The sequence below is a fragment of the Chiloscyllium plagiosum genome, unplaced genomic scaffold, assembly GCF_037043375.1.
Source record: "Chiloscyllium plagiosum isolate Xiang-an unplaced genomic scaffold, Cpla_swu_hap1 HiC_scaffold_46, whole genome shotgun sequence".
NCBI lineage: Eukaryota > Metazoa > Chordata > Chondrichthyes > Orectolobiformes > Hemiscylliidae > Chiloscyllium > Chiloscyllium plagiosum.
The window spans coordinates 42,296,112-42,368,200 of NW_028270184.1; positions in this window are offsets into that span (position 1 = coordinate 42,296,112).

The window sequence follows — 72,089 nt, forward strand, 5'->3', positions numbered from 1 at the left end:
GGGAGGAAAGTGGGGCCGTGATGTTTACTGCACACTGGGAGGTATATCAAGCCGTGATGGTTACTGTAAAGTGGGAGGTATGTCAGGCCGTGATGGTTACTGTACAGTGGGAGTTATGTCAGGCCGTGATGTTTACTGTACATTGGATGGTATGTCGGGCCGTGATGGTTACTGCACAGTGGGAGGTATGTTGGGCCGTGAAGATTACTGTTGAGTGGGTGACATAACGGGCCGTGACGGTTGCTGTACAGTGGGAGGTATGTCGGGCCGTGATGGTTACTGTACAGTGGGAGGTGTGTCAGGCCGTGATAATTACTGTACAGTGGGACGTATCTTGGGCCGTGAAGGTTACTGTACAGTGGGAGATATGACGAGCCATGACAGTTACCGTTCAGTGGGAGGTAGGTCGGGCCGTGATAGTTACTGTACAGTGGGAGTTATGTCGGACCGTGACGTTTGCTGTACAGTGGGAAGGCTCTCGGGGTGTGATGGTTACTGTACAGTGCGAGGTATGTCGGCCATTATGGTTACTGTACAGTGGGAGGTATGTGGGGCTGTGATGGTTACTGTACAATGGGAGATATGTCGGGCTGTGATGGATACTGTACAGTGGGAGGAAAATCGGGCCGTGATTGTTCCTGCACAGTGGGAGGTATATCTGGCCGTGATGGTTACTGTACAGTGGGAGGTATGTCGGGCCGTGATGGTTCCTGTACAGTGGGAAGTATGTCAGACCGTGATGGTTACTGTACAGTGGGAGTTAGGTCAGGCCGAGATGTTTCCTGTACATTGGGTGGTATGTCGGGCCGTGATGGTTACTGCACAGTGGGAGGTACGTCTGGCCGTGATGGTTACTGCACACTGGGAGGTATGTCGGGCTGTGATGATTACTGTACAGTGGATGGTATGTAGGTCAGTGATGGTTACTGTACATTGCGAGGTATGTTGAGCCGTGATGGGTACTGTACAGTGCGTGGTATGTCAGGTCGTGTTGGTTACTGTACAGTGGGAGGTATGTATGGCCGTGAAGTTTACTTTACAGTGGGAGATATGACGGCCGGGATGGTTACTGTACAGTGGGAAGCATGTCAGTCCGTGAAGGTTACTTTACAGTAGGAGGAATTTTGGATCCCGATGGTTACTGTACTGTGGGTGTAATTTCGGGCGTTGGAAGTTACTGTACAGTGGGAGATATGTTGGGCCGTGACGGTTGCTGTACAGTGGGAGGTATGTCGGGGTGTGATAGTTACTATACAGTGGGAGTTATGTCGGAACGTGACGTTTGCTGTACAGTGGGAAGTCGGTCGGGCTGTGATAGTTACTGTACAGTGCGAGGTATGTCGGGCTGTGATGGATACTGTACAGTGAGAGGAATGTCTGGCCATGATGGTTACTATACAGTGGGAGGTCTGTCGGTCTGTGATGGTTACTGGACAGTGGGAGGTAAATCGGGCCGTGATGGTTACTGTACAGTGGGTGATAGGTCGGGCCGTGACGGTTGCTGTACAGTGGAAGGTATGTCGGGCTGTAATGGATACTGTACAGTGAGAGAAATGTCTGGCCATGATGGTTACTATACAGTGGGAGGTCTGTCGGTCTGTGATGGTTACTGTACAGTGGGTGATAGTTATTGTGCAGTGGGAGTTATGTCGGACAGTGACGATTACTGTACAGTGGGAAGTATTTCTGGGTGTGATGGTTACTGTACAGTGCGAGGTATGTCGGGCTGTGATGGTTACTGTACAGTGGGAGGTATGTCGGGCTGTGATGGTTACTGTACAATGGGAGGTTTCTCGGGCTGTGATGGATACTGTACACTGGGAGGTATTTCGAGCCGTGATGGTTACTGTACACTGGGAGGTCTGTCGGGCCGTGATGGTTACTGTACAGTGGGAGGTAAGTCGGGCCGTGATGGTTACTGTACAGTGGAAGGTATGTCGGGCCATGATGGTTACTGTACAGTGGGAGGTGTGTCAGGCCGTGATAATTACTGCACAGTGGGAGGAATGTCGGGCCGGGGTGGTTACAGTACCTTGGGATGTTTGTCGAACCATGACAGTTACCATTCAGTGGGAGGTAGGTCGGGCCGTGATAGTTACTGTACAGTGGGAGTTATGTCGGACCGTGACGATTACTGTACAGTGGGAAGTATGTCGGGGTGTGATGGTTACTGTATAGTGGGAGGTATTTAGGTCCGTGATGGTTCCTGTACATTGGGAGGTATGTCAGGCCATGATGGTTACTGTACAGTGAGAGGTATGTCAGGCCGTGATGGCTACTGTACAGTGGTCGGTATGTCGGGCCGTGAGGGATTCTGTGCAGCGGAAGGTATGTCGGGCTGTGATTGTTACTGTACGGTGTGTCAGGCCGTGTTGGTTACCATAGAGTGGGAGGTATGTCGGGCTGTGATGGTTACTGTAGATTGGGGGATATGTTGGGCCGTGATGGTTACTGTACAGTGGGAGGTATGTCGGGCCGTGATGGTTACTGTTCAGTGGGATGTATGTCAGGCCGTGATGGTTACTGTACAGTGTGACGTGTGTTGGTCTGTGATGGTTACTGTACATTGGGAGGTATGTCAGACCGTGATGGCTACTGTACAGTGGGAGGTATTTCAGGTCGTGATAGTTACTCTGCAGTGGGAGATTTATACGGCCGTGATGGTTACTGTGCAGCGGGAGGTATGTCGGGCAGTGATGGTTGCTGTACAGTGGGAGGGATGTCAGGCCGTGTTGGTTACTGTACAGTGAAAGATATGTTGGACCATGATGGTTACTGTACAGTGGGAGGTGTGTCAGGCCGTGCTAATTACTGTACAGTGGGAGGTATGTCGGGCCGGGGTGGTTACTGTACCTTGGGAGGTATGTCGAGCCATGACAGTTACCATTCAGTGGGAGGTAGGTCGGGCCGTGATAGTTACTGTACAGTGGGAGTTATGTCGGACCGTGACGTTTACTGCACAGTGGGAAGTATGTCGGGGTGTGATGTTTACTGTACAGTGCGTGGTATGTCGGGCCGTGATGGTTACTGTACAGTGGGAGGTATGTCGAGCTGTGGTGGATACTGTACAGTGGGAGGTATGTCGAGCCGTGATGGTTACTGTACACTGGGAGGTCTGTCGGGCCGTGATGGTTACTGTACAGTGGGAGGTATGTGGGGGCATGATGGTTACTGTACGGTGGGAGGTATGTAGGGCCGTGATGGTTACTGTACAGTAGGAGTTATATCAGGCCGTGCTGTTTACTGTAAATTTGTTGGTATGTCAGGCCGTGATGGCTACTGTACAGTGGGAGGTAAGTCAGGCCGTGATGGCTACTGTACAGATGGCGGTATGTCGGGCCGTGAGGGTTACTGTGCAGCAGAAGGTATGTTGTTCCGTGATTGTTACTGTACGGTATGTCAGGCCGTGTTGGTTACTGTACAGTGGGAGGTATGTCGGGCTGTGATGGTTACTGTAGATTGGGGGATATGTCGGGACGTGATGGTTACTGTACTGTGGGAGGTATGTCGGACCGTGATGGTTACTGTTCAGTGGGATGTATGTCAGGCCGTGTTAGTTACTGTACAGTGGGAGGTATGTCGGGCTGTGACGGTTACTGGAGTACAGTGGGAGGTATGTCAGGCCGTGATGGTTACTGTACAGTGTGACGTGTGTCGGGCTGTGATTGTTACTGTACATTGGGAGGTATGTCAGGCCGTGATGGCTACTGTACAGTGGGAGGTATGTCAGGCCGTGATGGATACTCTACAGTGGGAGATTTATACGGCCGTGATGGTTACTGTGCAGCGGGAGGTATGTCAGGCCGTGTTGGCTACTGTACAGTGGGAGGTATGTCGTACTGTGATGGTTACTGTGCAGTGTGTGATATGTCGGTCAGTGATGGTTACTGTACATTGGGAGGTATGTTGGGCCGTGATGGGTACTGTACAGTGTGAGGTATGACAGGCCGTGTTGGTTACTGTACAGTGGGATGTATGTCGGGCTGTGATGGTTACTGTACAGTGGATTGTATCTAGGTCAGTGATGGTTACTGTACATTGGGAGGTATGTTGGGCCGTGATGGGTACTGTAAAGTGCGAGGTATGACAGGCCGTGTTGGTTACTGTACAGTGGGAGGTATGTTGGGCCGTGAAGATTACTGTTCAGTGGGAGATATATCGGACCATCTCTGTTGCTGTACAGTGGGAGGTATGTCAGTCCGTGAAGGTTGCTTTACAGTGGGAGGAATTTTGGGTCCCGATGGTTACTGTACTGTGGGAGGTATTTCAGGCGTTGGAAGTTACTATGCTGTGGGAGGTATGTCGGGCCGTGACCGTTTCTGTAGAATGGGAGATATGTTGGGCCGTGATGTTTACTGTACAGTGGGAGGTATGTCAGGCCGTGATAATTACTGTACAGTGGGGGAATGTCGGGCCGTGACGGTTACTGTACAGTGGGAGGTATGTCAGGGTGTGATGTTTACGGTACAGTGAGAGGTTTGTTGGGTGGTGATGGTTACAGTACAGAGGGAGGTTTGTTGGGTGGTGATGGTTACTGTACAGTGGGAGGAAAGTCGTGTCGTGATGGTTACAATACAGTGAGAGTTATGTCAGGAAGAGACGGTTACTGTACAGTGAGTGGTATGTCAGGCCGTGATGGTTACTGTACAGTGAAAGGTATGTTCGGGGTTGACGGTTACTGTACAGCGGGAGGTATGTCGGGGTGTGATGGTTATTGTACAGTGGGAGGTACGTCGTGCCGGCATGGTAACTGTGCAGAGGGAGTTCTGTTGGGGTATGATGGTTAATATGCAGAGGAAGGTATGTCAGGCCGTGATGGTTAATGTACAATGGGATGTATGTCAGGCCGTGAAGGTTACTGTACAGTGGGGGGTATGTCGGGCTGTGACGGTTACTGTACAGTGGTAGGTATGTCAGGCCGTAATGGTTACTGCACAGCGGGAGGTACGTTGGGGTATGATGGTTACTGTGCAGCGGGAGGTATGTCAGGCCGTGAGGTTACTGTACAGTGGGACGTATGTCAGGCCGTTTTGGTTACTGTGCAGTGGGAGGTATGTTCGTCCGTGATGGTTACTGCACAGTGAAAGGTGTGTCGTGCTGTGATGGTTACTGTACATTGGGAGGTATCTCAGCCGGTAATGGTTACTGTACAGTGGGAAGTATGTCAGGCCGTGATGATTACTGTACAGAGGGAGATATGTCGGACTGTGATGGTTACTGTACAGTGGGATGTATGTCCGGCCGTGATGGTTACTGTACAGTGGGAGGTATGACAGGCCGTGATGGTTACTGTACAGTGGGAGGTATGTCAGGCCGTAATGGTTACTGTACAGTGGGTGGTATGACAGGCCGTGATGGTTACTGTACGGTGGGAGGTTTGTCAGGCCGTGTTCGTTACTCTACAGTGGGAGGTATGTCAGGCCGTGATGGTTACTGTACAGTGGATGGTATGTCGGGCTGTGATGGTTTCTGTACATTGGGAGGTATGTCTGGCCGTGTTGGTTACTGTACAGTAGGAGGTATGTCTGACCGTGATGGTTACTGTACATTGGGTTGTAGTTCGGTCCGTGATGGTTACTTAACAGTGGGGAGTAGGTCAGGCTGTGTCGGTTACTGTACAGATGGAGGAATGTCGGGCTATGAAGGTTACTGTACATTGGGATGTATGTCAGGCCGTGATGGTTCATGCACGGTGGGAGGTTTTTCAGGCCGTGTTCGTTACTTTACAGTGGGAGGTATGTCGGGCCGTGATGGTTACAGTACAGTGGATGGTATGTATGGCTGTGATGGTGTCTGTACATTGGGAGATATGTCTGGCCGTGTTGGTTACAGTACAGTAGGAGGTATCTCTGACCGTGATGGTTACTGTACAGTGGGAGGTAGTTCGGGCCGTGATGGTTACTGAACAGGCGGGGTTATGTCAGGCCGTGTTGGTTACTGTACAGTGGGAGGAATGTCGGGCTGTGATGGTGACTGTACATTGGGATGTATGTCAGGCCGTGTTGGTTACTGTACAGTGGTGGGAATGTCGGGCTGTGACGGTTACTGTACAGTGGGAGGTATGTCAGGCCGTGATGGTTACTGTACAGTGGGACATGTATCGGGCTGTGATGGTTACTGTACATTGGGAAGTATGTCGGGACGTGATGGTTACTGTACAGTGGGAGGTATGTTAGGCGGTGATCGTACCTGTACAGTGGGAGGTATGTCAGGCGGTGATGGTTACTGTACAGTGGGAGATATGTAGGCTTGTGATGGTTACTGTACAGTAGGAGGTATGTCAGTCCGTGATGGCTACTGTGCAGAGGGAGGTATGTCAGGCCATGATGGTTACTGTACAGTGGGAGGTATGTCAGGCCGTGATAGTTACTGTACAGTGGGAGGTATGTCAGGCCGTGATGGTTACTGTACAGTGGGACGTGTGTCGGGCTGTGATGGTTACTGTACAGTGGGATGTATGTCGAGACGTGATGGTTACTGTACAGTGGGAGGTATGTCAGGCGGTGATGGTTACTGTACAGTGCGAGATATGTCGGGCTGTGATGGTTACTGTACAGTGGGAGGTATGTCAGTCCGTGATGGCTACTGTACAGTGGGAGGTATGTCAGGCCGTGATGGTTACTGTACAGTGGGACGTGTGTCGGTCTGTGATGGTTACTGTACATTGGGAGGTATGTCGAGACGTGGCGGTTTCTGTGCAGCGGGAGTTTTGTCGTGCCGTGATGGTTACTGTACGGTGGGAGGAATGTCAGGCCGTGTTTGTTACTGTACAGTGGATGATACGTCGGTCAGTGATGGTTACTGTACATTGGGAGGTATGTTGGGCCGTGATGGGTACTGTACAGTGTGATTTATGACAGGCCGTGTTGGTTACTGTACAGTGGGAGGTATGTTGGGCCGTGATGGGTACTGTACAGTGTGATTTATGACAGGCCGTGTTGGTTACTGTACAGTGGGAGGTATGTTGGGCCGTGAAGGTTATTGTACTGTAGGAGATATGTAGGGCCGTGACGGTTGCTGTACAGTGGGAGGTATGTCGGGCCGTGAAGGTTACTGTACAGTGGGAGATATGTCAGTCCGTGAAGGTTACTTTACAGTGGGAGGAATTTTGGGTCCCGATGGTTACTGTACTTGGGAGGAATTTCGGTCGTCGAAAGTTGCTATAAAGTGGGAGGTATGCCGGGCCGTGACCATTTCTGTACAGTGTAAGATATGTTGGGCCATGATGGTTACTGTACAGTGGGAGGTGTGTCAGACCGTGATAATTACTGTACAGTGGGAGGTATGTCGGGCCGGGGTGGGTACAGTGCAGTAGGAGGTATGTCGAGTCATGACAGTTACCGTTCAGTGGGAGATAGGACGGGCTGTGATAGTTACTGTACAGTGCGAGGTATGTCGGGCCGTGATGGTTACTGTACAGTGGAAGGTATGTCGGGCTGTGATGGTTACTGTACATTGGGAGATATGTCGGGCTGTGATGGATACTGTACAGTGGGAGATATGTCGGGCAGTGATGGTTACTGCACAGTGGGAGGTTTGTCGGGCTGTGATGGTTACTGTACAGTGGGAGGAAAGTCGGGCCGTGATGGTTACTGTACATTGGGAGGTATGTCGAGACGTGATGGTTACTGTACAGTGGGAGGTATGACAGGCGGTGATGTTTACTGTACAGTACGAGATATGTCGGGCTGTGATGGTTACTGTACAGTGGGAGGTCTGTCGGGCCGTGATGGTTAGTGCACAGTGGGAGGTACGTCTGGCAGTGATCGTTACTGTACAGTGGGAGGTATGTCGGGCTGTGATGGTTACTGTACAGTGGATGGTATGTCGGTCAGTGATGGTTAATGTACAGTGGGAGGTATGTTGGGCCGTGAAGGTTACTGTACAGTGGGGGAATGTCGGGCCGTGACGGTTACTGTACAGTGGGAGGTAAGTCGTGCCGTGATGGTTACTGTATAGTGGGAGGTATGTCTGGCCGTGATAATTACTGTACAGTGGGGGAATGTCGGATCGTGACGGTTACTGTACAGTGGGAGGTACGTCGTGCCGCAATGTTTACTGTAAAGTGGGAGGTATGTCTGGCCGTGATAATACTGTACAGCAGGAGGTATTTCAGGTCGTGATGGTTACGGTACAATGGGAGGTATGTCGGGCTATGCAGGTTACTGTACAGTTGGAGTTTCGTTGAGTGGTGAAAGTTACTGTGCAGTGGGCGGTATGTCGAGCCGTGATGTTTCCTGTACAGTGGGAGATATGTCGGGCCGTAGTCGTTACTGTACGGTGGGACGTATGTCGAGCCATGACAGTTACCGTTCACTGTGAGGTAGATCGGGCCGAGATAGTTACTGTGCAGTGGCAGTTTTGTCGGACTGTGACGTTTACTGTACAGTGGGAAGTATGTCGGTGTGTGATGGTTACTGTACAGTGCGAGGTATGTCGGGCCGTGATGGTTACTGTACAGTGGGAAGTATGTCGGGGTGTGATGGTTACTGTACAGTGCGAGGTATGTCGGGCCGTGTTGGTTACTGTACAGTAGGAGGTATGACTGACCGTGATGGTTACTGTACATTGGGTGGTAGTTCGGGCCATGATGGTTACTTAACAGTTAGGGTAGGTCAGGCTGTGTTGGTTACTGTACAGTGGGAGGAATGTCGGGCTATGATGGTTACTGTACATTGGGATGTACGTCAGGCCGTGATGGTTACCGCACGGTGGGAGGTTTGTCAGGCCGTGTTCGTTACTTTGCAGTGGGAGGTATGTCGGGCTGTGATGGTTACTGTACAGTGGGAGGTACTTCGGGCCGTGATGGTTACTGAACAGTGGGGGTAATGTCAGGTCGTGTTGGTTACTGTACATTGGGGGGAATGTCGGGCTGTGACGGTTACTGTACAGTGGGAGGTATGTCAGTCCGTGATGGTTACTGTACAGTGGGACGTGTATCGGGCTGTGATGGTTCCTGTACATTTGGAGGTATGTCGGGACGTGATGGTTACTGTACAGTGGGAGGTATGTCAGGCCGTGATGGTTACTCTATAGTGGGACATGTATCGGGCTGTGATGGTTCCTGTACATTTGGAGGTATGTCGGGACGTGATGGTTACTGTACAGTGGGAGGTATGTTAGGCGGTGATCGTACCTGTACAGTGGAGCGTATGTCAGGCGGTGATGGTTACTATACAGTGGGAGATATGTAGGCTTGTGATGGTTACTGTACAGTAGGAGGTATGTCAGTGGGTGATGGCTACTGTGCAGAGGGAGGTATGTCAGGCCGTGATGGTTACTGTACAGTGGAAGGTATGTCAGGGCGTGATACTTACTGTACAGTGGGAGGTATGTCAGGCCGTGATGGTTACTGTACAGTGGGACGTGTGTCGGGCTGTGATGGTTACTGTACATTGGGAGGTATGTCGAGACGTGATAGTTACTGTACAGTGGGAGGTATGTCAGGCGGTGATGGTTACTGTACAGTGCGAGATATGTCGGGCTGTGATGGTTACTGTACAGTGGGATGTATGTCAGTCCGTGATGGCTACTGTACAGTGGGAGGTATGTCAGGCCATGATGGTTACTGTACAGTGGGACGTGTGTCGGTCTGTGATGGTTACTGTACGGTGGGAGGTATGTTAGGCGATGATCTTAACTGTACAGTGGGAGGTATGTCAAGCGGTGATGGTTACTGTACAGTGGGAGATTTGTCGCGCTGTTATGGTTACTGTACAGTGGGAGGTATGTCGGGCCGTGATGGTTTCTGTGCAGCGGGAGGTTTGTCGGGCCGTGATGGTTACTGTACGGTGGGAGGTATGTCAGGCCGTGTTTGTTACTGTACAGTGGATGATACGTCGGTCAGTGATGGTTACTGTACATTGGGAGGTATGTTGGGCCGTGATGGCTACTGTACAGTGTGATTTATGACAGGCCGTGAAGGTTAGTGTACAGTAGGAGATATGTAGGGCCGTGACGGTTGCTGTACAGTGGGAAGTATGTCGGGCCGTGAAGGTTACTGTACAGTGGGAGGTCTGTCGGTCAGTGATGGTTACTGTACAGTGGGAGGTATGTTGGGCCGTGAAGGTTACTGTACAGTGGGGGAATGTCGGGCCGTGATGGTTACTGTACAGTGGGAGGTAAGTCGTGCCGCGATGGTTACTGGACAGTGGGAGGTAAGTCGGGCCGTGATGGTTACTGTACAGTGGGTGATAGGTCTGGCCGAGATAGTTACTGTGCAGTGGGAGTTATGTCGGACCGTGACGATTACTGTACAGTGCGAAGTATTTCGGGGTGTGATGGTTACTGTACAGTGGGAGGTATGTCGGGCTGTGATGGATACTGTACAGTGGGAGGTATGTCGGGCCGTAGTCGTTACTGTACAGTGGGACGAATGTCGCGCCGTGACAGTTACCGTTCAGTGGGAGGTAGGTCGGGCCGAGATAGTTACTGTACAGTGGCAGTTAAGTCGGACTGTGACGTTTACTGTACAGTGGGAAGTATGTCGGGTGTGATGGTTACTGTACTGTGCGAGGTATGTTGGGCTGTGATGGTTACTGTACAGAGGGAGGTATGTCCGTCCGTGATAGTTACTGTACAGTGGGAGGTATGTCGGGCCATGATGGTTACTGTACAGTGGGAGGTATGTAGGGCCGTGATGGTTACTGTACAGTAGGAGTTATATCAGGCCGTGCTGTTTACTGTAAATTTGGTGGTATGTCAGGCCGTGATGGCTACTGTACAGTGGGAGTTATGTCTGGCCGTGATGGCTACTGTACAGTGGGCGGTATGTCGGGCCGTGAGGGTTACTGTGCAGCAGAAGGTATGTTGTTCCGTCATTGTTACTGTTCAGTGGGATGTATGTCAGGCCGTGTTAGTTACTCTACAGTGGGGGGTATGTCGGGCTGTGACGGTTACTGGAGTACAATGGGAGGTATGTCAGGCCGTGATGGTTACTGTACAGTGTGACGTGTGTCGGGCTGTGATGGTTACTGTACATTGGGAGGTATGTCAGGCCGTGATGGCTACTGTACAGTGGGAGGTATGTCGGGCCGTGATGGTTACTGTACAGTGGGAGGTATGTCAGGCCGTGTTGGATACTGTACAGTGGGAGGTATGTCGGACTGTGATGGTTACTGTACAGTGGATGATATGTCGGTCAGTGATGGTTACTGTACATTGGTAGGTATGTTGGGTCGTGATGGGTACTGTACAGTGTGAGGTATGACAGGCCGTGTTGATTACTGTACAATGGGATATATGTCGGGCTGTGATGGATACTGTACGTGGGAAGTATGTCGGGCCGTGATTGTTACTGTACAGTGGGAGGTCTGTCGGGCTGTGATGGCTTCTGTACAGTGGGTGGTAAGTCGGGTCGTGATGGTTACTGTACAGTGGGACGTATGTCGGGACGTGATGGTTCCTTTACAGTGGGAGGTATGTCGGCCGTGATGGTTCTGTACAGTGGGAGGTATATCAGGCCGTGATGTTTACTGTACATTGGGTGATATGTCAGGCCGAGATGGTTACTACATAGTGGGAGAAATGTCTGGCCGCGATGGTTACTGTACAGTGGGAAGTATGTCGGGCCCTGATGCTTACTGGACAGTGGGGGGTATGTCGGGCCGTGATGGTTACTGTACGGTGGGAGGTGTGTAAGGCCGTGTTAGTTACTGTACAGTGGGGGGTATGTTGGGCCGTGAGGGTTACTGTACAGTGGGAAGATGTTCGGGCCGTGATGGGTACTGTACAGTGGGACGTATGTCAGTCCGTGATGGTTACTATACAGTGGAAGGTATGTCGCGCCGTGATGGGCAATGTACAGTGGAAGGTATGTTGGGCCGTGAAGGTTACTGAACAAGGGGAGGTATGTCGTACCGTGACGGTTGCTGTACAGTGGGAGGTATGTCAGTCCGTGATGGTTACTGTACAATGGGAGTTATGTCGGACAGTGACGTTTACTGTACAGTGGGAAGTATGTCGGTGTGATGGTTACTGTACAGTGGGAAGTATGTCGGGCCGTGATGGTTACTGTACAGAGGGAGGTATGTCTGTCCGTGATGGTTACTGTACAGTGGGATGTATGTCGGGCTGTGATGGTTACTGTTCAGTGGGAGGTATGTCGGGCTGTGATGGATACTGTAAAGTGGGAGGTCTGTCGGGCTGTGATGGCTATTGTACAGTGGGTGGTATGTCGGGCCGTGATGGTTCTGTACAGTGGGAGGTATGTCAGGCCGTGATGGTTACTGTACAGTGGGAGATATGTTGGGCCGTGATGGTTCCTGAACTTTGGGTTGTATGTCAGGCCGTGAGGGTTACTGTGCAGCAGAAGGTATGTCGGGCCGTGATTTTTACTGTACGGTGGGAGGTATGTCAGGTTGTGTTGGTTACTATACAGTGGGAGGTATGTCGGGCTGTGATGGTTACTGTACAGTGGATGTTATGTCGGGCTGTGATGGTTACTTACAGTGGGAGGTATGTCAGGCAGTGATGGTTACTGTACAGTGGGAGGTGTGTATCACCGTGATGGTTACTGTACAGTGGGGTAATGTCGGGCCGTGATGGTGACTGTACAGTCGGAGGTATGTCGGGCCTTGACGGTTGCTGTACAATGGGAGGTACTTCGGGCAGTGATGGTTACTATACAGTGGGAGGTATGTTAGGCCGTGATGGGTACGTTACAGTGGGAGGTATGACAGGCCGTGTTGGTTACTGTACAGTGGGAGGTATGTCGGGCCTTGACGGCTTCTGTACTGTGGGAAGTTGTTCGGGCCGTGATGGTTACTGTACAGTGGGAGGTTTGTCAGTCCGCGATGGTTACTGTACAATGGGAGTTATGTCGGACAGTGACGTTTACTGTACAGTGGGAAGTATGTCGGTGTGATGGTTACTGTACAGTGGGAAGTATGTCGGGCCGTGAAGGTTAGTGTACAGTGGGAGATATGTCGGGCCGTGACGGTTGCTGCTCAGTGGGAGGTATGTCGGGCTGTAATGGTTACTGTACAGTGGGAGGTATGTCAGTCCGTGAAGGTTACTTTACAGTGGGAAGAATTTTGGTTCCCGATGGTTACTGTACATTGGGAGGTATTTCGGGCGTTGGAAGTTACTATACAGTGGGAGGTATGTCGGGCCGTGACCGTTTCTGTTCAGTGGGAGATATGTTGGGCCGTGATGGTTACTATACAGTGGGAGGTATGTCAGACCGTGATAGTTACTGTACAGTGGGAGGTATGTTGGGCCGTGACGGTTAGTGTACAGTGCGATCTAAGTCGTGCCATGACGGTTACTGTATAGTGGGAGGTATATCGTGCCGTGATGATACTGTACAGCAGGAGGTATGTCAGGCTGTGATGGTTACGATGCAATGGGAGGTATGTCGGGCTATGCAGGTTACGGTACAGTGGGAGGTTCGTTGAGTGGTCATGGTTACTGTACAGTAGGCGGTATGTCGAGCCGTGATGTTTCCTGTACAGTGGGAGGTAGGTCGGGCCGTGATAGTTACTGTACAGTGGGAGTTATGTCGGACCGTGACGTTTACTGTACAGTGGGAAGTATGTCGGGGTGTGATGGTTACTGTACAGTGCGAGGTATGTCGGGCCGTGATGGTTACTGTAAAATGGGAGGTATGTCGGGCTGTGATGGTTACAGTACAGTGGGAGGTATGTCGGGCTGTGATGGATACTGTACAGTGGGAGATATGTCGGGCCGTGATGGTTACTGTACAGTGGGAGGTCTGTCGGGCTGTGATGGTTCCTGTGCAGTGGGAGGTATGTCGGTCCATAATGCTTACTGTACAGTGGGAGGTATTTAGGGCCGTGACGGTTACTGTACAGTGGTAGGTATATCTAGCCGTGATGGTTACTGTACAGTTGGAGGCATGTCGGGCCGTGTTGGTTACTGTACAGTGGGAGGTATGTCGGACCGTGACGGTTACTGTACAGTGGGAGGTCTGTCGGGCTGTGATGGTTACTGTACTTTGGGAGGTATGTCAGGCCGTGCTGGTTATTGTACAGTGGGAGGTATGTCAAGGCATGATGGTTGCTGTACAATGGGTGGTATGGCGAGCCGTGATGATTCCTGTTCAGTGGGAAGTATGTTGGTCTGTGATGGTTACTGTACAGTGGGAGGTCTGTGGGGCTGTGATGGTTACTGTGCCTTGGGAGGTATATCGGGCCGTAATGATTATTGTACAGTGGGTGGTATGTCAGGCCGTGATGGTTACTGAACAGTGTGCAGTATGACGGGCCGTGATTGTTACTGTACAGTGGGAGGTATGTCAGGCCGTGACGTTTACTGTACAGTGGGAAGTATGTCAGGCCGTGACGATTACTGTCCAGTTGATGTATGTTGGACCGTGATTGTTACTGTACATTGGGAGGTATGTTACACTGTGATGGTCACTGTACAGTGGGAGGTATGTCGGGCCATGACAGTTCCTATACAGTGGGAAGTATGTTGGACTGTGATGGTTACTGTACATTGGGAGGTATGTCGGGGTGTGATGGTTTCTGTGCAGTGGGAAGTATGTCAGGCCGTTACGGTCACTTTACATTGGGAGGTATGTCGGGCCGTGATGGTTACTGTACAGTGTGAGGCATGTCGGGCCGAAAAGGTTGCTGTACAGTGTGAGGTATGTCAGGCTGTGATGGTTACTGTACAGTGGGAATGTGTCGGGATGTGATGGTTACTGTACAGTGGGAGGTAATTCAGACCGCATTGGTTACTGTACTGTAGGAGGTATGTTGAGCCGTGGTGGTTAATGTACAGTGGGAGGTATATAGGGGTGTGACGGTTACTGTACACTGGGAGGTATGTCGGACCGTTATGGTTACTGTACAGTGGGAGGTATGTCGGGCCGTGATGGTTAATGTGCAGTGGGAGATGTGTCAGGTCGTCATGGTTACTGTTAGTGCGACGTATGTCGGTCTAGGAAGTTCCAGACTGTATGAGTTGTTCAGGATATGATTCTGCTGCTGCCGATAGGTCATTGTACCTCATGGATGCATCGTCACTGGTTGCTGAAATCGTTTAAAGTCTGTACCATTCAGTACATTTCATGGTGAGGAGGGTCTGCAAAATGTGAAGTTAGCCCATGCTCTCCATAAGGGCTGTGCAGTGACCATTCTTCCCAATATATGAAATGGAGGGGTGTATCTGTAGCAGGCTGATCGGTGATGATGTGGTCAATTATAGATTTCCCTTTTATTGGTTCCCCCGAACCTGCTGCAGAGCAGTCTAGCCATCAGAGGATCTAGCATCAATACTGAGCCCTGTCATTATATTAGATTCCCTGCAGTGTGGGAACAGATCCTTTGGTCCAACCAGTCCACACCACCCCTCCGAAAAGCAACCCACTACCATGGCCAATTCACCTGAGCTGCATTTCTTGGGACTGTGGTTAGGAAACCCAGGCAGACACGGTGAAAATGTGCAAACTCCACACAGGTAATTGCCCAAGGCTGGAATCGAACCTGGGTCCCTGGTGCTGAGAGGCAGCAATGCTAACCACTGAGCCACCAGGCCGCCCTATATTGACTATATGCCAAGGAGCTGCACTCTTCTGCTTGGTTGTGTCCTTTCAGTGGGACAGAACCTACCATAGAGGGTGCTGATGTTGACTGGGACATAGTCCTGTTCACAGAATCTTGCTTTCCAGACAATACTGATTGTTGCTTGATTAGTCTGTGGGAAATATACAACAGGTCACTTTTACATTCTGTATAATGAAGAGTTAATATCACTTTATTTCTTACATATTTTAAAATAAACCAAACATCATTGTCATTCAGTTGAAAGCAGTTGAAGTGAGCAATAATTGATTTACCAGAGCGCTCACCTAGCTATTACATTTCAGTGACTGTAGTAAACAACCAATACATGTTCAGTTCAGTGAACACACCATCTTGCAGGCAGCAAAGCTCTAGGAAATGACACTGAGAAAAAAACCTACATTCAGACACAGTTTTACTGGCCATCACCACGACCTCCAAAACACTGGCCATCTCCAATATCTGTTCAGAGAGCTTCCTAAGTTGAGCTAGACAGTTACTCACACAAACCCTCACAATAGACTGTTTAAAGACATACCTGAGCTACACGGAAATGTGTTTGGGGCAGACTGGTCAATGGACTAGCACATCGCGCTGGTCCAGATGCAATTCAACATTGGTAACAATGACATGTAATTCTGTACCTTGGACCCAATCCTGAATGAATGTGTTATAAAGGTGAAGGGTTCCTGCAGCACATGGCATCTTACAGTGAATCCCTCATAAACCATATCCAGTGTATGTTATCTCCACAATGTCAGCATTCAAACAGAATTGTGCAGCTCCATTGATGGTCGGCATCAGCCAAGCCCAATATCCTTGTGTGTGACTTAAGCTGGAAATTTCTGTGTAAATGTTTGCAGCATTGTTCCAACCATTAACAGCAAAGTCTTTATACTGATCCTCATGCATGTACCCTCACATTTCTATGGCCAGCAGTCTCTTAAATGTCCCCAATGACCTTGCTTCCACGACTACTGCTGGCAACGTATCCCATGCTCTCACAACTCTCTGTGTAAAGAACCTGCTTCTGACATCCCCTCTGTACTTTCCCCCAACCAGCTTAAAACTATGACCCATCATGTCAGACACTTCTTCCCTGGAAAATAGTCTCTGGCTATCGACTTTGTCTATGCCTGTCATTATATTGTATACCTCAATTAGGTCCCCTCTCCTCCTCCTTTTCTCCAATGAAAAAAGTCCGAGCTCAGTCAACCTCTCTTCAGAAGATAAGCCCTCCAGTCCAGGCAGCATCCTGGTAAACCTCCTCTGAACCCTTTCCAAATCATCCATATCCTTCCTATAATAGGGCGACCAGACTGGACGCAGTGTTCCAAGTGCTGTCTAACCAAAGTTTTATAGAGCTGCAACAAGATCTCATGACTCTTAAACTCAATCCCCCTGTAAATGAAAGCCAAAACACCATATGCTTTCTTAACAACTCTGTCCACTTGGGTGGCCATTTTAATGGATCTATGTACCTGCACACCAAGATCCCTCTGTTCCTTCACACTGCCAAGAATCCTATCCTTAATCATGTACTCAGCTTTCAAATTCGACCTTCCAAAATGCATCACCTCGCAATTATCCAGGTTGAACTCCATCTGCCACCTCTCAGCCCATCTCTGCATCCTATCAATGTCCCGGTGCAGCCTACAACAGCCCTCTATACTGTCAACGAAACCTCCAACCTTTGTATGTCTGCAAACTTGCTGACCTATCCTTCAATCCCCTCAACCAAGTCAATAATAAAAATTACAAACAGTAGAGGCCCAAGGACAGAGCCCTTTGGAACACCTCTCACCATTGACTTCCAGGCAGTATATTTTCCTTCTACTACCACTCGCTGTCTTCTGTATGCCAGCCAATTCTGTATCCAAACAGCTAAGTTCCCCGGTGTCCCATTCCTCCTCACCTTCTGAATGAGCCTACCATGGGAACCTTAACAAATGCCTTGCTAAAGTCCATGTACATCACAGCCACAGCTCGACCCTCATCATGACCTGCCCCTCACAAAGCCCTGTTGATTGCATTTAATCAAGCCATGCTCTTCTGGATGGTCATAAATCCTATCCCTCAGAATCCTTTCTAACACCTTGCAGACAACGGACGTGACTTACTGATCTGTAATTGCCGGGGATTACCCTATTTCCTTTTTGAAGAGAGTAATTACATTTGCCTCTCTCCAGTCCTCAGGTACGACTCCAGTGGAGAACGAGGATGCAAAGATCTTCGCAAGCGGTGAAGTAATCATATTTCTCGTTTCCCAAAGCAGCCGAGGACAAATCTGGTCCTGGCCTGGCGACTTGTCAATCTTAATGTTGCGCTACAGAGGATCTGTGTTGACTTGTTGGGCTGAAGGACCTGTTTCCACACTGTAAGCTAAAATGTGCTCAAAAAAAAACCGGGGTGTCTGTCATCATTTTGATTCAAACCTCGACCCACAAAGCCTCATTTGAAGACTCTTCCAAAATATTGTCCAACCTTTCAGCAGTAACTGACTTGTTAATTAATAAAGCAACACCACCTTATCTTTAACACCCTGCCCTGTCCTGCCTATAGTTCCAGTACAACAGAGTATTGAGTTGTTAGCCCTGACCTCCCTCAAATGCGTCTCTGTTATGGTAATAATGTCACACCTCCACATGTCAACTCATTCCCTTATCACATATGTCAACCTGTCTGATAATACTCCCAGCATTAACGTAAGCTGGAAAAGAAAACCTGGAATACCCTGTACATAGAACATAGAACATAGAAGAATACAGCGCAGTACAGGCCCTTTGGCCCTCGATGTTGCGCCGATCCAAGCCCACCTAACCTACACTAGCCCACTATCTTCCATATGCCTATCCAATGCCCGCTTAAATGCCCATAAAGAGGGAGAGTCCACCACTGCTACTGGCAGGGCATTCCATGAACTCACGACTCGCTGAGTAAAGAACATACCCCTAACATCTGTCCTACACCTACCACCCGTTAATTTAAAGCTATGCCCCCTCGTAATAGCTAACTCCATACGTGGAGAAAGGTTCTCACGGTCAACCCTATCTAAACCCCTAATCATCTTGTACACCTTTATCAAGTCACCCCTAAACCTTCTTTTCTCCAATGAAAACAACCACAAGTGCCTCAGCCTTTCCCCATACGTACTTCGGAGTTCTTCAGTCATTTCCTGTTTGTTATTAAGCTGCTCAAACCATGAACCACAACTCTAACTCTGGCACGGAATGAATATCTGTAGAATTGTAATTTCTTTTTCTCAAAAAAAATGTATTCATCAAGTGCAACTTTCCAGAACTGAGCGGTCAGCTCCACATACAATGAGTTTCTGATGGTTAATTCCTCACTCAGAGTGCAGAGGAGACAGCCTTCAGTAATGGAGAAAGAGAGGCCTGCAGTTGATGGAGATCAGAGTCCAAAAGTGTGGTGCTGGAAAAGCACAGCAGGTCAAGCAGCATCCGAGGAGCAGGAGAGTCGATGTTTTGGTCATAAACTCTTCATCAGGAAGGCATTGGTGCATTCCTTTATTTTTTCATTCCATGATTCGCAGAATGTTGGGAACTGTACTTGCACATGGAAGGCAGCACTGTATATTGCACTGAAATGGAAAGCAGTCAATCAGTTGGTTGGACAGGGTGTAGAAAAGTTGAAGGGAAGTTTACACTGATTGAATGAATTACAGACATAAGGATCGATAAATCCCCTGGGCCAGATAGGGTTACCCTAGGTTACTCCAGGAAGTGACGGGAGAGATTGGCGTACCTTTGGCGATGACCTTTGTGTCCTCACTGTCCACTGGAGCAGTGCCAGTCAGATGATTGGAGGGTGACAAATGTTATTCCCTTGTTCAGGAAAGGGAATAGGGATAACTCTGGGAATGACCGAACAGTCAGTCTTACGTCAGTGGTGGGCAAAGTATTGCAGACGTTTCTGAGAGACCGTATTTATAATTATTTAGAAAACGATAGATGATTAGAGATAGTCCGCATGGCTTTGTGAGGAACAAATCATCCCCCAGAAACCTTATTGAAGATGTAAAAACCACGTTGATGAAGGTAGACCAGTAGATGTGATGAACAAGATTTTTAGCAAGGTCTCCCCCATTATAGGCTCATTCTGAAGGTATGGAAGCATGGGGCGCAGTGAAATTTGGCTCTCTGTATACGGACGTGGCAGAAGATGGTAGCAGATGGAAAGTATTCAGCCTGGAGCTCAGTGACTAGCGGTGTTCCACAGGGATCGGCTCTGGGACCTGTACTGTTTGTGATTATTATCAATGACTTTGATGAGGAAGTGGACAAGTAGGTTAGTAAGTTTGCCGATGACACGAAGGTTGGTGTGGTTGTGGATAGTGTGGAGGGCTATTGTAGGTTGCAACAGGATATTGACAGGATGCAGAGCTGGGCTGTTAAGTGGCAGGTAGAGTTCAACCTTAAAAAGTGTGAAGCAATTTATTTTGGAAGGTTGCATTTGCATAACGAATACAGGGTTAAAGGCAGAATTCTTGGCAGTGTGCAGTGACAGAGGGATCTTGGGGTCATTTTCAACAGATCTCTCAAAGTTGCCACCCAAGTTGATAGGTTTGTTCAGAAGGAATACGATGTGTTGTCTTTCATTATCAGGGGGATTGAGTTTAAGAGCAGCGAGGTTATTTCCTTGCTCTATAAAGCTGTGGTTCAACCACATTTGGAATATTGTGTTCACTTCTGGTTTCCTCAATATAGGAAACAAGTGGAAGCTTCAGAGAGAGTGCAGAGGAGACTTACCAGGGTGCTGCCTGGACTGGAAGGCATGTCTTACAAAGAAAGGTTGAATGGCTAGGGCTTTCCTCCAGCGGTGTAGTAGAGTCAGATACATTAGGGATATTTAAGCAGGCTCTTGGATAGGCACACGAAGGTTAGTGCATTGAAGGTTATGTAGGTTAGTCTGATTTTAGAGTAAGATAAAAGGCTGGCAAAACATTGAGAACTGAAGTGCTTGCACTGTGCTATACAGTTCAATGTTCCAAGTTACACTCAGCCCGTGGATTCTCATCAGTTGGTGAATGTGTGAGGGAGTGAGGTGTGTCAGGGAGTGAGGTGTGTGAGGTCAGGAAGTTGGGGAGGGGCGTTAGACCAAGACTTCCAGTTTTAATGTAATTGTTACATTCACCTGAGTGTCAGCACAATATGTGTGGTTATCTAGACCAGAATAAATCCAAGTTCAGTTACTAGAACGAGTTTTGGCTTGCCGTTTGCTCCTGGTTTCTTCAGATACATTCTACTGGGTGACCTATGAATTAGTATCTGACCATCCACAGGCATACATAATTTTATTTTGATACTGTTGAATGTGAAGGTACATTTATTGGATATAGTTTCAGAAGTTTCACTGTGAGACACAAAATGCTGCAATAGACTGTCAATTGTGAATGTTTACACCCGGTGTCTGGTCCGGGGACAGATGTATGTAGTCTGGGGTACACGCCAGATGTCATCACCATAAGTAACTTGTGTGATATGATTCTGACACTCCATGTCCATACATCTGCTCCCTGGGCCAGGCTCTGACTCAGGATGGATTTGTAAGGCATGGTTCCTGGTCAGTCATTGGCATGTAATTTAGACAGCATTTGTACCTACACCTGAGAGCAGTGATGGCCTGTTGGCTAGTTTCTTCCTGCTCAAGGTGGATTCCAAATGATTTTCTGTGAGGGAATGTTTGAATGACTGCCCTGACCCAGGGTGGAAACTGTCTTCACAGATTCAGGGCCAGGCCAGTGTCTCTCTGAGTGCTATATGCAACTGTGAGGTCCAGTAGCACTGTACCCGAATTCAACCTTTTGGACTCCACCTTTCATGTCGGTCATGATGCAAGGTGATGGGTTTACTGACCTGAACAATAATCAAGAGTTTGCCATGTTTGTAAATTGGGCATTAGTAAGGTATGAGCTACAATTATTCAACTGAACAATAACTGCATCATCTCTGAAAACAATAAAATTGATTTTATATTGATGGAATTAAAATATAAACACCGAACAACCTTTTATGATACCAAAGTAAATAATACATTTTGTTTTGTATCGAAAAATGACATGTTTGACTAAGCTGGTGATCACAATTACACATTAAATGTCAGTACTCCAATGCATACATTGTCGCTCTATCATTTGGAAAGTGGTTGACCTCTGACTGATTGCATAGTCAGTGAGCAAATGATTGAACAATCAAATAGAATTATAACTCTTACACATTTAAATATAATCAATCGATTTGATTTCTCACCTGAAATGTGTGAGCTTCAGTTATTTGCCAACAATTCTATTAGTTTTAAAATAATGATGGAATAGGATAGACTAGATCTAAAAGTTGAAGTTCTAAATGGGAGCAAGGCCAATTTTGACGGTATTAGGCAAGATCTTTCAAAAGCTGATGGCGGCAAATTTTCGCAGGTAAGAGGACGGCTAGAAAATGAGAAGCCTTCAGAAATTAGATAGCCGGAGTCCAGAGACAGTATGTTCTTGTAATGGTAAAAGGAAAGGCTGGTAGGTATAGAGAGTGCTGTATGACTAAAGAAATTGAGGGCCTGGTTAAGAAAAAGAAGGCAGCATATGACAGGTACAGGCAGGATAGATCGAGTGAATCCTTATAAGAGTATAAAGGCAAGTGGAGTATTCTAAAGAGGGAAATCAGGAAGGCAAAAAGGGGATATGAGATAACTTTGGCAAATAGAGTTAAGGAGAATCCAAAAGGACTTTACAAATACATTGAGAACAAAAGGACAAACAGGGAGAGAATAGAGCATTCAAAGATCAACAAGGTGCCTTTGTATGGAGCCGCAGGAGATGGGAGAGATACAAACGAATATTTTGTATCAGTGTTTACTCAGGAGAATGACATGAGAGATGCAGATATATGTAAAAATAGATGGTGATATCTTGAAAAATGTCCATATTACAGAGGAAGAAGAGTTGGGTGTCTTGAAACACATAAAAGTGAAAAAAAATCCCCAGGACCCGATCAATCCGGTGACACTTGAAAGGGTTCAGAAACGAATTGCATGCATGTTACCAAGGTTGGAGGATTTGAGATATAGTTGGAGGTTGAACAGTCTGGGGCTGTTTTCCCTGGAAAGTTGGAGTCTGAGGGGTGACCTTATAAAGGTTTATAAAATCATGAGGAGCATGTATAGGGTAAATAGACAAGGTATTTTCCCTGGGTCGGGTGAGTCCAGAACTAGACGGCATAGGTTTCGGTTGGGAAGGGAAAAATGTAAAAGAGATGTAAGGGGCAATGTTTTCACTCAGAGGGTTGTACGTGTGTGGAATGAGCTGCCAGAGCAAGTGGTGGTGGTTAGTACAATTGCAACATTTATATGGCGTCTGGATGGGTACATGAATATAAAGTGTTTAGAGGGATATGGGCTGAGTGCTGGCAGGTGGGACTAGATTGGGTTGGGATATCTGGTCAGCATGGACAAGTTGGACAGAAGGGTCTGTTTCCATGCAGTACATCTCTTTGACCCTGTGACTGGAATTTAGAAATGACAATAATTTGACATGCACTATCAAATAAATAAATTGTTTATATTAATAAATTGTAGCATACAATAAGTTGAAAACTTAATATTTTTAGAATGAATGATAAAGAACAAAGAACATTCCAACACAGGAACAGACCCTTTGGCCATCCTAGCCTATGCTGATCCAGATCCTCCTATTTTCTAAATCTGCCACCTATTTTCTAAGGGTTTGTATCCCTCTGCTCCCTGTCTATTCATGTTTCTGTCTAAATACATCTTAGATAACGCTATCAATCCTGCCCCTCCCACCTTTGCTGGCCACACATTCCAAGCTGCACCGCCCTATGTGTAAAGAACTTCCCACATATATCTGCCCTAAACCTTTCCCCACTCACTTTCACCTCATGACTCCGAGTAATTGATTTCCACAACCTGGGGAAAAGGCTTTTTGCTATCCACCCTGTATATGTTACAAGATGATTAGGGGGTTAGATAGGGTTGACAGTGAACCTTTTCCCGCGTATGGAGTCGGGTATTACAAGGGGGCATAGCTTTAAATTAAGGGGGGGTAGATATAGAACTGAAGTTAGGGGTGGGTTCTTCACTCAGCGATTTGTAAGTTCATGGAATGCCCTGCCAGTAGCAGTGGTGGACTCTCCCTCTTTATGGGCATTTAAGCGGGCATTGGATAGGTATATGGAGGATAGTGGGTTAGTATAGGTTAGGTGGGCTTGGATCGGCGCAACATCGAGGGCCAAAGGGCCTGTACTGCGCTGTATTGTTCTATGTTCTATATCTGTCTTGCTTTTGTAGACCTCAACCTTCGACTTTGTAATGAAAATAGTCCTAATCTACTCAGTCTTTCTTTGTAACCAGCACCATCCAACCCAGGCAGGATCCTGCTGAACCTACACTGTACCCTATTCAAAACATCCACATCCTTTTGTTAATATGGTGACCAGAACTATATACAGCATTCCAAATGCGGCCAAACCAAAGTCCTATGCAACTGTCACATGACCTGCTAGCGCTTGTACTCAACATCTGATGCAATGAAGGAAAGCATGCCATATGCCACCTTGACCACTTTACTAACCTGTGTTGGCACCTTCAGGAAACAATGGACCTGAACACCCAGGTCTCGCTGTAATTCAATTTTCCCCAGGACATTTCCGTTTACTTTGTTGTTCACTCTTGAACTGGATCTATCAAAATGCATCACCTCGCATTTGCACAGATTGAACTCCATCTGCTATTTCTGTGCCCATCTCTCCAATCTATCTATATTCTGCTGTATTCCCTGACAGTCCCCTTCACTATCTGCTACTCCAACAATCTTGGTGTCATCTGCAAACTTACTAATTAGGCAACCGATACTTTCTTCCAAATCATTGATATATATATATCACAAACAACAATGGTCCCTGTAAGGATCGCTATTGCACACCACTTGTCGTAGGTCTCCATTTTAAGAAATAATCCCCTTCCACTACTACTCTCTGTCTCCTGTTGCCCAGCCAGTTCTCTATCCATCTATATGGAACACTCTGGACCCCATGCGACTTCACCTTCTCCATCAGCCGACCACGTGGAACCTAATAAAATGCCTTACTCAAGTCCCTCAGTATCATCGCCACCAGCTTCCCTCCCACTAATGTCAGACTCGCCGGTATACAATTACCTGGATTTCCCCGGTATCCTTCTTAAACAAGGGGACAATATTAGCAATTCTCCAATCCTCCGGGACCTCACCCATGTTCAATCATCCTGCAAAGATATATGTTAAAGCCCCAGTTATTTCCACACTCACATCCCTCAGTAACCTGTGGTTGATCCCATCCGGACTTGGGGGCTTGTCTACCTTAATACCTTTTAGAGTATCCAAAGCTTCCTCCCTCTTTATGTCGACTTGACCCAGAGTACTCAGAGATCTACCCCTAACCTCAACATCCATCATGCCCCTCTCCTTGGTTAATACAGATGCAAGATACTCGCCAAGAATCTCCTCCATTTTCTCAGACTCCATGCATAACTTTCTTCCTTTTCCCTTGTGTGGGCCAAATATTTCTCTAGTTACCTTCTTGCTCCTTATATACGAAAATAACTCTTTGGGATTTTCCTCAACCCTCTCAACCCTATTTGTTAACGATATCTCATGACTACTTTTAGCCCTCTTAAATCCTCGATATTTACTGTGAAATGTGGCTAGTTAAAACAAAGTAAACATTTGTTTATGCAAGTGTGAACGCAAAGCTTTTCGAACTGTTTTGTGCTAAAACATATTTGAAATCCGTCTCAGTGCAAATAAAAAGCGAGAGACGAAACCTCTTGGGAAGAGTAATTTTCAGCCACTGTCCCCCAAAGTACTTCTGAGGTAGAAAAGAGTGAGGGTTTGTAACAAGCGCACAACAGTAACTATGGGTGGTTTGAACATGCAAATTGGCTCAATTAAACAACTTGACAGTGATATCCTTGAATAAAGATTCAGAGAGTGTATGAGAGATCATTTCTGAGAGCAGGACATCATGAAACCAACCAGAGAATGGGACGGCACGGTGGCTCAGCCGTTAGCACAGCACCAAGGTCTCAGTATCGATTCCAACCTCGGGGACTGTCTGCGTGTAGTTTGTACATTCTCCCCCTGTCTGCATGAGTTTTCTCTCACAGTCCAAAGATGTGCAGGTCAGGTGAGTTGGCCGTGCTAAATTTCCAGTAGAGCTAGGTACGTTACTCAGAGGGAAATGGGACTAGGTGGGTTACTCTTTGGAGGGTCGGTGAAGAAATTTGGCAAATAATTTGGGAGATACTAAAGACCGAAGAGGAATTGCATTACGGAGAAAAATCATCCATATCTTGAAAAGGAAATCAAGGATAACTTGAAGGCAAATCCTAGTGCATATCATACTGCATACGTTAGCCACACTGTGGAGGATTGGGCAAGTCAGTGGCCTCGTGATATTATCACTGAACTCTTATGAGAAACACCCAGATAATGTTCGAGTGACCTGGGTTCAAATCCTGCCACAGCAAGTGGCGGAGCTTGAATTCAAATCTTGAATTAAGAGACCGATGGTGGTTAGGAATCGATTGCCAAGAAAAACTCACCTGGTTTCTTAAAATCCGAGAGAATATTGATGAGTCTATTGAAGAGACGCTGTCCAGGTGGGAGTTGATCTCGGTCATGCTGCAGAAACATGACGGAGAGATCGAGAAACTCGGGCAGCGTGTCGCGGTGGGGCACAGCAACGAGCCGCGGCCTCCGAGACCACAACTGAGTCATCCATGGTTCAGGTCTGGGCTCTGGAACATCGAGTCCCGATCTTAGAGGAACATATTGATGACCTCGAAAATCGAGCTCATCGGCCTTCGCGAACATGAGTGGAAGGGCAGCTTCTTGATTTCCTGGAGTAATGGCTCCCTCAGCTGCTGAAACTGGAGTCAGAGCTCGGCCGGGTGCGGGTTGAGCGGGCCCATCGGGTTGCTGTGCGCCGGCTCGAGTCGGAGCAGCGCCCCCGCCAGGTCCAAGTTCAACTTCAACATTTGAGGGAAAAACAGATGCTGCTGGAGTCCACCAGTGTGTTGGGGAAGGATCCCCATGCCATGATATACAGGGGCTCCAGGATAATGTTGTTCTCTGCCTGTGGTCCGCAAGAGGAAGGAATGTGATGAGGTGAAGAAGCGTCTGAGGGATTTAAATATTCAATATTCTGTGCGATATCCGGCAATGCTATGCTGCAGTCATGGAGGAGCTGAAGATGACCTCAGATCAACGGAAAAAGTAAAATGATTCCTGGATGCTCTCAACTAGACTGCAGGATTTGAACTGTATGGATAATGACTTTATTTTGCCCCTCTTTTCTTTTTTTTTCCTCCTCCTTTCTTTCCTTTTTTCTCTTCTCTATATTTTTGTGCTGATGGGGGAGGGGGATTGTTAGTTCCTTATCCTTTCTATGGACTCCTATCTATAGCTCGTGCAGTTTATTTGATTATTGGGGGACGTTTCTGATTTTTTAAAATTTCGTTGCTTATTACTTGCTGGGATTCTAATTTTGTAATTTTATATATTTTAATCTTGTGTTATTTTGCTATGAGTATCGAGGTATTGGTGTGGGGGTTCGCCCACATTTAACATCTGTCTTATAAAATGTTGAAATTTACTTACTCTACTTTGTCATGCCTGGGCTGAGGGCATGCCTCTGGCTGGGAGATGGTATGGTAGGATTATTGGAAGGTAGAAGTGCCTCCTCTGAACAAGGGGGAAATTCGAATTTTAAATATTTTTTATGTTATTTGTTTTTAATAATAAATCTTAGTTGTTTTGATTTAGCTGTATTAACGAATCATGTTTGGTTTTTATCCAATGTCTTTTGGGCGGGGATCTACCTCCTGGGGGGTCTCGGGTTTGCTTGGCTAGTCATTCGTTTAGGTGGTGCACCTGGAATGTCAAGGGGAGCCACTCATCAATCAAAATGAAAAATATATTATCAAAGTCTTTAAAAATGTAAGGGTGGGAGTAGCCCTTTTACAAGAGATACATCTACTTGATAAGGAGCAATGAAAGCTGCAACAGGGTGGATTTGGCCAGGTGTTCTTTTCATCTTTCAGCACAAACAGTATGGGAGTTGCCAGTCTTACTGGGAAGAATCTTCCCTTCCAAATGCTAAGCCAGATAAAAGATGAGTCTGGACGATATATATTAATTAAAGCCCTAATATATGGAGAGGAATATGGGATTTTGAATCTCTATTGCCCCCTGGTGAACCCTTTTAAATTTGTGATGGAAGCGTTCTCCAAGTTGATGGCTCTCGGGGTGTACCACACAATTATAGGGGGGGATTATAATTGTATCATCGATCCAGGGCTGGACAGAATGCATAAGTGCTCTGTGGGCATATCTATGAGATCTAGGCAGTTAGCAGATCTGAGTAGGGAGTTGGGGCTGGTGAATGTGTGGAGGTGTCTTCACCCAGAGGCTAGAGACTTTACTTTTTAATCTAATCTATACAAGTGCCATACCAGATTCGATATATTTCTGTCCCCTCGATCTTTTTGAACTCAATACTGTTTTGCAAAGTAGGTAATATAACTATTTTCGACCATGCCGCAATATATATGGAGGTTAAGACCAGTGATGACGAGATAGCTTCCCGACATTGGCGTATGGACACTTTCCTATTGTAGGATAGTAAGTTCACAAAATATTTCTCGCAGGAATTTAAAACCTTCTGGGATATCAACTCAGGCACGGCCACTAATCCTTCGGTGATGTGGGAGACTGCTAAGCCATATGCGTGAGGCTTGGTTATTTCATATTCTGCGACCCAGAATAGACAAAAGGGAGAACAACAGTGTCTGCTCGAGGCTCGCCTGAAGGCAGCTGAGACAGCGTATGTTGATAGACCCTCCATTACTAAACTACAGTGGATCACAGCTCTTGGGGCAATTTTGAATACCACACTTACTCAAACAGCAAAGAGGGAGCTATTACTTGCGAAATAGAGATTATTTGAATACAGTGACAAGCCTGGCAGTTATCAAGCATACCTTGTCAGAAAGAAAAAGGCTCCCCAAGCCAATACGTCTTTAGAAAGAGTGCTGGTACCTAACTTGTGATCGTAAAAAGATCAATGCAGCCTTTAGAAAGTTTTATTTCGAATTGTATAAGTCACAGGGCTATAAGGATAGAAAGAGGAAGACATTTTAAAAAACCTGGCCCTCCCTGGCCTGACCTCGGAACAGATGTTGTTCTTTAATGCCCCCTAGCAACCCAGGATGTAGAGGAGGAGGTGAGGCAACTCCAGAGTGCCAAAGTGCCTGGACCAGATGGATTCCAGGCTGAGTTCCTTGGAGAATTGATTGGGGAATTGGTCGGGCCACTTATAAATATGTTTAATTATTCACATAGTCAGGGCTGCCTCCCGCCTTGTCTGATAGAAGCAAATATTTGTCTCATTCTTAAGAAGGCAAAGGCCCCAGATGACTGTTCATCGTATAGACCAATATCCTTGTTCAATTTGGATTTTAAAATTCTCTCAAAAATGTTAACATTAACACTGGAGAGGATTTTACCTTTCATTATTATAGAAGACCAGATGGGGGTTATAAAGGGTGTGAGATCAACTAATAACATTAGAAGAGTCTTAAATATGGTACAAGCCTGCCAGCAGGGAGTGATACTGGAATTATCTGTCTCCCTATGGGCAGTGAAGTTATTCGATCGGTTAGAATGGCCATATCTCGTTTATATGCTGGAACGGTTTGGTGTTGGAGAGATCTTTACTAAATGGGTTATAGTATTATATAATGATCCCAAAGCAGAGGTGATCAACATCAGTTTAAGTTCAGATAGCTTTTGCGTTGGCAGAGGTGTCGTCAGGAATGCCCTCTCTCACCATTATTATTTATGCTAGTGATTGAGCCGTTGGTGGAAGCTATACGAGCTGACCCTAATATAATGGCTCCGGAGGTTGGATCGGGTAAGCACAAAATTGCTCTCTCTGCAGTTGATGTCCTCGTTTTCTTAAATTATCCATTGACATCTGGGGGTGCCCCGCTTAATTCAAGTGGATAACTTTTTTGGCATGTTGTCAGGTTATAAAATCAATCTGTGAAATCAGAGGCCATGCCGCTGGGAGGTCTTGCCAGTATATCCAATTTTCCAGATGAATCCCATTTCCCCTTTCGGTGGTCACTGGGAGGTTTTCTTTCCTTAGGTATTTTTAATACTCTGGCATTTGGTCTGCTATATAAAGCCAATACACATTTATTGGGGAAAATATGATAGGACCTACAACGATGGAAAGATCTCCCGATATCTTGGCAATATAGAATAGCTTTGGTCAACAGGAACATCCTACCTGGCCTTTTATACCCTATGAGAATGCTCCCCTTGAAGCTGCTGAGACAGGCGCTGTGTAAGCTTTATGGTTGTCTCGGCTTCTATATTTGGAGTCATAGACGGCCCCTTATTAAATTAGAAAAGCTGCAGCTTCCACAAGTAAGGGGTGGGCTGGATATTCCAGATTTCAGGAGGGACCAATTGAGCTCTCTATCATCCTTCACAGCTGGTTGTGTGTCTTGTGACCCACAGTCAATCTGGTTACATAATGAGGCCTCCCAAGCAAAATATCCCCATATCAATCTACTATTTATGGACAAGTTGAGAGTTATTACGGATTACTGTAAAAATCCTATTGTATTAATTACAATGAAAACCTGAAGGATAATACGACAGGATGAGGGTAACCTGCAAAAAGCCTCACCTTTTCCCCCTACAGTGGGAACATAGTGATTCCAGCCAGGGCTGACATGCTGTATTCAAAACCTGGGAGTCCAGAGGTATCTCCTGTTTGGGAGATCTTTTCGATAGGGAGGTCGTGATGTCCTTCGAACAGCTGCATTAGAAGTTTGGGCTGCCTAGTAAAGATCTTTTACGATATTTTCAAATACGACTTTATACAAAAGAAGACCACATGGGCGGTGCGGTGGCACATTGGTTAGCACAGCTGCCTCACATCGCTAGAGATCTGGGTTCAATTCCCGCCTCAGGCGACTGACTGTGGAGTTTGCACGTTCTCCCCGTGTCTATGTGGGTTTCCTCCGGGTGCTCCGGTTCCTCCCACAGTCCAAAGATGTGCAGGGCCAGGTGAATTGGCCATACTAAATTGCCCATAGTATTAGGTAAGGGGTAAATGTAGGGGTATGGGTGGGTTTCGCTTCGGCGGGTCGGTGTGGACTTGTTGGGCCGAAGGGCCTGTTTCCACACTGTAATCTAATCTAATCTAAATCGCATAAGGAAAGGAGAGTGCATCGGCCAATGGGTTCTACCACAAACTATTTAATAAGGTAGCGAAGGACATGGAACGGTTATATAATACCTAGAGTCAACAATTGGAGATGGAAATCTCCTTAGAGATGTGGGAGGACGACTGGGAAAACAACAGGAAGGTCTCTATCTATAATAGAACTCAGGCTATCCAAATGAAGATATTTCATAAGGCTGACATGGCACCCGAGTGACTTACAAATTTCAAGACAGGAGCACTCCAGTGTGTCCTATATGCAAAATAGAAGTTGGTACTCTCACTCATTGTCTGTGGACACCCCCTCTCTCTCACTGCCATCTCACGCTCTCACCCCACTCACTCTCTCTCACCCCTTATTTCCCCATCTCTCTCAACCCCTCTCTCAACCGCGCTCTCTCAACTCCTCTCTCTCTCCCCTCTCTTGCCCCCACTCTCTACTCCCTCTCTCCCGCGTCTCTCACACCCCCTCTCTCTCACTCGATCTCACTCTCTCACCCCACTCTCTTTCTCTCCCCCATGTCTCTCTCTTTCCCACTCCCTCTGTCTCCCACCCTTTCTCTGTCACACCCGTTCTGTCTCTCACACCACTGTTTCTCACCCCCTCTCTCTCAATTCCTCTCTTTCACCCCCCTCTCTCAACACCTCTCTCTCCTCCTCCCTCTCCCCTCTCTCCTCCTCTCTCCCCCTCTCCTCCACTCTCTCCCCTCTCTCCGCCCATCTCTCTCCCCCCCTCTCTCCCCTCTCCCTGCCCCCTCCCTCGCCCCCTCTCTCTCCTCCTGTCTCCCCTCCTCTTTTGCCCCTCTGTCTCACACCCTTACTCCTCTCTCTCTCTCTCTCTCGCATCTTCTCTCTCTCTCACTCTTCCGCTCGCTCTCCTATTTCATTTTTTTGGTGGTTTGTAGAGTAGATTATAGTTTGTTTTTAAATTCTATATTAGAGTTGTTATTATATTATAAAGCAGAATACACTAGTTTTGCACTATTTTTGTTATTTTGTAAAAAAAATCAAAAATGTTCTTTTTTCAATAAAAAAGTATCTACTTAAAACCAAACAGGGTGTCACGTTCGCAATTGTGTCGTCTTCTGGGACCCTCCCTGATTCTAGAGATTCCTGGAAGATCACCATTAATGTCTCCATCCAGCATATTTATCCATTTAATTTTTCATGCAACTTCTCCTAACCAGCTCTGCCTCCTCACTCTCTTGATTTTTTGGGATGTTATTCATATCTTCCACCGTGAAATCTGATGTGAAATAATTATTCAGTTTCTCATCTATTATTATTCCGCACTATTATCTCTCCAGCGTCATTTTCCAGTGCCCCAATATCCACTTCTGCTTCAGAGTCCTGAAGCATACAAACGGGCCTTTCACCCAATACATCTACGCCAGTCAGAAACCACTAAACTACATGATTCCCAATTACCTGAAGATCTATAGCCTACTATTCCCTGGCATTTTGCGTTTAAATGCTGCGTTACTGTCTTCCAATATATGCACAAAATGGTTTCACAGAAATAAATCACACTACTTCAAAGACAGCGACAAGCTCATCAAATCAATAAAAATCTCTACAGTTTTCAATAATTATAGAAAATCTGATTTTCTTTTCAATTCATTTTGGGATTTTACTGGAACTAGACTAGCATTAGTTGTCCTTAAGAAGTTCCAGTCCAGTTGACGTTGGTCCATCCAAGTGGCTGTTGAGAGAGAGTGCCGGCTGTGCATCTCATGTGACGGTTTAACTGGAGTAAATATTACTGGTGGTGAATGGAGTGTTAAACAAGCATGTTTTGATGAACAGCTCGCAGGATAACAGACCCTTTGTCAATACGAATATATGGGAAAGAATTTATTAGTCTTCAGAGAAATAACAATCTTACAAAAGAATATATAATAATGATGTGAAATCTGTTTCTATGCTTTTGGTGTCCTTAAAATAATGGTGTCAAGCAGCTGGAATAATGTTGGTGTTGTCGTTGGAGATTCTGGCACTGAGCATGTGAATTATCCTGGATGTTTTCAGAGATGGATGGGCTTTCCTAGGTTTAATAAGTGCTGATACTCCATGGGATGATGCTGGTTTGTAATCTCGCCACTTACTGAGCACAGTTAGATGGACCAAACCAACAAGTCCCTGTGGCTGCTGCTTCAGAATGTATCAGAGCTTTCATGGCTGCCACCACATGAAATCATGCAGTAAAGACAAGGCCCATCGAGTCTGCTGATACAAGTGCTTTATAAAGTTCGTCGAGTTACCTTCCTTATCCACCCTCTCGGGAAATGCATTCTAGACACAAACCATCGTTTGGGATCAAAACAGATTCCACAAATTCTCTCTTAATGTATTGTCTTTCATTTCAAAAGTCTTCCCCCTTGTTGTTAACACTTTGACTAAGGGGAACAACTGCTGTCTGTTCACTCGGCCCATAGCTCTCATTCTCTTATACACCTCTTTCAGGCTCAGTTTCCTCCCATAGTGCACACCGGTTCAGTAGATAGACCATGCTAAATTACCCATTACGTGCAGCTAGGTGTGTTAGCTGTGGGAGACGCAGGGAGATGCTAGCGGGGCGGGTTTGCCATGGGAAACGCAGGAATGGGGTATGAGGTGGGTCTGGGTGCAATGCTCTACAGGGGGCCTGTGTGTACTCGACGGGACAATTTTCCATAAAATAAATAAAGGTTAAATCAAACAAAAAAGATACTGGGGCTCTGAAGCAAAACGGAACAGTGTGCTGGGGAAACGAAGCAGGTTTGGCAGCCTCTGTCGAGAGAAAAACAGAGTTAGTATTTTGAGTCCACTGACCATGCATCAGATGTGAAAACAGCTGAGAAATAGTGTAACGTGTGTTGGTAGAGTGAGTTGAATATATGGAGAAGTAGAGATATAGAAAAAATAAACGAAGGGACTGTGGGTAATCAGCTGATACGGAAATAAATTGTGAGACCATTTTCATTTATTTTTCACTTTTTCCCATATTCCTGAGTCACATGCCCATGTAGGTATATATCCAAGTCCCTGTCTCTCCATCCTGGGTGTGGTCATCTTCTTTTCTTCATTAATGGGACAGGGCTGTTGTTGTCTGGGCCAGTATGTATTTCTCTTTCCGAGTTGTTTTTGGGAAAGTGCTGGGGAACTGCCTTTCTGAACACTGCACTTCGATGTGCTGAAGGCCGACATTGCTTCAGTTTGTCTGGTTTCACTTCTTTGAGACCTTGTAGTGTTATAACTGAATGGCTGGCTTGACCATTTCAAAGGGCATCTGAGAGTCTACAACTGCTGACGGTCTGGAATCACATGTAGTCCAGACCAGTGAAGATAGCAAATTTCCTTCCCTGAAGGACACTAGTGAGCCAGATGTTCTCAGCTTTGACAACCAGCAATATTTCATTAGATTGTTAATTACAAATATTTAATGAATTCAAATGCCACCATCTGCTGTGGCGGGATTGATGTCTGGGTTTGGGTCATGACCTGACAAAGATATACCATTGGGAAATATTTGTGGAAATCTCAGAACTTGTAGTCTAGGGAAAATACCGCTAGACCATCACCTCCCCAACATCTCCACCATCAATAGCAGTGTTACTGCTATCGTGACTGAGGTGCAGGAAATTGTGCAGTTTCATTGACAACGATTTCCATGGAGAGCAGAACTATTCATATTTTAGGGACTGCACAGAATGTAACAGTTTATCAGCCAGGAATAGAAACACAGGAGAGTTCGGCAAATTCAACACTGAGTGGATCTGCCATATATACAAGCATTGATTTGCTTCTGACATTGGAAAGTCAGTGGAGGTTCTGTGGATGGTTTTCTTGAATTTGTGGTATCAGCTGCTGCATTCATTCAGGGAGACCAGAGGGCCTGGTGCTCCTACTCTGCAAGGTATGGGTAGATTTTACAGTATCTGGGCCTGTAGTGACTGCAGAGGGAGGAGCAGGGCACTGCACTGTTCTTACTGAGATTTCCACAAATATTTGCCAATGGTATACCTTTCCCAGGTGCAAAGAATGAAGCGAGTTTATTTCAACAATGAAGAGGTCACAGAGTTGTGCAGTCTCACACCAGGGAGAAGACTGTACTCAAAATTGCCCATCAACCATTTTGATTCTGGAACTTGACAGACAGGAGTGGGGGACATATCCATTATGCCAGAGTCCCATAAGTGTTCAAAGTTTGTGCGAAGATTTGTAGCTCGGGTGCTCGTTGATGTGGTTCTGTTCGCCGAGCTGGAAGTTTTTGTTGCAAACGTTTCGTCCCCTGGCTAGGCGACATCATCAGTGCTTGTGAGCCTCCTGCGAAGCGCTTCTTTGATGTTTCCTCTGGTGCTTATAGTGATCTGTCCCTGCCGCTTCCGGTTGTCAGTTTTAGCTATCCGCTGTAGTGGTTGGTATATTGGGTCCAGGTCGATGTGTTTGTTGAATTCCTAGAGGCATGGCAATCATCAAAGAAGCGCTTCACAGGAGGCTCCCAAGCACTGATGATGTCGCCTAGTCAGGGGATGAAACGTTTGCAACAAAAACTTCCAACTCGCCGAACAGAACCACAACAACAGATTCCCATCTTCTCACGTATTCACAAGGTGACAGACGCCATCTCTGTCCAGTGAGGTGAATACATTGGCTCTGTCCAAACAGAGGGAGCAACAGAAAATCTTTTTGGAAATATTAGAGAACAGAGTGACTGACAAAAGTGAGGAAGTTACGAAATTTAGAATTAGTAAAGTCGAGGTACTGGAAAAAAACATTGTGTTGAAGGTTGGTAAGCTGATGGACCAGAAGAGTGATGGATTTAGAGGGCTACTGAGATAGGGTTGGAGGATTGAGCTCGCTGGATAACTCTTTTCGGAGCTGGTGCAGACACGATAGATCAGTGGCCTCCTTCTCTCCTGCCTTTTTCTTAATTATATGAGGGAGGTCAAAACTCTATAGATTCTTAAAGGATCCTTCAGACAGGAAAGCAGCTATTATGACCACACATACTTACAACAAGATGGAGGTTGAAAATAGAAAACCAACTGGGGGATAAGTTCATGTCAGTTATGAGGAAACTATGAGCAATTTTTGTAAATACGCATAAATCGATCATTGGAGAACAATGATATAATTGAGCAGAGTCAACCTAGATGCAGAGAAATGATTTGAATGTGAACAACATATACAATCTTTTTCATGTTGGATTTATTAGAAGGTGAGAGGTTGGGAAGTGCTTTTGGCAAAAAAACTGGAATGCCCTTGGTCATAAATCACGAGCAGAATTCATGCAGGGCATCCATTAGTCAGGACAGGAAATGAAATGCCAGCCTTAATTACAAAATGAATCATGTGTAGGAGTAAAGACACCTTCCTGCAGTTTTGGAGTGTTGTTGACACAGTATTTGGGCTATTATGGACAGACTTTCTTTCTTATATAAATCAACGACCTCCCTGTCACAGAGACAGTGGAAAGGAGTTTTATCAGAATAATCACTGGGATGATGGTAGCTTGAGGAGAGTGTGAAGGAAATGTATGTTAATTTGTAGCACGATGAGAGAATAAGAGTTGACTACATTGGAACTTGAATATCATGGACGAACATACATTCTTTCCAGTGAAAGACATTGGTGGCAAGAGAAGTTGCATTTTCCCCATGACACGTGCTTCTTAGTAGTTTATGTAGCTCTGTGGAGCTCCCACGTTGATTGAGAGAGAGCTGCAGGCTTTTACTGAACTCTTTCTGCCTCAATGTGCAGTTGGTGTGTGACCCTGCGCTCAGCGTCACATTGTTCACAAACCTGTCAGCAGCTACAATTCCTTACTTCTGAAAGAGTTAGCCATTCCCAACTTCCTGCCAAAGAGAATACCAGTCTACCTTCTCGGAGATAGAAGATGCCTCCATGAGTCTTCACATGAAACATTTGTCTTCCTCTTCACCGTCAAAATACCACATTAATGTATCAATTGTATACCATTAGCAATGGAGCCACAAGGAACACCATGGAGCAGTCGATCAGTGCAGTTTCTACTTCATTGGTTTGTCATGTTGGGGCGTTGATAACATCCGTCTATTTCTGTACAAGGGACTTGGGCGGCTGTTTGGGCAATCCTTGGCTCCTGTTTAACAGTTCAATGTGTTTGACTGGGCTCATTAACTTCCTGTGTAATAGACAGGATGTAATGAATGGGCTATCCCTATTCTTATCCAATAGTGTTGATGGGCTGAATGAGCTCATCACATTCCTGTGAAGTGAGCATTGGTGCTGAATAAGCGCCTTCTTTTATTGTGGTAATGCACAGTGTCCAGCAGTATTGTTACATGAATGTTACCGACACTCTAACAGCACAAGCCTTAATGCTGCCCGGATCTTGCTGCGCATGGACACAGACTGCTACAGGAGCTGAGGGAGGACACATTATTCTGAACATTGTGTGATCTTCATTGACATTTCCCACTTCTGAGCTTATGATGGGAGGGGAAAGACATTGAGGAGCAACTGAAGATGCTTTTGCTGTGGATCTCCCATAGAGTTGTCCCGGGACTGAGGTGGTGGTTGTCCACGAACCACAGCCAACCTCTTTGTGCTGAACTTCAACCATTGGGGAGGTTCCTCCTAATCTCCATAAAGTTCCATTTTCTTCAGGTTCCTTGATACCATCATCAGTCAAATACTGCCTTGTTATCAGGGCCAGTGACTCTTACCTGATGTTCGCATAGTTTGTTGATGTCAAAAGTTCACGCTGTATGTGCAGTATGTTTCCTTCTCACAGAGGGGAGTGACCGTCGGGACCTCTCTATCCCAGAGAGGTAGGGGAGAGAGATTACTGAGATAGTTGGAAGACAGAGATAGATGGATGTTTGACACGTCAGGGACTGTGGGAGTTGGGGCCTCGAGCAGATCAGTCATGATCCTATTGAAGGGAAAGGCAGGCTGTATAAGCTGAATGACCTACTCCTGCTTCTGATGTTCTTGCATTCTGTTATTGGATGTTTCATCATTGTTATTTTCCTGGAAGTCCTGTGAAGGATTGTTGCAGTCAAAGACCAGAGGATTTTGTGAGCAATATCTGGTTACAGTATGAGGGCTGTAATCACTGTGAATCTAGGTCTACAACATGACTAATGAATGGAGACTGGGGAACTTCTGTAAAGAGAGAGGAAGGGACTGTTTCACAGTAACACCCACTCTTTTCCCAAGAAAGTTTTCCAATCCACAATAAATCATGTTTGACTGTATTCAGGGGCTGAATGGTCTCCTCTATTTCTGTGTACCAGGTAGTAGGAGCAAGTGGACTCCAACTGTTCCTGTGTAGCAGATTGAGGTGTTGAATGGAATGGGGCAAAGTAGGACTGAGGAACATGAGTGGGTCCCTGCCCACCAGGCACTAAAATTATGGCTGATCAGATGGTGGTTTCAGCCCACATTCCTTTCTGCACTTCATTATCCTTGAGTCACTTTCCCCTCAAATATTTAAATAACACACCATTGAAGAAATGCAAACACACAGGTATCACAAACCTATGGGGCAGAAAATTCCCACTTTGAGAATTTCTCCTTATCCCTGTTCCTACTGAGGTTAGAGAGTCATTGTTTCTTTTTATAGTCCCACTCCTCGAGAAGTCACGAGAAATTATCAGTGTAACTAAGTGTGTAATTTGGAACTGATATCCGTCTCAGACTGGGTCAGGTTCAATTTAGGAAGAAGTCAGATACGTTTCTTTAATTTGTAAAAATAACTCATCTAAACCCAAGGAAAGTTACTGGGATTACAATTGATATATAAATGATATACCGTTTGGACATTGACAGTATATACATCAACGTTTATTTTTCTATAAATCTGAGACACAGAAACATGCACACAAAGACACACACAGACACACACACACACACAAACAGAATAAAATGAAACTCTGCAGTATATTAGTTTGGAGAGGTTTTTACCAAATAACAGTTAATTTCATGACAAAAGCAAAATTGAAAATGTTTCAATTGTTATTCTGCCTCTGAAGTTATTCTGCCTCACAGAAGCTGCTAGCACTGGGGTTTCTTCCTGGAACAGTTTGATTTCATTGAATTCCCTTCTCTGCAGGCAGTGGAGAGATTCCAATGAATCCTCAACAGGAACCCTCAAAGAGTGCTAATGATGGCTGATTGGTTTTCAGCTCGCATATGTTGCTGTAGAAACGTACAAGTCTAGAGAGAGAAAAAACGGTTTGCTTCAACGACAGGTTACATTTTCTCCCTGTATGATCTGAAACATGCAATAATGTGACCCGAACACCATGTATAAGGTCTGGTTGAACATTCCCCTGATTGCTTGACTCCATCCCTGTTATATGCTCCATTTTGGAATGATTTGTAATATATAATTTGAAGGTAGTTTAGATGTGTCTGCACTATTTTTGTACAATAAATTCATGTCTTCATAGTATCTGTGTTAAAATGAATATGTTGTCTTCTAAAACTGAATGCTTAGTTTTATTCTCTCATCCATTAGCGACGCTCCAATAAACTCTCCTCACGGGCTTATATGGTTCAATATGAACAAGACTCATTCTCAGGCTTGAAGTGCTCTGACCTTGTAGAGGCCATGAGGGGCATGGATACAGGGAACAGCCAAGGTTATTTTCCATGGCTGGAGGAGTCCAAACCATAGAGTCCTGATTTAAGGTGAGAGGGGAAAGATTAAGAAGATACCTGAAGGGTAATCTTTTTACGCAGAGGGTAGTGCGTGCATGGAGCGAGCTGGCAGCGAAAGTGGTGGTGGCTGGTACAATTACAACATTTAAGAAACAATGGATGGGTATATGAATAGTAAGGGTTTAGGTGGTTATGGATCTCATGCTGCTCCATCAGATTGGTACTCCATCAGATTGGAATATCTGGTCGGTGCAGGTGAGCTGGACTGGATGGTCTGTTTCTTTGCTGTATAACACTATGATTCCATCAGGGCTTCATTCCAGCAAGAAGTCATGTGAAGCATCTGCAATTGCATGTTTTCTTTCAGTTTAAGGGTTCATTACTACACAAAAGATATTCGATGAAGTCTCAGCATTGTCATGTACAGATGCAGTAAAACATCCCAATGATTGTACCCAATAACGTTTGCATGAAACAGCATCATTCGATACACTTTCCGAATCACTTGCTGAATCTGCTGACTAGGTTTATCTGACTCATGCACCGAGACATACAAATCCCTCTGTACCAATGAGTTCATCGATGTTCTCTCCATTTAAGTAGGTTACCGTTATTTTACCTGTTCAACACAGCACTGATTTCCCTTAACCTACATTATACTGTTTTCTGCCAAAGTGTTGGTCACGAACTTCCCCTGTCTATTTCCCATTGCAGAGTCTCCATGTCCAGTTAAATGACTACCTTGGTGGATGAGCTAACTGATCTCCACTCCAATCAGTCCCCTTATCCAAATCATTGGTTGAGATTGTAAGTAGTTTATAATCTCACACTGATCCCTGAGGCACTCTACCAAGTTACAACTTTTCAACCTGAAAATAAACGTTTATCCCAAATGTTTTTTCCCTGATAGTTAACCGGGTTTCCCCTGGTGCTGGGCAGCAGGCTAGGAAGGTTGGATGGTCTCATCCTATGTTGTGTAATGTACCTAGCGGCTGAATGACATCAATGTATTCCTGCATAAATCCTTAGAGGACAGAATGGTTTCCTCCTGTCTCATTATAACGATGCTGACTGGCTGAATGAGATCTTCCTTTACTTCTGTAACATTACTGAATGCTTGAGAGAACAACACATGGGTAGGTCCAGCAGCTGGCCATTCAGCCCCTCGCACCGGCTGCACAATTCAGAATGTACATTGTTGATGCGATTGTAACTAAACATCCCTTTCCTGTCTGCTCCCAAGAGTAACCCACCCAGACCAGTTCAAATGATATCCTACGTGGACCCCTGACTAATGCCCCTAACCTACACATCCCTGGGCACTATGGACAATTTATCGTATCCGATTCACATAACATCCACATTGTTGGACTGTAGGTGGAAACCAGAGCACCCGGTGGAAACCCACGCAGACACGGGGAGAATGTGAAACTCCACACAGACTGTCGCCCGAGGGTGGAATCGAGCATGGGTGCCTGGCACTGTAAGGCAGCAGTGCGAACCACTGAGTGTTATGATTAGATTCGTACAATACCTCCCTCTGCTGGCCTCCCCACATCACTGCATCAGTGGCACAGTTTGTAATTCTCTGAGAAGATAACAAATCTTTTGCTGTGAATCTCTCAAATTACACAGCCATTTGATTCGAAAAATAATATCTTTGGGCGCACAGAGCAGTTTTGTCTGATGCTAAACAATGTTGTTCCTGCATCATTACCAACTCTACTGGGCCTTTTTCGGGATTTTTCAGCACTTTCTCACGTAATTTTTAAGCATTGCAAGTCACAGAATGAGAAATCAATTCATCTAATCTCCTGACAAAATGGTTCACTCAGATGTGAGCATTTCCATTCTTACAGGCCCAAGTATATTTGCAACCCTCCACCTACTACCAGCATTGTGTGTGTGTTTGTGTGTGTGTGTGTTTGTGTGTGTGTATGTGTGTGTGAGTGATGATGCTCTCAGTTTGGATGGTGCTGTGAGCTGCTGCCCTCTCTCCCACCCAGACTGAATCTTCGAAGGTTATCATCTTCTGCCACTGTCACTGCAGTAGGGTGTGGAGGCCAGCTGAGGGAGAGATTGTGTCATTTTAAACACCACAGAGACTGTCGGACTTGCACCCACGTATAGATACCAACAGAGTCAAATACAGACACACAGGTAAAGAAGTTGGTGGGGGGAGATGGATATCGGGCACTCCACCACCCGGCTTCACTCTTTGTATCCTATTCCGAGCTGTTTGTCCTGGAATAGGAGACTGGGAAGGATGGAGTGAGGGTGAGAGTGGATCACCCTGCTGTTAGTACTGTTGTAGGTGAGGGAGGCGGGGTAGAGATGGTGTCGTGTCCAGAGGGAGTCAGTCAACAGTGTTGTATCCATGCATTGCTATTAGTAAGGGAGATATAGTAGAGGGGAAGGAGACAGAGGGGGGAAGGTGCTGCATGCTGGGTGGTGAGCTCAGACCATGCTCGCTGTGTCCAGTGGTGTGGCCCCCGCTGGGAAGAGAATGGTCCCCCTCTGTCCAAGCCCATCCACCAGAACCTACGTGTCTCTGTCGACAAACACTTATTCGCCATGGTCAGGATAAACTGCAGGGCAGTACCAGCCTCAGAAAGCTCAACCATGTGCCTTTTAAAGATCACGGATCACGGAATACCGAGGGGCATGGGGTGATGGTGATTATGTCCAACTTTGATGGGTGGGAGATTCGGGTTGGTATTGAATGAGAGGGACTCTATGGGGTGGGGTGGGTAGTTTTTAGATTACTTACATTAGATTAGATTAGATTAGATTACTTACAGTGTGGAAACAGGCCCTTCGGCCCAACAAGTCCACACCGACCCGCCGAAGCGCAACGCACCCATACCCCTACATGTACCCCTTTTTACCTCACACTACTGGCAATTTAGCATGGCCAATTCACCTGGCCTGTGACTGTGGGAGGAAACCAGAGCACCCGGAGGAAACCCACATAGACACGGGAGAACGTGCAAACTCCACACAGTCAGTCGCCCAAGGCGGGAATTGAACCCGGGTCTCTGGCGCTGTGAGGCAGCAGTGCTAACTGTTGTGCCACCGTGCCGCCCACACGGTGGCACAGTTAATGAGTTGATGCCGATTAGATAGCACCAGGAAACTAGCTCAGCCTCGTGCAGACAATCCCTCTGTCACACTCAATGAAATTGGCACTGAGACAAATTATTGTTCGATTCACCCCAATGAGTCGAAGACTCTGCTGACCCAAATCCCAATTATCGTGCTGCAGCTGTTTGACCAATGCTGTCCATCACAGAGAAGGGGCTAAACGTAACCTTAACCTTGGGAAATAAGGCAGTGGGGAGGGGGTGGTTGAGGTATCAGTGGGGGATCACTTTATGCAAATCATCATAATTCTATTAGTTTTAAAATATAGATGGAAAAGGATGAACCAGGTCTAAAACTCAAAGTTATAAATTGTTGAAATCCAATTTTGATGACATTAACTAAGAATGTTTCAAATTCGATTGGGACATATATTCTCAGAAGAGGGGGTCAGTTGGGAAGTTGGAAGCCTTCAAAAGTGAGATGTGAGGAGTACAGAGACATTATGACACTATTAGAATGAAAGGTAACGCTGGTACGTGTAAGGAATGCTGGAGGATCGGAGAAGTTGAGGTTCTGGTCACGGATAAAAGGGAAGCACATTTCAGGTATAGATAGCAGAAATTGAGGATTTTTTTCTTAATTCATTCACAGGATGAGGGCGTCCCTGACAAGGCAAGCATCTATTACCCATCCCAAATTGGCCAGAGGGCAGTTAGCAGTCAACCACATTGCTGTGAGTCTGGAGTCACTTGTAGGCCAGACCAGGTAAGAATGGCAGTTTGTTTCCTTAAAAGGTGTCAGTGAACCAGATGGACTTCTCTGACAATCGGAATGGTCATTATTAGTCTCTTAATTCTTGATTTAAAGTGAATCGCGAGAAGTGTCTGAAGGCAACAAGAGTATAGTTAATAGGTAAATTGGGAGCATAAAAAGGGGACATGGGAAAGCTTTGGCAAACAGAGTTAAGGAGAATTCAAAGGAATTCTACAAATACGTCAAGGACAAAAGAGTAACTGTGGAGAGAATAGGACATCCTTAAAGATCAGCAAAACTGCCCATGTGCAGAGCCACAGGAAATGGGGGATGTACTGAACGAATATTTTGTATCAGTATTTAATGTGCAGGACGATATGGAAGCTAGAGAACTTGGGAAATAAGTAGTGACATCTTGGAAAGTGTCTGTATTACAGAGGCGCTGCTGGAGGTCTTAAAACATGCAAAAGAAAGAAAATGCCCTGGCTTTTATTGATGTACACTAGAACTGTGTGAGAAGCTGGGGAAGTGGGCACCTTGCTATTATTAATAGCCACAGATAAAGTGCCGGAAAACTGAAGGTTTGCTAACATGGTGCCATTACTTAAAGGATTTAAGAAGGGTAATAAGGAAAAGGTAGTGAGCCTGACATCAGTGGTGGGTAAGTTGTTGAAGAGGATTATAAGTCATCGGATTTTCACGCATTTTGAAAGGTAACGATTGATTAAGGATAGTAAATATGGCTTTGTGCAAGCAATATTGTGTCTCACTGACTTGACTGAGATTTCTTTGAAGAAGCGACTAAAAAGATTAATTGAGATGGAGTGGTGTACATTGTCGATCTGGACATCAGTAAGGCGTTGAGTAACATTATGCATGGTCATCTGTTTTACCGTTTCGTTCATATGAAAGTCATTTGGATACAAAATTAGCTCAAAGGTCAGAGATATCTGTTGCCATATCTGTTTGTGTCTTAGACTGGATAAGCACACCCTCCCACTCTCCCCGTTACATACACTGATGCACATTCTCCCTCTCTGCCCCTCACACACACTCGCACTACCCCCTCTCACATTTCACACACGTACTCCACTCTGTCACACACACATTCACACACAACCACTCTCTCTCTCTCCCATACTCACACCCACACTCCACCTCACTCTCTCTCACATACACACAATGTCTCTCTCTCCTTTTCCAACAGACACGCCCCTCACACATTTGCATACGCACACACACGAATGCACATATAAATCTGTGGGTTGAATTTGCATTTTCCCATTTGTATTTGCAGATGCATTTTATTTTGTTCCAAAACATACAATTTGTAGACATTCAGTCAATGTGTTATTTTATAAATCGTACTTTGTAAATAAAACCAGTCTAAATCCAGGTCAAGACACAGACAGAGTCCAAACAAGGTGTCAAGCTTAGAATATATTGTTTGACCGCAAGTATTACTTCATTTACATCGATAATACCTGAAGGTATCTCCAGGCAGTGACTTGAAATAAATTCGGCAATTTGCATATTAATCAATCAAACTCGCACCTCCATTCTAACTGATTAAGTATTTAAGAGCCAACTGATGTGTGTACAATTCATGAATTGTACAGCCCTTTGGTCTTTTCCTTATAACTTCTGTGTTTAAGGTCTTCCTCTCCCTCTTACACCTGATGAAGAAGCAGTGCAAGGAAACCTAGTGTTTACAAATAAACCCATTGGACTCTAACGTGGTGTCGTTTGATTTTTGACCTTGTCCAATCCAGTCCAAAAGCAGTGGCTCCATATCATGGCTTTTACTGGTTAGCTATTCCTCTCTCCTAGCAAGTAAATTGTTCCTAATCCCATGTGTTCTTGTCTTGCATATTAACCTTTTTCAAGACACGTTACGCACTGATGTCTGGAAGTCCAGATACAATACATCTATAGGACCCCCATTATCCACCTTGATTGTTACGCTTTTTTAAAAAAAAGTTAGTCAAACATTAAACCATCGTTTATCCTTCATAAAACTATGTTGAATATGCTGGATTGTGGCTTGACTTTGGAAATCTCCTGTTATTAATTCCTTCATAACGCATCCTAACAATTTGCCTACAATCCCAATAATTTTCTCACCACTTTTCATTTCCGAGTGAAGCTGGTTATTTGAAGTCCTTCCCTTTCTATAACGATTATGTTCCCTTTCATAATTCCTGTGTAACAGGCACAAGGCTGTAAATGATCTGCTCCAATTGCTGTGAAAGTGGCATGAGTGGCTGATTGGACTCACTCTGTTCCTGCTTTACATTCTCGCTGGGCTGAATGTCCTCCTGGTGTTCCTACATTATCGTCTCAATGGACTTGCATGTCCTGCTCCTGTTCCTGACCAAGCCGTTCAATAGCTCAATGTCCTCGGCCTGTCGCTCAATGAGAGTTTTGGGGACCTATGGAATCTCCCTGCTCAATTGTCACGTTGCAAGGGCTGAACTATGGAGGCAAGTTTTGTTGCCCACACTGGGTAGCTCAGTGGTTAGCACTGCTGCCTCACTGCACCAGCGTTCCTAGTTCAATTTCAGTCTCCATTTTCCTCCCACAGTCCCAAGATGTGCAGATTAGGTGGATTGGCTAAGCGAAATTACCCATAATGTCCGGGATGTGGTGTCTCGGCGCATCAGTCGTGGAAAACGCCAGGGTATAAAGACTGGGTGAGGTAGGTGATGGTGATTGGATGAGATGGTCTTCGGAGAGTCAATGTGTTGTCGATGGGTCAAACATCATGCTTCCACACTGGAGAGATTCGATGATTAACACCTTTGTTGCAGAAGTCCGTTGAGGGAACAATCTTTGAGTTTATTACAACATCCTTTCCACAGTGAGGAGATTAAATCTGTGTGCACTACTTCTGATGTGATCTCACGAAGATCCTGTACAGCAGCAGCAGCACTTTACCAGCCTGCTGTATTGTTCTCACCCAAGTTCGAGCAGTCTCCATTCTCTGGCGAATATACAGCATTGCTGGAAGATCATTGTCCTTCTCGACTACACCAGCATAACGGGACATCTGGAGAAAATCTCACAATGCCGCTTGAGAAAAACGGGTAAGATGTGGTGAGATAATATCCATGTTGAGATATGCCGCGCCAAACATCTCGCCTGAATCTGCCATTAACCTCGCCAGAGCCCACCTCACTCAGATTCCACAGAATCTGTTGAGGTGATCTTAGAAACAGCAAGGAGAAGCAAATATTCATGAGAGTTATGTATCAAAGTGAAAGCTGCAATGCAATTGTTGGCTATGTTATAAAACAGGAAATTAGACATACAGGTTTGTGGGTACTGCAGTCATAATGGACAGCTTCAAGTTAATTCTAACCAGTGTTTACCCGAGTGAATGTTAATGCTGGGAAAATGGATTTCATGAACGTGTATGAGCCGAGTTGCTTTAGTAGTTTGTTGAGCACTGAGCTGTTGATCAGGCAATTTTGGAATTGGTGTTGTGTGATCAGAAGAGCAAATCGAATACTTTGCTCTTGAGGATCTTTGGGGAATAGTGATTTTAATATATTGAATTTTACATGACGTTTGAATATAAGCAGTTTTTTTTCCTTATATTACGGGTATATACCTGAGTCGTGCAAGCCATTAAGTTACGAGAATAAAGTTGGCTTTAGTGAATTAGGAAAATACACTAAACTGAACAATGAAAGACAGGCAATATATGTTATTTACTGTAAGTTCTGTCATATACATATATCCCTCCAAGGCATAAATCGCAAAAGTCAAAGGTGACTCAACGTTGGTGAACAAAAGAAGTTAAAAATTATATTAGATCGAAGAAAGTGCTTTAGAAAAGGATCATATATTGTGGATTCATTGAAATTTTGGACACAACAAGAGAGGACTGATAAACTGATAAGTAAAGTATAAAGAGAACAGGAATACAAACTAACCAGAATCAAAAAGACTGATGAAAATCTGCCATGAATATTTGAAAGGAAAATGTGGAAGAGTGAATGTGTGGACAGGATAATTTATTGTGGAGAACAGAAACAATGACTGGGGGAAACTAACCAATTACTTTATGTCTGTTTTCACGGAGGAAGGGCCAGAAAATCTCCCAGAAATACCAAGTGACAGTGGGACTTGTGTAACTGAAGACTAAAATCATTCATATCAGTGACCAGGTAGCATTTGAAAACATAACTGTATTGATAAGTCTGACAGACCAAATATACTTCATATCAGAGTTTCAGAGACAGCTGAAATGGACATAATAATTGCATTGGGAATCACTATATTTTTCTGTATTCAGGTGGAAGGTTATAACTGCATTCCAAGGATTTACAAAGGGAAGAAGAGGGAGATTGGTGAACTACAGACCAGTTAATTTATTGTTCACAGTGGGCAATCTGTTTGAATTTATTGTAAAGAATGTGATATTGGACACTTGGAAGTTATAGCAAACGTCTAGAGAATGATGGTAGATTTCTGAAAGGGAAGGCAACACTCACAAACATTTTGCTTGAAGATGTCTCTTGTCGATATAAACAATGGAGAACCAGTGGATATGGTATAGTTGGATATCTGGAGGATTTTTAAAGAATTCATACGGTAAGTTAGACCTAAAACAATAAAGCAAATTGTATTGGGAAGAACATATGCAATTGGAGGAAAGTAAAGTTAAGTTTCCCTTTGTTTGAAGGGAATCAGAATATAGGCAATGAAGAGCTCTGTGCTCTCTCTCTCTCTCCACGGATGATGTCTAACTCGCTCTGATTTCCGACATTGGTTCAGTACAGATCTTAGCTTCTGTAGTAATTCGCTCCGAGTAGAAGTAAAGTTCTGCACCAGTGACACATCGTGTTGGTGAGACTATACCTGCAGCATTGTATACAGTTTTGATTTTCTGATCTAAGTAAAACATAGTGATCCCATACACTGATTTTACATTCCTTAGATTAACCCCTCGGATGGCAAGATTGTCCGATGAGGGAACTCCGCCTATATTCTGTAGATTTTCAGAGACTGAGAGGCGTTCGAAATGAAGCTTTACAAAATTCACACAGAGGGGAATGAAGAGCATAGGGGTATTTAAAAGTGCGAGCAGGATTAGTGAGCACGCTAAGGTATTCCACAAGGACTTCAAGTAGGACAGAATAACCAGGGAATAATTACGGCCCATTAGAAACCAAGAGGAAAATCAGTGTGTGAAGCTGGAGAAAATTGATAGATTGTGACATGAGAGCTTCGCATCTGTTTTACTCAGGAGAAGGAGGAGGCATGGTTCAAGAAGATGGACTGGGAAACTCGTGAGCAGATTGATATGAAATGCGAGCAAGCATTGGCAGTTTTGGCGGGTATAAAATTGGACAAGTCCACAGGCCTGGCTGTGTTGGAGCAAGGCCCTCACCCGAATGTGTAAGTAAATTCTGGTCACAGGGGATAGGCCAGAGGAACGCAGAACACCTTTTACAGGAACGGTTGGTGCAGGAAGACAAGAGAACTATAGATCAGTGAGTATCAGATCAGTGTCATGGAAACTATTGGGGAAAATAGGGTGGGAGAAAATGGATCTTCATTTAGAGAGGGATAGTCATAGAGGGGAGTCATGCCGAACGATTTTTTAAAATCTTTTTTAGAGAAGGTTGATCATGTGTTTTCTTTTCAGCAAGGCCTTTGACAAAGCCCCACATGTGAGACTGAATGAGAGTAAAATCTCATGGTATCAAGGGTAACTTGGTAAGTGACATTCACAATGTCTTTATGGCAGGACAAAGAGGGTGATTCTGGAAACTGTGTGAATCGACATCAGTGTCCAGTGGTATAGTATACGGGTCAATGGTGTGACCCTTATTATTTGTGATACTCATAAATAATGTAGATATAAAAGTGGATGGCGTGGGGAAGTGTGGTACGTGAGTTTGCATTTATCACAAAGATTGGCTGGGTGGTTGGCAGTGAGGAGGTAGGTCTTATGTTACAGAAAAAATACAGATGGAATGGCCAGATAAGCAGATCAATGGCGGATAGAATGCAACCCTTATAAATATGAGGTGGCGCAATTTGGAGAATGAACCAGACAGGGGAGTACTCAATGAATGGCAGCACACTTGGAAGCTCAGAGCGTGTTTCTCCACACATCCCTGATTGGGACTGGACAGGGTAATAGTGGAGGTAAGAAGGCGTTTGGAATAGTAAATATAACCTTTACACATTGAGACATAGATTACAAGACTAATACAGGACTTTCGTTAGGCCAAGATGTAATACTGCGTCGCGTTCTGGGAACCACATTACAGGAAGGATATACTTGCACTGGAGGGGATGCAGAGGAGATTCACCAGGATGTTCCCTGGGATGGAGCATATCAGCTATGGAGAGAGGATGGATAAGCTGGGATTGTTTACATTGGAGCAGAGAAAGCTGAGCAGAATGTGATTCAGAAGGATAACATTATGAGGAACATGGACCGGGAGGATAGACAGCAGCCGTTCCTTTTCTTCAGAGGGCCAAGAACAAGGGAGCACACTTTTAAAGCGAAGGGTTTGAGCTGGAGAGAGAATTTGCTGATTGCTTTTCACCCAGTACGTGTTGGGGTCAGGACTGTACTTCCTGAGAGGGGAGTAATCGTGGTAACTTCATAACTGCTAAAAACCTACTTAGGCGAGCTCTTAAAGTGTCATAACATTCCCGGCTATGGGCCTGGTGTAGGAGAGTGGGACAAATGTAGATTGTGCTGTATTTCTGACGGTGCAGAATCTATGCTCCTGTGATTATATGGTGTGGACATGAATTGCTGGGTTTCTGACCAGAACATTCCCGCCTCAGGCGACTGACTATGTGGAGTTTGCATGTTCTCCCCGTGTCTGCGTGGGTTTCCTCCGGGTGCTCTGGTTTCCTCCCACAGTCACAAAGATGTGCAGGCCAGGTGAATTGACCATGCTAAATTGCCCGTAGTGTTAGGTAAAGGGTAAATGTAGTGGGTATGGGTGGGTTGCGCTTCGGCGGGGCGGTGTGGACTTGTTGGGCCGAAGGTCCTGTTTCCACACTGTAAGTAATCTAAAAACATTAATAAGAGTTATAAGGGAACAGTCAATGGAAAACATAAGAGAAAACAAGTGCAGCTTCGTTACAAACTCAATCCAGAGAATAGAAAATGAGAGCAGGGAAATGGCCGAACTATTAAGCAACTACTTCAGTTCTGTTTTCACAGAAGGAAGGAAACAAAACAAATTAAATCTTCCCAGCAAGACTGGGAAGACTAACCCTCGTCAGAAAAAAAGAATGAAATTAGTAAAAAAAATGTTTTGGGAGAAATTCTTGGATTGAAAGTATGGTTGAATTTGGAATACAGATAAAAGGTGAGAAGGTAACACCCTATAGGTCCTGTGTTTAACAAAAGCAGATGACAATAGGATGAGAGAGGAGTTGGGTAAAGATGGCTGGAAGTGAAGACTTTATGGTGGAACCTTTAATGAACAGTGGAAGGCTTTCAAAGCAATCTTTCAACGTTCTCAGCAATAGCATATAATAGTGAAATGGAAGGACTGTAGGAAAAGGGTAATCTGCTGGGAATGTCTCAGGAAATAAGGGAGGCTATCAAATTAAAATAAATGGCATAAATAATGGCAAAGACCAGTGGGAAAGTAGAAGATTGGGAAAACTTTAAATGCCAAAATAAAGCAACAAAAAAGGGGGTATCAAGACCCATCAGACAGGTTATGAGAGTAAACTACCCCAGAATATAAAGACAGATAGCAAAATATTCTATCAATATACAAAACGAAATGAATGGCTAAGGTAAGCAATGGTCCTTTAGAGAAGGGGTATCCAGTAAAGGGATATGAGGAAATGGATGAGGAGTTGAAGAGTTATTTAGTCCGTCTACACAATGAAGGACACTAATAACATACCAGCAATTGTCAGAGAGGAAAGTAAGTGAGTACCTGGAAACAACCATTCCCAAGACAGCGATAGTGTTGGGCAAGCTAATGGAGCCAAAGGTAGATAAGTCTCCTGGTCCTGATGGAACGTATCCCAAGGTTTTAACAGAGGTGATGAGAAATTTCAACTGCACTTGTGGACATTTTTCTGAATTCACTGGACTTTGATGCAATTCCTGCAAATTGGAAAATAGGAGTTCACACACCACTGTTTAAAAATGGAGGTAGACAAAAATGGGGAATTATAGACCGGTTAGCATAACAGCTGTAGGGGAAAATATTTCAATCTGTAATCAAGGAATAAATGGCAATACATCTTGATAGAAATTGTCCCATTGGGCAGACACAGTGATGGTTCATGAAAGGCAGACCACGTCTAACTAACCTACTGGAATTCTATGAAGACATTACAACTGCAAGGATCCAGTAGGTGTGGTGTACTGAGATTTCCAAAAGACATTCGATACAGTGACGCCAAAAAGGCTGCTGTGTAAGTTGTGGCATTACGAGTAATGTATTAGCATGGATAGAGGCTTGGTTAACTAACATGAAGCAACGACTGGGAATACATGATTGTTTTTCTGGTTGCTGATCAGTGACTAGTGGAGTGCCTCAGGGATCGGTGCTGGGACCGCAATTATTCACAGATTGCATAAAACGTTTGGAATAGGGGGCCACGTGTAGTGTCTCAAAGATTACAGATGATACTAAAATGAGTGGCAGAGTAAAGTGTGCGGAGGACTGTTAAACTTTGCAAAGGGACATAAATAATTGAAGATAGTGGGCCAAGGTCTGGCAGATGGAGTTCAATCATAATAAATGTGAAATCGTCCATTTTGGTAGGAAAAATAGTAAAGAGGACTCCTACTTGAATTGTTTTTGAAAAAGCAGCATGCTCTTGTACAGAGGGACCTGGGTGTGCTTGTGCATGAATCACAGAAGTTGGTCTGCTGGGGCAACAGGATATTAACAAGGCAAATTGAATTTTATCCTTCATTGCGAAAGGGATTGAGTGTAAAAGCAAGGAGATTATGTTGCAGCTCTACAGGATGGCGGGAGACCACGCCTGTAGTACGTGTAGTTTTGGCCTCCCTACTTGAGAAAGGAAAATCTGGCACTACAATAGATACAGAGGAGGCTCGCTAAATTGGTTCCAGAGGTGAGGGGGGTGGTTATGAGGAGAGATTGAATAGATTGGAATTATACATTGATTGGAATTTGAAAGAATGAGGGAGGATAGAATAGAAACATATATATTTGCGAAGGGAGTAGATAAGATAGAAATATAAAGGATGTTTGCAGAAGCACGTGAAACTAGGATAATAGGGCAAAGCTTCAAAATTAGATGAAGCAGATTTAGGACTGAATTGAGAAGGAACTTCTTGACCAAGAAGATTGTAAATCTGTGGAATTCTTCGCCCAGTGAAATAGTTGAGGATTTGTCAATGAATATGTTTGAACTCAGATAATGTTTGAACAGTAAAGGGGTTAAGGATTATGATTGGGCGGGTAAGTGGAGCTGAGGCCATGAAATGATCAGCCATTATCTTATTGAATGGTGGCGGAGGCTTGAAGGGCCAGATGGCCTACTCTTGCTCCTAGTTTGTACGTTCTTATGTAATGGGTTAACATGAAATGGGAATCATATTTGAGAAATTGACTGGTCAATACATACAGAGAAAAAATGGATGCAATGCATTTAGATTTCCTGAAAGATGTTTATAATAAAACTATGGCCAAGAGAGCAAACTCAAATGTTACAGGATTGGGACTACAATATGAACATGGTTTAAGATTAGGGGAATTGACACGAAGCACTGAACAGTTTTGAAGTGGAAGAATCATGTCAAGCATTTAGTTTAGGGAATCAAATGCAATATTTCTCAGTCTGCTGACAGCATTAAACGATGTTGGATTGTTAGTGGGTGAGGAGGATATAAAAAAGCTCCAAGGTGACTGAGGCAAGTGGAGTGAATGGGCAAATACATGGCAGATGAAGATGTGACGGTGTGTACTTTGATTGGGAACGAAAGAACAGCAACATATCATTTGAAAAGGAATTGGATGAAACATTTGAAGGGATTTATGTTCTCTTTATTTTCCTGCTTTGACCTCCGAGGTCAGTGCAGGGCAGTGAGTTCTGAAGGCAGAAGTCAATACTGGGAATGGCATTGGCACGCTGATCAGTGTACACAGACCCAAGTGGGGAACTGTAACAGTGAAAAGGATCTGGATCTCTTTGTACACCAGTCACTGAAAGCAATATTGCAGGAGCAGAAAGCAGGCAGGAAGCTAAATGGTGTGTTGACCTTCATTTCTCGGGGCTTGACTTACAGGAGTACAGGAGTCTTACTGCAGCTGTACAGGGCCTTGGTAAGAGCCCATCTTGAACATTGTGCAGTATTTTGTGTAGTTTTACTCTCCTAACCTAATAAAGGACAAACCTGACATTGAGGGAGAGCAGTGAAGGATTACCCAACTGATCTCTGGGATGACAGGCTAGTTGTGAGGGCAGCGTTTGGGGCGACTGGGACTTAGGAAAATGAATGGAGATCTCAGTGAAACATATAAAACTCTGACAGGGTGAAACTGATTGGAAGCAGGATTGATCATTCCCCTGGCTTGGACATCTAAAACAAGGCGCCATAGTATTAGGTTAGGCAGGCCACTCTGCATTGAGATGAAAATAAATGTCTGCACTCAGTGACTGGTGACTCTGGGAATTTCTCTCCCACATAAGCTGTGGAACACAAGGCACTGAATATAAATAAGGATTTCTCGACACTAAGCGGATCAGGAGGCATCTGGAGTACGGCTGTCACAAGCTCTCAGATGTTAGGGAGGAGGCCTGTCTTTCCCGTTCCCTTTTCTGATACCGAGGCTGGTGGTGGGTGTTCTGTCAGTTTTATCCTTCCAAACCTCGGAGCAGTTTGACACAAATTAGTGTCTTGCTTTACCGTTTTAGAGACTGTTAAAAAGTTTATCACATGCGTGTGTGTCTAGAATCACGTTTAGGCCAGACCAGGAATGCATTGAATTCACCAGACCAGAATTCACTTCCTGAAAGTACATTGGTGAAGCAAATTGGAGTTTGCAATTGGCATTGATTTCAACGTCACGGCTACTGACACCAGATTTTAGATCTCGATATTTTATTAATTGTTATCAACGACCAGAGCATTAGTCTGGTCTGGACTGGTAATCCAGTGACATTTCCACAATACTGTACCACACTGAGCAGGATATTTCTGGGCTGTTTGACAGATCTGGCGAAAAGAACTTGTACTAGTTTAACTATCGTGATGGGACTGAGGGGGTGGTAATGGGTCAGATTTTAATTATTCCCCTCGTAGCGAACTGGACATAGCTGAGTAATTTTCCGCATTTCTATGGAGATGTCAGATTTGGACCTAGAATGAAACAGCTTCCCCAGGGACACGGTTTGTTGTGCAGCACACGTCTTCAGTCCTCTTGCAGGAATGGTGTCAGGGCCCATTGCCTTTATCGTATCTACTTTGTTCACCTGTGTCTTCATGTCACGTGCAGCAAATCAAATTGATTGAAGACGGGCATCTGTGATTCTGTGGACATCATGGCGAGGGTGAGGTTTATCATCCACTCAGCACTTCTGGTATAGCATCGTACCAAAACTACATTCTTAACTATTACACTGATGTACAGGGCTGTTCCATTATTTCGAATGGGGATAATAGTGGAGCCCTCTCTTCCATGAAGTTGTTTAACCGTCCATCACCTTTTATGGCTGGATGTGACAGGATTGTTGCTTTGTTGGTGTTGGGATCATTGCACCCTCTCTATCAGATATTAGTTCTGCTGTTTGGAATGCAAGCAGTCAATTTTGGTAGCTTTAACGAGTTGTCATCAGGTTTAGGTTAACACGATTCGGACACTGGCACGTTCAGCAATACATCACTGAACAATAGATCAACATAGTTGAAATGGTAGACCGAGGGATCATCCCAGGAAAATCGTTACAGATTGTGCTTGAATATAATTCTGATTCTGCTGCTGCTGCTGCTGCTGTGGCCCACAGAACTACATATATACCAGAAAATCTCTATTTAAGAAAGTTTGGAGAGTTAGATCGTTTAAAGTATTTACAGAGGAGTTTTGACTTGGAAATGAATTGAGTGCACTGAAGGACTAGTGATGAAGGAGGAGTGAAAATGTCATAGACTCTTAGAATCATACAATATGCAAACAGACCTTTCGGCTTAACTCGTCCATGCTCACCTGGTTTCCTAACTTGAATTATTTCTATTTTTCTTCTTTTAGCACAGACCCCCGCCAAACATTTCCTATTCATATACACATCCAATTGTCTTTCAAATGTTGTATTTGTACTTCCCAATGCGACTTCCTCTGACAGCTCTCTACCTATACACACCACCCTCTGTGAGAAACAACTGTCCCTTTGATATCGTTTAAATGTCTTCCCTCTCACCTTAAAACTATCCTCTCTGGTTCTGGACATACCCACCAGTGGGAAAAGGTCTTGTCTATTCATCCTATCCATGCCTCTCTTGAGGAAATAAAGGTCACCTCTCAGCCTCCAACGCAAAAGGAACAATATCCCAGCCTTATATCTCAAAACCTCCGGTCTCCGTCATCATTTTAAATACTTTTGCCCCCGTCCCAGTTTATAACATCCTTCCTATAGCAGAGCGTCAAGAATTGTACTCAGTACACCAAATGTGGCCTTACTATTTTCTTGTAGAACCACGACATGATGCTCCAATTCCAGTAATCAATGCTCTGACCAATGGAAGTCAGTTTGCCTTATGCTTTATTCACTGCCCTGTCAACCTGCGACTCCACTTTCACGGAACTATATACCTGGTCCCTGGATCTCTCTATTTAGCAACACTCCCTAGCACGCTACATTTACTAAAATAAATCCTACACTCGTTTGCCTAACAAAGTGCAACATCTCATTTATCTGCATGAAGCTCCATCAGCCAATCCTCAACCCATTTTCCAAGTAGATCAAGATATCTTTATTCTCTAAGACAGCCTTCTTCACTGTCCACCATAACTCCAATTTTGGGGATTTCTTCTCCAAATTAAGATCCATGGTTCCAATATTCTCATCCACATCATTTATAAAAACAATGAGCAACTGCCTGGTCATTGTGGCACAATGCTGGACTCAGTCCTCCAATTGGAACAGCAAATCTCTCCCAACTCCCTCTGTCTCCTACAGTCAAGCCAGTTTTGCATCTAATTGGATAGCTCTCCCTGATCTCATGTGATCTAAGCTTATTAACCAGGCTACCATGTGGAACCTTGTTGGGCCTCACTAAGGTCCACGTAGACAACGTATGCTGCTTTACCTTCATCTATCTTCCCAATCACCTCTTCAAGAACTGCAATCTAGTTTGTGAGATATGGATTCCTAGACATAAAGCTGTGCTGAATATCCCTAATCAGTCCTTACCTTTCCAAATGCATGTAAATCCTGCCTCTCAGCATCTCCTACAAACACTTATCCACCCTTCACATAAAACTCACTGGTCTGTAGTTCCCTGGGTTTTCTTTGCAGCCAAATTACAAATAATGTAACGACGTTAGTTGCCTTCCTGTCCTCCAGGACCTCAAACGTGGCTGTCAATGATACACATAAGAAAGTCAAGAGAACTGCAGATTTCGTAAACCAGAAACTAAGACAGAAATGTCCTGGAAAAGCTTTGCTTTCTGGCAGCATCTATGCAGAGAAATCCGAGTTAATGTGTTACAACACGGGGGAACCCACGCCCTCCGCTCCACCCCCCGCCTCCCCACCCCTCCACCACCACCCCGCGCTAATTTAAACTTTCAACACAGCAAAGATTTAAACCATTTTGTAATCTGTAAAAAATCGGAAGGCCAATAACCATCCTAAAGCTCACTATTGAAAGTAAAAATTAGCAACTTTTTTTATAGGCCAACAGAGAATAATTAACTAACAACTATTTGCAACTCCTTTCTCTGACCTATCTTTTACGTTCTCTTCTACAATACTGGTCCGATCACACCCCCCACCCCCCCCCCCCCCCCGCCACCAATTAAGATATACCAAATCATTCAAATTTCAGAACCAGCTAGCTGTCGAATCTTCTCTTTGTATCTTCCTCTGTCCTCGTTTCTTCTCCTTAGAGTTTCTGCTTCACAGGTCATTGATAAATAAAGGTACATTTCGAAGAATTATTCTCCGGGCAGTCTGCAGATGTTGGTGGCGTGGCAGTTCTCCCCAAGTGGTCACTTTCTACCCCAAACCATCGGGTAATTTTATTTTTTTTTTAAATATTGCCAAATGCCAAATTTAAACTCGATTGTAGTTTAGCTTCTTGGACATAATTTAAACGGATTGATCAAATTTGATTTTATTTTTTGTCTCATAGCAAACCAGGTATTGCCAGCTGCTAAACCAAGTGTTACATTGTAAATTTTCCAGAACTCACTGTGCTTGTAAATCCTTCAACTCTCTTAAAGGTACAGTACCCTTCACACGTTCATAGCACCTTCTCCCTCAAAAAAGAACCATCATAATGAAAACACGTCTCATTTGTTTTTCATTTCTTCCAATATTATCATAACACACAGAAAACTGAAATCTAAGTTCACCTTAACTCCTGCCCATTTACCTATATTTAACATTGGATAAATACAAATCTTGTCTAAACTTTATCAGTTAAATCGGTGAGAACGTATCTGCGATTACATTCTTACTACAAACTACATGTACGATTTTTAAATTAAAAGTCTGTAACATAATACTCCAATGAAATAGTCTTTAAAGCGTTCAAGAATGTAAGCAGATTGGGCTCCGTGTACATAACCGTCTCCAACACGATGTTTGTGAATACACATTAAAATGTTATAAGGCTAGTGCCAAACTCAATATTTCTTTCTCAATCGTGGAATATCTTCTCTAGTGGATGTTGAGTTTCTTTGAAAAGTACGATCCCATCTCATTATCCTGTAGCAGTACAGCTACAACTCCGATGTCACTCGCGTCGACGGCATCTTTGAAAGGTTTTCAAGCGTTTGGTGTAGCTGAAACTGGTGTGGTGGTCAGTATCTCTTTTTAATGGTCGAATGTCTCCTGGCATTGTTCTTTCAACCAAAACTTTGTGCTCTTCTTCAGCAAGTCGGATAATGGTGTCACTACACTGCTGAAGTTTGGAACAGATATCTGATATAATCCCCTGACGCCGAAGGAGCGAAGCACCTTTTTCTTCGAGGTTGGCCGTGGAGATTCTTCAGTTGCTTTTGTCTTTGCATTCCATGACCGGTATTTTGTCCCTAGAACATCATGTCTGCTTTCACGAATTCTGTTTTGTTTAATTTTATCACCAGTTTTGTTTCTGGTATTTGTTCAAAAAGCTCTGCCAACTGTACCAAGTGATCTTTCCAGGACTTAGCAAAGATCACTACATCGTCTAAACAGACTGCACCGTTTATTAATCAGGCCACAACTCTGTTCATGGGTCTTTGGAATGTTTTGGGTGCGTTCGTCATTCCAAAGGGCATCACTTTGAAATTATACAGACCACTTGGCGTTACAATTCAGAAATTTCTTTCACTGTCTCTGATAAAGGTACCTGCCAGAATCCACGCATTAACTCCAACTTCGTGATGTACCTAACTTGTCCAACTTTCTCGATACAGTCCTTCAATGTCGGTATTGGATATAAGTTTGATTTTGTAACAGTGTCCATCTTCCAACAATCCAAGCAAAATCATTGAGTCCCATCCGGTTTCGGAACTAAGATGATCGGCGAGCTCCACTCGCTTGGGCTTGGTTCGATGATGTCCTCATTGAGCATAGCCTCCACCTCCTTCTGGACCTGTCTGGCTTTGAGAGGATTACGCCGGTATGGATTTTCTTATTGGAACAGTATTCCCTACATCTACTTCATGTACAAAAGCATTAGTTCACTCCCACCCCCCACCCCACATTTGGTTCTAACATATGTCCTCATATTGCAATAACAAGCCTTTCGATTGTGTTCTATGCTCCTGAGACAGACAGTTTAATAACCTATCCCACTGCTCAAGGACTTCTACATTTTTGACATATTTTGAGGCGCATCAAAATCCACGACATTTGGATTTGATTCCTCACTCTGAAGGGCAGTAACTAACACCTGTTTCTCCAATTCTTTGTTTCCTCTACTTTTCAGGAGGGAACCTAAACACTCATTTATAACCCACATATCGGGGTCTTCGAATGTGGGAATTGGCAACAGAGGTGCTAGTTTCATTACTGTCCGTGGCCTACCTGCCATTTGGCATGAATGACATGTATGCCAAACATTAACCACATCTTTGTGCATTCCAGGTCAATAAAAATGTTTTTGTCCCTTAGCCCGAGTCTTTCGTACCCCTAGGTGACCTCCTACAGGTAGTTCATATGTTACCTGCAAAACTTCCTGTCTGTATGCTACCGGCAACACAATCTGGTGCACCTCAGCACATTTCTCCTCTGCACTAACCTGATGTGGTCTCCATTTCTGTCTTAAGATCTATCTTTCCGAGAATAACCCTCACGAATATCCTCTGTCTCCTTTTCAGAGTACACATCCACATATATATCTTTTATATCTTGTCTGTCTGTTGCAAGTCCCTTAGCCTCTCAGGCCAAAACATCTTTGTCTGACCCACTGCCTATTCAGGTTTTCCCTACACCATTATGGCAAACCGGGTGTCCATTAACTGAACCTCAACTCCTTCATCTTTGTCAATAGTTTGTCCTTCGTGCTGTGACTTATAATAGTGGGATATGGTTACTGCACAGCCTGGGAAAATACCAGGATATTTCCGATTTAACACTTCAGTTTCTTTGTCTTCCTTGGGCTTCTCCACAACAAGGAATGTCACTCCCAACATGGACCCTGGTAAATCCTTCCCAAGAACAAACTGGATTTCTGACAGTCTGTCAATCATTCCCACTATAACTTCCGCAGTCTGGAGTAGGCACTCCAACCTGATCTTACACAGGGAAATGCTAAATTTCTGTCCATCTTTCCCATAAATTAATACACTCTGGGGTAACAGATCAGAAAGACTGCAAATTCGTTCATCTCTTACTATTAGCGACTGGTTAGTTCATGTAACTCTCAAAATTATAACTTCTTGCCTATGTACCACTGTTATTTCTGAGTCAATGTTACTCACAGAGACGAATTCTTTATAGAGATCAGGTACTAATTCCATGCTCAGCCCCTGCCTCGGCTGTGCACTTTCCTGCAGCTCCTCGGTTCTTGTTGGAGTTTCCTTTAAATCTTTCACTAATGCCACTGGTTTAGCTTCTTTTACCACACCTTTCCCCACAGTCCCTTTCTTAACAATCAGCACTGTGACCACACATATCCCTCCTTCTGTCAGTGGAAACACCTTTTCCCAATACCCTTCTGAAACCACCGGCACTGTAATTTTCTGTGTCCCATTACAGTGAAAACAGCTGATGCCTTTCACTCCTTTCCACTCTCTTGGGCAGCTTCCTTAACCTGTGGTAAACTCATATGTTCTACTCTTTCTTTTAAAGTGTAGCATCTCCTTTTCTCCTAAAGTCTATCCCCCACAGGACAAAATTATGACTGGAAGCTTGTCGAATGCAGCGAAATGTATTCATCTGCTAATTCTCCTGCCCTTCTCAATATCTGAACTTTCTTTTCCTCCACGTGAATTATTATTATCTCTGGAAGTGAGGTTTTTAACTCCTCCAGCAGAATAATCTTCCTTAGAGCCTCATAGGTCTTATCTATCTTTAAAGCTTGCACCCATCTATGAAAATGCCTATGTTTAATTCTTTCGAGGTCAACATAAGGCTGACCTGGTTCCTTCTTTATGTTTCCGAACTGCTATCTATATACTTCCAGTACCAATTCGTAAACACATAAAATGCGTTGTTTCACGTCTTCATAATCTCTTAACCCCTCACCTGACAGCGCAGCAAATACCTCACTAACCCTGCCTACCAACTTAGTCTGAACTACCATTACCCACGAATCCTTGCACTAATCTACCTGCCTAGCCAATTTTGCAAATGAAATAAAGAAGGGTTCAACATATTTCTCATCAAAATGTGGCAGAGTTTTGACATAGTTGTATATTTCCCTAATGTCCCTTTTACTTTCCATCCTGTTCACTTCACTTTGCTGACTAAATCCCAACTTCTCAAGTTCAAATTCGCTCTCTCTTTGCTCAGCTAAGAACTTTCTCTTCTCTTTTTATTCTTCTCACTCACTTCCCTCTTGCTTTCTCTTTCTTCTCTCTCTTTCTCTCTCCCTTTGTTTATCTTTAAACTGAATTTTCTTCAATTGTAATTTAAGATTTTTTCTAAATCTCCTGAACCTGTCTGTTTCTCTGACACACCTCATGTGTTTGAGTAATTTCCTGACAATTTCAGCTTTACTCTTGATCTGGGTTAAAGCCAAATCTAAATTCTTTGTCAATGCTAAACGTTTGGGCTTTACCTTTCCTTCTAAACACCCTCGGCAAATGTGAGAATCATCTTCAAACCCCAGAATCTCTTTAACATTTTTAAAGAGCCATTTATCTCACTTCAAATTTAGCCAACCACAAGTCACCGAAATTAAACAAAGTGTCTCACCGACATTTTATTTAAAGCTCTCGGACAATAACGTGTAAATAATTAAATCTACTGTGCATTTTCATACCCCAAAACTATTTAACTCTGCCCACATCTCAGACTGGATCTGTCTAAACTTGTTCAAATCACAGACAAAAGTCCCCAAACTGTTATGAAACAGGGAAAACACCTCTCCTAATCTGAACCAGCCACAAAGAAAACAGTTCACCTCATGCTGGAATCTGTTAAATTTCGAGAGGCAAAGATCAATTTACAGAGGTCACTATTTAAAGTAATCTTAACAATTTTGTTGTTTAAGTCCAACAGAGAATATTAAAATGAACAACTATTTAGAACTCATTTCGTTAAACCTATCTTTTACTTCTCACTCTACAATACTGGTCTAATAAAACAAAACACCATGATTGAGATTTTAAAAGAATATAATCACATTTCAAAACCAGTCAGCGTTGTCAATTCTCCTTTGTAGATTTTGCTCTTTGGATTTTTATCTCGGTTGGCTTCAATTGGCTGTGCAAACGTCTTACAGACAGGTAGCTTTCAGAAAGCTCTTCAGCTAGCAGTCTATCTTTGTGGATGCCCTTGGAAGTTCTCTCCCTAAATGTTCCAACTGTCCAGTTTTACACGTCAAAACATTGGATTATTTCATTGAGTTTGTTGTCATCAAATACAGTATATTTCAAACTCCATTGGATTTCATAGTTAAACTGACTGGCCGAATTTGAATTTGCTTTTGTACCATGGCAACTCCCTCTCACGATTTGTTTCAGAGTCAAATATTACATTTTAACTTTTTCAGAACCTCTACACCTTCATAACAATATCGTTTGTCAGCCCTACACAGTTTTCCATAAATTTGATAACCTAATTTCACATAATAGTCTTTTCTGTTCAAACAAATACCCGTTTTCTCTCATCCTTCCTTTGTCTAAATCCTTCTTTCCAGTTATGATTCCAAATACCTACAATGTTACTGGTATTCTTCGACAAAGTAATACATTGTGTGTGTTTTGTGAATAATCCTCTGTAATTAAACTGAGATGAAAGAATGAGATGCAATCACATTCCCATATGAAGAAGTAAATGTGCAACTTTTCCGAGCTTTCTGATATTAAAAAAATATGCAAAAAATCTCCTTTGTTCAGGATTGGGAAAGTGAACAAATGTCGTTAACGAACAGAACATGAGCAATTCAATAAAACTTTACTGGGATCATTGAATGACGAAATATTTAGTTTTCTCCTGAACGTTTAAATTCAGCTTTGTTTTAAGTCTGTGTTGCTTATGTTTTTATCAATATGCAAATATCATCGGTGATGAAACCAGAAGTTCCTGGAAATGCTCAGTATTACTGGAAGTATCTGTTGTGAAAAGCAGATTCAACATAGATTAACAGAATGGATCTCAGTTGTTTACTTCTTGCGAATAGTGTTCAGCGATGTGCCGGTTAGGTGCATGAGTCAGGGGCAAATGCAGAGTAATCGAGTAGGGGAATGGGTCAGAGTGCATTACACTTCGGAGGGTCAGCGTGGACATGCTGTGTGAAATGGCCTGTTTTCCTACCCCAGTGATTCTATGATTCTATAAATTCTTCATACAAAGGGCGATTGGTGCGAGGATCAGGGATGTCTCCGAGCATGTTCAGGGCATACTGAAGAGGGAAGGTGAACAGCCAGCTGTCGTGGTACACATTGATACGAATGACATCCATAAGAGGAGTGAAAGGTCCAGCAAAGAATGTTTAGGAAGCGAGGCCTGAGTTTAAAAGCAGGATCTCCATGGTTGTGTGGGAAATAGAACCCACTGACTTCAATACTTTCCGTCCGAGTCAAGATCTGAAGCAGCAGTATCGTTCACTATACTCTTGCAAGAGTGGTGCCTATAAGATGGGCACACCGAGTTTAACAAATCACAACTTTTTATACAATTCATTACTCTTTTACTCCTCCCCCGCTTATTCCATTCCTTTGCCCCTGATTACATCGCCCACTTCTCTAAACATGGCTGTTTATCTCTTGCCTCATCTGGCCTTGTTCGTGACAAAAATGCGTGTCCTGCTTGGCTGTTTCACCACATCCCTCAGTGGTCTATTATTTTATATCCTCCTTGACTGCCATCTGCTTCCTTGCTCGATAAAGCAACATTTCCTTCCATTCTTTGCCCATACTGAGCTTTATGACCTTTTTATTGTGTCTTTTTTTATTTTTGCAGAAGTTGCAAACAGATGCTTATAACTGTTTGTACAAGCATCTCTCGCTTAACCTACACCCCTCTTCCTCTTTCATGATTCAGCCTTGTGAACGTTGCAGATAACAACATTTATAATTATTCCTCACAATTCCCCCTTTTTATTTTTAAATGCAATTGTTGTTTCTATAATTTTTCCTTTAAGCATAACCCCCAAACATCACAAGAATCATTCATGAGACTTCATCCATCTTGGTCTCACTCATCCCCTCATTATTTAATAGAAGAACGACCTTCTGCCTGATTCCCTTTTAGGGGCATCTGTTTCATTAAGGCTGTCTCAATCAGTCTTTGGGCGAGTCCTTGTATACAGTGCAACAGCCAATGGCTACGAATACCCCGGCTAAAACTATCAGGGACGTAAGGATGGAAACCACCACCCCCTTCCATTTTCCAAACCATGATTCAAGCCATCCCGAGAGAGATGTGTCTTCTCCTGAATCATCAGCCAGTTCTTCTGTTAAGGTAGCCAATCCTCTTAAGGCCCAAGTAATTGAACCATCAGGTGCAGTGTTATTAGGAATGAAGTACAACAGCATCTTCCTAACATCACACACACACACACACCTTTTTCCACTAGAATCCTATCAAGGGCCATTCTGTTTTCCCATGCCATCCTACTTGTCGCATCAAGCTGTTCTGATATTCCTTTAACAGCATCTCTTGTATAATTTATAAATCGCTGTTCATAATAGAAAATGTAAATTATCCAATCTACTTTTATTAACTATTACCCACCAAAAGAGAGCTGACTCAAAGCCTGCAGCAATCTGGTTGCGAGCCTTGAAAATCAGGTACCCCTTCTCCCCCAGGACTCCTATAGAATTGAGAGAAATCCTGTCATCGAAAGAAGAATGGTGGGCGGCAGGGTGGCACAGTGGTTAGCACTGCTACTTCACAGCGCCTGAGACCCGGGATCAATTCCCGCCTCAGGCGACTGACTGTGTGGAGTTTGCACGTTCTCCCCGTGTCTGCGTGGGTTTCCTCTGGGTGCTCCGGCTTCCTCCCACAGTCCAAAGATGTGCAGGTCAGGTGAATTGGCCATGCTAAATTGCCCGTAGTGTTAGGTTAGGAGTATGGGTCGGTGTTGACTTGTTGGGCCGAAGGGCCTGTTTCCCCACTGTAATCTAATCTAAGAGTTATTCTGTTTTACCCTAGTATCTTTTCCTTCTCAAATACCAGGGTAAATAGAATTGCCAATGATACAATTGCACTTATCCCTCTCCAATCCGGAGGTAGGGTGGGTCTCAATATTTTGCCTCCACAGTACCACCACAGATCCGCTCGGGGAACCTTTAGTGCTGACTAATTCCCTCCTTTGTCTGTATCGGTGAAATTATTAATCTCTGTACATAATTTCAGCTTCCCCAAATCTCTAGACCAATTTGTACCTCGTCTATGCACATACGATGTGTGATTTCTGACTGTGGCTGAAGACTTGGTGGGGGGCGGGGGGAGGCTTTTAAGTCTTTCATCTCCAATGGAGGGAACATCAGAGATAGGGAGGTGCAGTTCCTATCATTCCACGCAGTCTTATCCTGATGCAGGGCTATCATACATTTCATGCCCTTCCTGTCTCGCTTCCACCCGAGTGGAAAGGGAACCACCTGGGCCACTGGCCTACCGGAGGTACATGCATAGCAATTGCTCTTATTCAGACTTCATACAGTAGACTTTACCGATTCAACGCAGGCATTTGCATCCCCGTATCCAGTTTCTATTTCAATGGTCTGTTTCAAGTCCTTTACCTCTATAAGTTTTACTACTTTACGGTCATCGGGAGGGGTGAAAGGTTGTATCTTATTATCCAGCAGTTCTGCCCGTTTTCCCTTTCCTCTGCTAATTCGAAAACAACAGCCCAAGAAGTCATTCCCGTTTGATGTCATTTTTATCCGAATTGATCCATTTAATTATGCCTGATTAGTGCACCCCCCCCCCCCCACCTCGTGATTTCCTTCGTGCCATGTGGTTTTCTTTATCGTTAGGTACATTGGGTTACACTCTTGATCAGGACAATCGAAAGCTGATCGGAAGGGGGCCCGGTGTACTGTGACAAGTGCCATACCCAAGGCCATCCCCATAGGACTTATGATGTCTCTCTGAGCTGCAGTACTGTATTTGATTATCTACATCCCCACAATTTACTAAGCTGCATGCATCAGTGTCTATTATTTGTGGATTATCAGACTCAGGAACCATTAATAACACATAATAAAATGATGTTTGACAAAATCCCAATACTAAGAGAGCGAGTATCATAACTCTAAGCTTCCCTTGCATTCTCAAAAATCATGCTGAATCACCAAAAGACTTAATATACAATCCTGCGCTCGCGTCGCCACTGTTTCATCAGTTACTCAAAGTCTCTTTAGCTTGAGTTTAGCGGTTCTTGCATTGATTTGGCTGTCCAGACTTCTTCCTCAACTGGAGATTCCACTGGCCCTTTGATCCGAGTGGAGGGAGGCCAGCCTTTCTCTGCTGTCCTTATTGCCGTTTCTGTCAAAAGAGCCTGGTACGGCCCTTCCCAGTTCGGTTGCAATTTAGTCCCTGTCCATGATTTTACTAAGACCCAATCTCCCGGTCGAATGGGATGAACAGCGAATTCAAGGGGCGGAGTCTGTACCAATAAACCCTGTTTCCTGAGGAAAGACAAAGAGGAGGACAAACCCAGTATATACTTATTTAAGAACAAATCTTTAGTTTCTGGGTTTGGCAGTGGCCAGATGATATGCCTCAACCCATCTGGATAAATGATCAACTATTACCAACATATACCTCAGTCCTCCCACTCTAGGGTAATTCTGTATAATCTACATGGATTCTCTGGAATGGTCTTAACCCAGGTTCTCTCCCTCCTGGGACTTGTTTCCTTAACAATTTCTTGTTTACTTTTTTACGTGTTATGCATCCCTCATATATCTGTTTTGCTATCGTATGTATCCCGTTGCATCCATATTTCCTTAAGACTAAATCACACATTGCTTGCACTCACCAGTGGCTCCCTTGATGTAAGACAGCCATCATTTAGCATCATCATCTTGTTTGACATTTCCCTTCCATCAGGTAACATCCAATGTCCCTCTGCTGTTTTTACACCCCCTAAATCTTTCAATTCTTTTTCCTCTCTTTCAGTGAATATTGGAGCTTCCCAAGGACCTGGGACAGTAGGTATTAGGGAATAAATTACCGCTTCTTGAGGGTTCGGGTAGCTTCGTCAGTTACCTCATCGGTCAGTAATGTAGCTTTCCATTCTTCAATTAACAATGTATTAATGCAGTCATGTTTTAAATTAACTGTGAATCAATATTCACAGGTCACTGAGAATGTGTGATGGGATCCTGCCAATTAATATTGATTCAGGCTAGCACAATCGATTTATTATAAATATTAATTAATAATTATGTATATTATATAAATAAAATGATCATTATCTGTAATTCAACTTGGAAACACAACAAGTGACCAAAACATTTTTTTTAAAACTGTAATTGCGCAGTTCTGTTTGTTTACCAGTCACTTGTGACTTCTCATTCTGTTCCAGTTATTTTTTTGCTCGAGCACATTCATTTTTAAGAACCTCAACAGATTTCATATCACCATTTGCAGGTAATTCAATCCCCCATTTTGTGGCAGTATTTTGTCATGAGCGCAAAACTGATTCTTTGTGCCTCTCATCACAAAACTGTCACCATAATCCAATTAACTCTTTCGTTCCTCCTCCCTTGGGCTTAAAATTTAAGGATAATCTTGCTGCCCCCGTATCGACTAGGAAAACGACGTCCTTATTATAAAGTCGCACCTTTAAATTTATCAAGTGTTCCTGCTGGACCCCAGGGGGCAGGAACCCCTGACACCCTTATTCTTCATCGAAATTCATAAGCAATATCTCCCTCTCTTTGCTTTTCAGATCCGGACACTCCCGCTTAAAGTGACCTACTTTTCCAAAGTAATAATATCCCGCCTGTGGGGATTTCCACCTCGATCCCCGTCCCTGTCCACCAAACCACTTTACATCTCCTCCCTTTATTTTCAACATGCTGCCCACCACTATTCCGGTTTCTTTCTCCTTTTAGTTTTGACTTTTTTTATTAACTCATCAACCGTGGGCGATCATTATTTTTGCCTTTTGTTTCTGCTTCTTATGTTACGTTGCCAGATGTTTGTTTGCTCCCTATAACTTCAAATACCAATTCATCAATTTATGTTTGTCTTAATTTAAAGCCTGTTCCTAAATATTCATTTTGGAAGCTTACTCATAATATATATTAATATATTATAAATTCATTTATTCAGTATTTAATACTTAACATGTAAAATGCATACAGTTCCCAAATTTGAAATCCATTATAATTACCCAGTTTTATTCCCTTAATTTAATCCTAAAATTAGTTTTCTTAAGTAGTCTTATCCAGTCATTGCTCAATTACAATGCCATTGGTCGTGAAATAATCGGAGGTGTCTTAAAAGGATTTGTCTATTCAAGTTTAAAAAAACATCTAATGCATGAATAATGGCCGAATCCAAGAACGCAGATATTAACCATTGGATTTTTAAAATTACAATCTAATGTTGAACTGAAACTTCAATTGTCCTCCATAAATCACTGATATGTAAGGATAAAAGAGATTCGTTAGAAACTGATAGTGATGCAGTCATGACCTGTAAAAGAACGGAGTTAACATTTTATTTCATAATCACTGTAATATCCTTAACCTTAAAATAGATCATGTTAAATTTCCATAATAGAAATCAGATTCAAAACAGTCCCGGATCTCAAGCTCCAGGGAACAAAGCACAAACACTCAGTCACCAACAAACAAATGTGCATTCAAACCAAATCAAAAAGGGTTAAACTTTCTACCAGCTGTACAAGAATTGGGGCTAGAGTCCTCTGGGTGTGTGGTTGGGGTTAGAGTCTCCTAGGTTTGACTAGATTAATCAATTGGCAAGGGGAGCCTCAACGATAGATTCATAGAATGTATGAGGGATTATTTCTTCGAGTTACATCTCGAGGAACCAAACAGAGAACTGGCTTTGCAATAATATAATGAAGAAGGAGTGATAAATCATACTGTAGTACGAGATCATCTTAGAAAGAGTGACCACAACATGCTGCAGTTTCACATTCAGACTGAAACAGTGAAGAAAGAGTCACAGATGTGAGGTTTAGTGTTGGACAATGATAATTTTACTGGGATGAGGAAGAGCTTGGCATGAGTGGACTTGGTAAAAAAACATTAAAAGTCGGCACATTTGAAGAACAGTGGCAACTACTTCGGGAGATAGTACAAACTCCTTAATTAAAGTGTAATCCTGAGTGGAAGAGGAATTTTAAAAAGGTGAAAAGTGATCCATGTCTTAACAAGGAAGTCGATGCTAACATGAAGGTGATGGCCTGGTGGCATTATCACCGACTGCTAATCCAGATAATGTTCTTGGGACTCAGGTTCAAATGCCGCCATTGCAGATGGTGGAATTTAAATTCAACATGAGCCTGGAATTAAGAGTCTATTGATAATAGTGAATCTATTGCTTATTGTTTGAAACATCCATATGTTTCATGAATGTCCTTTAAGACTGGAAACCGCCATCTTTACCTGATCTGATCTACATGTGACTTCAAACCCACACAAATTTGCTTGGCGCTCTGGGCAATTAGGGAAGGACAATGAGTGTTGTCTAGCTAGCGACGCTCTCTTCCTATGAATGGAATAAAGAAAAATGCTTTAATTGTTCGCAAACTTTTGCTAAAAACAGAATCAAAATGGCAACGAAGGAAAATGTGTCGAAAACATAAGAATTGTTAAAAAAAAAACACTTCTCCGAATAGACAAAATATAAAAGAATGCTGAACGAAAATGTTGGCCTTTTAGAGAATGTAAACGGCGGGGAAGTAATGGGAAACTCAGAAGTGGCAGAGGTAAAGCCAACACTTCTTGCTTTCACAGTGGAAGATAATTTCTTTCCAAAATTTACGACACTGCAAAGGATCTTGCTGGAAGTACGATGCTGAGGGAAAAAGGTATTACATACATTGATGGGATTAGAGGGCGTAGAGGCTCTCGGCCTGCAGTCTATTATATTAAAGGAGGTAACAGCAGAGGTACCTAATGTGTTAGTTACGATATTCAAAAAATCCTTTGATTCTGGAACTGTGCTGAACTATTGGAAAATTAATAGTGTGACACTCGTATTCAAAACAAGAGATAGGAAAAAATGACAAACTTTAGACCAGTGAGTTTTAACTCTGTAGTGGGGAAGTTTCTACAGTCAACCATAACGGAGGAAATAACTGAACATTTGGAAAAACAAAGATCAGTTCACCACTGTCAGCACGGTTTCATGATGGGCAGGTTGTGCTTGACAAACCAGCAGGTGTTCTTTGAGAAGGTAACCAATAATGTGGATAATTGGGATATAGCAACTGTTGTACATCTAAACGTCAGAAGGCATTTGACAAGGTGCTGCATAAAGGACTGATCTAGCAGGTTAGCTCCCGGGAGATAAGGGTAGAATATTGAATTGGAAAAAAGATTGGCTTACTGACAGAAAGCAGAGCATCGGGATAACTGGTCTTTCTCTGATGAACTAAAACTGGTGAGGTGTTGCAGGGTTCAGTTCTCAGACCTCAACTGTTTACAATCAATCCAAATGACTTGGAAGGAGAGACAGAGTGCAGCAACTAAATTCACAGATGGTACTAAACTAGATGGCAAACAGGCTGTAATACGGAAATGAAGAGTTTACAGATGAATATTAGAAATTGGGGCGGATTGTTATATCTGGCAGATGGTGCTTAATGTGGATAATCCTTCCCCACTCCTAATTGCTATGTTCTTGTGTTGCTCCATCTGCAGTTCTTTGAATTTTATTCATTGTTGGTGGCTGGGGTAACATGACTCGTGGGTTTTGGTCAAGGGAGGTGTCGGTTGCTCTGTGTGTCGGGAACAAGACATTAATGTGGAGAAAAGACCGCATTAGGCTTTGTTGATTCCCACAGCAGGCCTGGCACCCAGTTGGCCTTTCCCTGCTCTTTATTCCTGAAGTTTAATGGCCTGGAGTAAACCACATCAAAATGTTGCAGTCAGACAGACAGTCCGTAATTAACATGCTCTTTTCATAATAAAGAGACAAATTACCATTCCGATCAGAAGTAAATACTTGGAGATTCTTTTGAGATTTCAATGACTATTTGCTGCAACTTCAGTCTGGGAAGTGGGTGACGGGACTGCAAAACACTTTAGCATTGTTGCAACTTTATAGTTTAGATAGCGAGTAATGATATTGCATTATCAACACTGTTGGAAAGTGTCATACTGTATATCTTATGAAAAATATTTTGATTTATTATAAAAGAATACAAACATTGAAAAGATTAGAAAAGGAAGATGTGAAGAGGATATAAGTCTTTAAAGAGGTCAGGGAACGGGCAAATATTGGTCTTTGGATCATAGTTGAGAAACTGTGTCTGTGTTTGAGCATGTTGGAGAGTTGAATGGAAAAATTGCATTATTTCAATGAACAGATTGGGAAACGGAGGCACGAGGAATAGGGAATCTGGATCACAAAACAAACCTCTGCGTCAATATCACATTTTTCAGAATACAATATAAATCTTGAAATATTTTAAAACCACATACATTTAGAAATAGGGAAGTTTTTCTACAGTTTATAGATTAATGGCGAGACCACTTTCACTTTAAGTGTGTCTCCTTTTTATTGAGACTCCGAGTAAGGGGAAAGGCTGCTCTATGATCACCCTGTGCATACCCCTCATGCTGTTAAACACCAGCACCAGGAGCACCTCTCAACCTTCTTTGCTTAAAAGTAAAATCAAGTAAATCAAGCCTCTCTTCAGTTTGAGTACTCTCTTGTCTTAATACTTCAGAAATGTATCACATTTATATTTGTTACATTTTTCATCAGCGATTGATCGGTCCACCTGAACAGTTGGTTTCTACCCTCCTGTACCCTCACAGTTTCCTCC